Raw genomic sequence first — 54,329 nt, forward strand, 5'->3', positions numbered from 1 at the left:
AGGTTTATAATGGTTCATTACGGTTAGAATTTTTTTTTATTGAAGCAAGACCATCGAATTTATTTTTATTATAAGCATCTATGAATTATATATAAAAAAAATATATAAGATTCAAAATAACTCATTTTTAAATATATTATAATTAATATATTTTATAATATAAATGGATTCTTATTTGTTTGTTGTGACGATAACACAAATTTTAGCCCCGAAAAGGCCCTTTCTATAGAAACTTGTGTTGCGGGAACCGCCAGTACTATAAGAGCAAGTGTATATTATTCTGGATATTCAAATTTTTTTGATTCCTAAAATATAAAAACTTAACCGGTTTAAACCGGTTTAACCTTTTTCTATAAAGGTTATTTTTACTACTTCAAAAAATAATTATATCGGTTCGATTACGGTTACGGTTCTGATATTTATAATGGTTTAACGTTCGTTACGGTTCACTCCGGATCCCTGATTTTTATTCGCAAGGTTGACCAAAAATTTTTTTTTATTAACTAATCAACTGAATAAAGCACTCATAGATACTAATAAAGCACTAACCATATTCATTGTTTGAATCAATCCTTCTAATCGTTCGGTCAATTTCAGGAAGCTGATGAAAGATTTAAAAATAATAATGGTAATCAAAAACGTATTTTAATAAAAATTCCCAATAGTTTGGGGGCAAAATCCCTCCCTCCATCCCCCTTCAACGTAGCCCCTCTCATAAAAATATCCTGGGTACGTTGTCTGTCATATCCCATCAGAGTGTTTACATCTTTACCAACTACAGAGTTAATTTTTTTATATTTACATTTTATTAATTAAATAGAAAATTTATTATAAAAACTTCTCTTTAAATTAGTTGCGTTTGAATTGAGCTAAGCTAATAGTCAAAATTAGTTAGCTGGTTAGTCAATATGTATATCGACTTGTATTAACTAATTAAATGAATCGATATTAATGTATATAAGAAATATTCCAAATTTCTAACGATTTTTATTTAATCGATCTACACATTTATGGTTACTACTACTTACAATACCGTACTGAATTTTTTTTTTCATCTCCTTAAATCTTGAAGTATTATTGTATTTATTCTGATAATTGTTATGAGTATTCTAATATTAAAGACGATATATAACATTGGATATTTATTATTATTTTTAATTAGTTAAACAAATATTTAAATAGGAATGGTAAATTATAAAAATCTCTGAAGCCTTAATTCTTGGAAAAATATGAAAGAATTTTAATTAAATTTATTTACCATTATCAAAAAATAATAATTTATAGAATTTTTTTTAAATCAAAAAAATTAGCAATAATATATAAATAAATAAATATTTTGGTAGTAATTTTTATAAAATATTTTGATATTAATTTTTATAAAATATTTTAGTAAAAATTTTATAAAATATTTTTCACATTTTAAAACTAAAACAAAAATTGAAGTGAAATATAATATAATATATAAGACTTTTAGATATGAAATTCTTATTGTTTTTTATGTTAGTATGTTTAATTAACGTCATGTACCCATTAAACTTGAATATAAATTCTGAATCAGATCAATCAAACCATTATGTAAGTCATATAATATTGTATCATATAATTAAATCTATTTTTATATGTTTTCTTTAGGAAATTTAAAGTATAATGTAAATTAACATGTTAACCCATTTTTTCTCGACCTGTTAATTTTAGATGGGTTTGGGTTAATATTGTTGAACGGCGCAATTTGAGCTGATTTTTAAAAATGTCTAACCTACTATTTTGCCCCAGAAAAATATTATCTAAGCCTCGAGATTTCAATAGATGTTTAAACCTTTGTTCCATATATGAGAGCAAAATCTTAAAGCTTGCATAATATTTTTCTGGATAAAATATTGTGTTAGCCGTTTTTAAAAATCGGCTCAAAACGAGTCGTTTGGCAACACTAGTTTGGAAAATAATACTCATAATTTAAAAAAAAAGAAGAGAGTATAAGAAAAATTCTCAAAAAAATAGGAAGTAAAATGAAAATTTTATTATTGACAAATGTCAGAATATTGATAGAAGGGTGAAAAGGATATAAAGGGTCCTCAACACACTTCAAATATTTTTAAATCTATTACTCGCCATTTTCTATCTCTAAATTATAGGGAAGGAGGAGATTATTTTAAATTTTAAACAAATCTTTTCAGAAGCATCTATACAAGCCAAAAAGGTTCTTTCGATTACTTATAAATAATATACTCATAATTTTTTCTTAGGGGAAATTTTGCAAAAATAACAGCAATAAAAATAACACTAATATCCATTTAAATTTTGGAATTTAATTACATAAATTTTACTTAATTATCTTTTTTTCGAACTTTATTATTATATTGTAGAGGATTATAAAAATAATTATTCATTGGTATTTTCTTTTATAAAACAGACTCCAATTTTCAAGTACATGAATAATAGAAAAATTTAACTCGAATATTCCTCTGAGTGAATTTATTCATATTTATAAAACTTCATACAAATTATTTTTATCGATACTGAAAAAAAAATTAAAATATCAAGATACAGCGATTTCATTTTGAAATTATCTTAAATTAAAAAGTTTCCAAATAAATATAACCATTAATTTTACTATGAAACCCGGTTTGTTCAACCCTGAAGTTCTATACTATTAATCAATCTAAATAAATAAAACATATTTTGACAGGCGCATACGCAGGAATTTGGTCTGGGGGGGATAAAAAAAATTTTTAAGAAATATTATTGTTAATTAAAAATACTAAGCATAAATTTATTAGGACTAATAAGCTTTTCTAATACACAATTTTAAACTAATGTGAATTAAAAAAATTATATAAAACCGGCATTGAAAAACTATAAATAAATGTGAATTATAAAATATAAAGTGAATATAACCCACGATATGAATCACTTAAATGACCTAAAATTGAAATTTGAATTTTTTGAGCTTTTAAAATATATAAAGTATAAAAAATTTAAATGTTGGAAATATAAATTAGTACACAAAAAGTTTCTTAGGAATAATTGTATTTTGTATGTTTTGAGCTAATTTTTCAATTATCTATCCTTCCTTGGCGTTAAATGCCTATGAATATTCAAAAGATTCAAATCATTCAATCTACTTTCAGATTTTGTATTTCATAGGTATGTTTTTCACAGACTTGCAGGCCCAGCCCCCGAGCCGGACCGTATTTTTAATTTTTTTATAAAAAAACACCCGGGCCAGGCCTGAAATTTTTTTTAGAAAAAATATCCGGGCCAAGCTGTATATTTTAAAACCAAATATTTGAAATCGCCATTATTAGCTATAAAAATCAAAAATAAATATAATTTTTTTTAAAAAATTCGGGCCGGAAAAAATTTAAAAAAAAAATCTGGGCCATGTCCTGCAAATAGTACCTCTGCAAAGCTCTGTTATTCTTCTTAAAAAAGAGAATGTTCTCTCATTAGTTTACTAAAGAGCTGCTAATATATATAACCATTTTAATACATTGGGAGTATAATCTAAAATGTGTTTGAAATAATGCAAAGCATCCATAGCATTTTTTGGGACTGTATCAACCATAGTTAATCTTTAAATCATAGTTATTCAGCTAATAAGGCATCATAAGATATTTTAACATCTTCATGATAAAAATCTAACAAATATTTATATTTTTTTTCTATCACCATATGAAAAAGGTTGGGAGAGGGGACATTTGTTTTATAATACTCTTTTACTGATCCTATATTAATGTTTTGACGATGAGCTTGCTTGCTGCAAGTCGAGGGAACAATTAAACTCGTATACCTCTGCTTTTGACTCAACAATAACATATAAAATATGAAATTCTTCATCAAATTTCCTTGAGTTCTAATAAAATGCTCTCCGCTATTCTCATCTTCTTAATCAAGTCTGAGTTCTAATAAAATGCTCTCCGCTATTCTCATCTTCTTAATCAAGTCAATGTTATGTTTTTGAAAAGTATTACATAAAGTTGTATAATTAAATAATACATTCTAATGAGGAAAAAAATTTGGAATAAGTATTGAATCCAATAATTTTGCTTCTGAGGAAATATTTCTTTCAAGCCATTGTGATATTTCAGTAATAGCATTAATAATCGGCTCTTCTAACTCCATAAAAGCTGTTACTGCTTGATGGCGGAGACTCGATCTCGTTGGAGAAGCTTGCAATTTCTTTCTCCCTGTTGGACAAGGAGTTTCAGAGATAATTATTATTTAACTAGAAATTTAGATAAATATTACACCACTAAAATTTTTAAATAACAGGTAAATTACGCCAAGGAAAACTTGAAATCGAAATTAATTGATAAAATAACTTAGTAGATGAATGTGATAAATAAATGTATATATGAGATAGTAATAAATATTAACAAATATAAATTAATATTAATAATATTTTTGAAAAATATAATCCGGCATCTGCATTTTTTGGCTTTGGGGGGGGGGGATTTGTCCCCCTGCCCCCCCCGCTGCGTACGCCAATGTATTTTGATCCTTAATGTACATATAAACTATTTAAAAATATATAATTTTTATAACACATTATTTTAAAAAAATGATTCGAATTTTTTTTACCAACGTAGGGGAGACCGCGGCATGTTGAGTACAGAGGAACGTCAGCCCACTCCAATTATAATTTAAACTCTTATTTTATAAGACTAGAAGTTGAAGCTTAAAATAGATAATTAGATAATACATAATTGGCTATGAAAAATTTAATTTAATTGCAAAGGGATTTTTACCAAAAGTAACAAAATATAATTGAAACTTATTTGTTTAGATTTATTAAAAAGACTTTTAAAATCTAAAGAAATATTTCACTGACTGACACTTTTCAGATTAGACGGCTGAAATTGGCGGGCTTACACTGTATTGTCTAACTTTTTTAACCAGCTCACCCACCCGCCATTTTTTTAAATTCACCCGCCCATTTGCCATTTATCTAAAAATTTTGTTCACCTGCCCCCTCAATATAAAAATTGTTTTACTTATTTTATTTAAATGTATTTTTACTTACACATATAAATATGCAAAAGTGTGTATTTCGCCTGAAAAATAATTGACCCATTCATCGCCCACACATTGTTTCACAATATTTTTTAACCAGCCCGATCCTCCGCTCATTATTTAAAATCTTCTAAAAACCCACCCATTGCGGACATCCATTCCAGATATGCTGACTCTCATACATATCAAAAAAACTAAGTTGAAACTAATATAATCTTCTGGCAAGCGAGACTATTAGATAATGTATTCCCAAATTGTAATTTTTGGTTGGTATTGAGATAATTGTAAGATACACTCCCGCATTGTGGCAAAGGAAATTTGGAATAATAATAGAGGGAAACTCAAAGATTATAAAATATGATATATTCAAAAAGCTATATGTCGTGGCATAGTCAATTTTTATAATATGTTTTTCACGGGGTTGACTTTGAATAATGACTTTGAATAATCACTTTAACAGTGTATGCTGTAGCCTCACAACCACCTTTAGGCCGACGCCTAATTATTTGGGGTAGAATAAAGAAGATGTAGGCACGATAAATTTGGAAGCAATTAATTTGGATACTAGTTTTCTGAAAAATATGATGGCCTTTCTGACTACATCAAAAGTGAATTGATCAGCAATAGGGGATGTCTAGCTTGTAGTAATTTGAAAGTTTCTTAGTCAAATTAGAATAAGACATCAAAATAATATGCTAAATTTGCTTGAGATGAACATGTTTGAATAAGGATATTGCCCATACATCCCCTGTGCGAAGGAAGCAAAATACCCCCATAAAAAATACCTCCATTCAAAAAAGTTAAATTTTTTTTGACCCCACCCTTAATCATAAACTTCAAAAATTATTTGTAAAATTATTTTTATATTATCAATCTTTAATTTATAATGACTAGTGCTGTAAGGGTTACTTCAAAAAAGAAACTCGTTACGTTTGAAAAAATGAAAGTTAATCGCTATTCAAAAAAGTAACGCGTTACTTAATTTTATTTTTATTAATTTTTTTCCTATAGTGATAATAAAAATAAAATACAAAAATAATGTAATAAAAACTTCGCTGTGCTAAGCACACGCACAACTGGAAACTGGATAAGAAGATAGGTGGGTTATATTATATTTAATAAATAAAAAGTTCAATGGGGAAAATTTATTAAAAATATTTAAAGAATTTTAAAAAATCTTATTAGATCATATTCGTAAGAATCTTCATACAGATCCTCATCAATTTTTATTGACATTATCAGAACTTCATTCAGATCCTCATCAATTTTTATTGACATTATCAGAATTTAATCTGAATTCATATTTTTTAGACATCAAGGTTGAAAAATTGAATTAGGTGCAATCTACACTTACAATGTTTAACTTATTACCCTTAATTTTATTTATTTGTATAAAAAATGTTTTATACTGAGGACATGACAAGTTAATTCATCTTCACCTGAAAATAATTACTATTGACAAAATATTCTTAATAAATAAATTATAATATTAGGGAATATAAATTAACATAATTGCAATATTAAATAGATTAACAATCTTGATTGTATAAAAATTAACAACAAAAATGTAATAAATAAAATAAAAATGAAGAACCTTGGTGGTTGATCTGAATTAAAAACTCGGATATTTTATCAAATTAAAAAAATATATAATATATTTTCTATTTTAAGTAACGTTCAAAAAAGTAAACGCGTTACTCGTTACTTTTTAAACAAGTAACAAATGGCCTTATTTTCCCTCAAAATGTTAATGCGGTTAGTAAAGACGTTACTCTTATCGATGTTTTAAGCACAATAATTATAAAAATATAAACTGTAAAAAATATTTAAAATTAGAAGCAAATAAATATTAAATATTTTTTTAAATTGATAATTTAGACAAATTAGGGGAAGATAAAGCGAAATAAGTTATAATGTTGTCGATATTTAATTGTCTACATAAATTTTGCTTCATAGAAAAAATGTTTAAATTATTAAGAAATGGTTCTTAGATTGTAGGGGAGTCTAGGGTTGTATTTTCCATAAAAATCGAAATGTATAAAATAGATGAAACAAATTTTCCAAAATAAAACGTTAGTTTTATTCTTTACATATTTTTATGCCAGAAATTAATATATAAAATTTTTAAAAATGTAAATTGAAATAAAATTTAAATACACCTGCGGTACCATTTAGCTTTCGCGATGCATGTTATAGCGCTTTATTTTTAGATTTTTAAATTTTATTTATATAATAATGTTAATCCTAAGTAATAAAGGAAACACTGTCAAATATGTTAAATTTAACAGGTTCATCCATATTTCACTTGAAAAACTGTGGTCACTTAAAACATTTATATAATTTATAAAAATTAAGTCCCATTTTCATATTATCATTCATGACCCTAGACAAACTTATGGCTTCTAGTGTTTTTATAAATATAGTGAAATTAATTTTATTAAAAATAGATACCTGCTTAAAAATGGCTAATACGCACCCCGCCAAAACCTACCCCAAGTTTTCGCATTTTATTCAAGATATTATGTTGCCATAAATATTGCCAATATTTTTATCAGTGACCCAGGTCCGGCCTGGCCTTAAGCTCGTCCCAGACACATGGGTTAAAACGTAAATTTAAAAAAAAATCAAGGTCGGTACTATTTTTTTTAAAAAAATACTCGGGAATGCCAAAAATATATATTTTTTAAAAATAGACGAGCCTAATTTTTTTTAAGAAACGGACCGGACCGAATATTGTAAATCGTTATTATAATATATATATATATTAATTAGAAATAAATAAAATATATTTAAAAATTGTGTATCAGAGAACAATATATCACATTCATTCACTAATCATATTTCCTATTTCCATTCTATTATATGTGGATAGAGCCCTGCACGGGCTTAGCCAATCCCGAGCATCGGGATAAGGCGTAGGCATTGGAGACTTTTCTCAGGCTCTGGCTGGTCGGGCTGTAAGAGGCAGCTGCCCTAAAATTAAATATTAGAAATATCTTCTAAATGTAAATCAGAATCACATGTCATTTTTTACCTAACATATTTGACCATCCATAGTAGGAAAGTATCTTTTAAAGAAAAATCATTTTGTGAGGTGTGGGTGGTGATTGTGGGTTTTGAAAATATGCTCGAAATAAAGGCAGTGAATTGGTGGGAGATCCAATCCCTAAACTACCATTGGTGAATAATGAAGCTTGAGCCCATGCAGTTTCATTGAATTTTAGATTCAAAATATTTTAGATTATTCCTTCTCCATAAATACTTAGAGGGATGGGATATTTAAAAGTAGGCCTTGAGCATAGAGCAAAAAGTATGCGTGGAATGTTAAAGTAGAAGAAGAATGATTCATGCGAGTGTAGCAAGTCAAGAAGGTCACCAAGCTTAAGAAGGATATCAAGAGTAGGGTGGAGGAAGACACTGATTGACGTGAATCTGCTTACTGGGGAACCTATATGTGTTAATTCCTCCTTAAAGGTAATTTTGAAATTGTGGGGATTTTGATAGGAGTTTACTTGCACAAATTCGGAGTTTGTGGGGTTGAGAATGACAACAGCATATCGCATTTTCTTGATAGTGTGCAGCCTTATTATTGGTTTTCAATTGGGGTCCACTAACGATTCCATCGTCTATATACTAGACGTGAAGTGAAAGTGAGCATTCTGAATTAATGTTTTGAATTATGTTAATGATTGCAAGACAAAATGAAAGAGATCCTAGTGGATCACCTTATTGGATGCCCTCGGCTGAGATTTTTTTTAAGAGTTGAATTGCAAAATTGATGGAAATTGGTAACAAGAATAAGAAATTTGATGTAGCATGGGAATGACGTGCTCGCTGATTGCAAGAATGAGTTCTGTAAGAGGGTGTTGTATGCATTAGCAAAATCAATTTTGACAAGTGTTTCATTTGTGGGACTGCTTTCCAAATAAAGACGAGTAAGATGTACAACATCCGCCTATGACTCCTCTCCCTAATTCAAATGGGGCGAGAAGGTTAGAGGTCTCATATTTTAGAGACAAGGCGGCTGAAGGTTAAACCAATGGCTATTGGCGTGATATCTTTGTTAGGTTCTGTAAGGTTATAAGTCTGATTCAAAAAGAATGGGGGAAACAAAGCTGGAACATTACAATATAAGATTAGGTTGCACAAGTTTGTGATTTTAAGAAGAATGGAAGTTTGTGAGCTGATCAATAAAGAAGTTCTGCCCTCGAGGAATATGAGTCTGATTCCATCTAGGGCTTTAGCGAAGTCCCTGGAAAGATAGGATTACCTCTTACTTCGTCTGAAGTGAAATCGGAAGCCCAATGAGAATACGATTGTTAATTAGTGTTGAAGTGAAAGAAGGGTGTTTTAAAAGAGTTTTATGTATGTTTCATCTGAGTGGTCAGCTAGAGAATCATAAGAAGAGTATAATTTGAGAGTTCCATTAATATTTAAACAGTCGATTTTCTTTGAAATAAGTTTGGATTTAAGCTCAAGGAGAAGCTTTTTTTATTAAAAAATTGTGTGACCCTTAAACTCTTGGAGATGGGGAGAAACATCGCACGAGGCGTTTTTAATTTGTTGGGTTAAAGAAATTCTTGAGAATTTATCATGTAACCTAAATAAAGGTATTGTAACCAAAGAATAGGAATTAAGCCATCCGTCTCACTGTTAAAGTTTTGCAATTGCGAGGAGATACAATCAGAGAGAGACTTAGCGACTTGTAACCTAGCACCCTTGGGAATTCTTGATATGATATTAGGTTTTCTGGTATTGAGTAGGTCTGAGAAAGGTGTATTAAAAGCAGGATTTAAAGAGTTTATGAAAGGGCTGGGAAGCATGGAAACGTTCTGGGAGAGAGGTGAAAGTCTTGAATGAGGGCACTAATGATTGGTCTATGAACATAAAATACACCATCATTTGTTAAATGTAAAAGTTTCAGGCAGGAAGGGCAGTTGTAATATCATAAAGCGGTAATGAATAGAGCAAGGGCTATTGCCAAATATTAGAATGTAAAGCAAATAACCTGAGTGAATGGAACGACTACATGTGAGAAAAATAAATTAATGTGATAATTAATGAATTTAAAGCTATATCCAGATGCAATAAAACATTGATAAAAAAAGGCGCAATTATGAATGAATTTAAGGTTAAATATATCCAGACGCGAAAATAAAATATGATAAAAAGAAGCTCGAATTGATAAATTTATCCAATTCCACGTGGTTTAAATAAGAGAAATAAAGTCATGTTATGTGTCAAGGAAAATAAAGGCCTAAACTGGGAAATAGGTTTGATTATATTAAGTGAATGAATCAGGATATGTGAAGTCACGATAATGAATACCTCGAAAATGATGCTAGATTAAAAAGAAAAAGATAATCCGAAGCAAAGCGAGCGAATAAAATTGAAACAGAGAAAATTATTAATATGCGATTAATAAATTTTAATTTTTTGCCAACAAACCAATAGACGAGATGAAATATATAAGATATAATTAAATCGCGCGATAAATAATTTAGCGATAAAAAAAATTGTGTTTAATTCAACGGTTTTTATTTAAAAAAATAATGAACTCTGATACAAAAACAGAATAGCTCCAAATTTGACAAAATGTAGCGAAATATTGGTAAGTTTTAATATGTATGATAAGCCACAATTGGATAAGAAAGTGTATAATAGTGCGATAATTAAAGCTGAATGGCGAAATATAAAAGAGATAATTGGAATTTAAAGGAAAAAAGAATACTCAATACTTCCTGTAAGAAGTCTATGAATTGATGTGCGAAAAAAGCAAAGGAATAATAAATATGTAGACAAAAAATATCGAGCAAAGCTCATATTAAATACTTTATATATAAATCTATATTGAAATAGACATGAAAAATATTTAAAAAATGAATAAATATATCAAATTTAAAAAAAAATATTTAAAATAAAGAAGTAATATTTATATTAAAAACTTTTATTTAAAAGGAGAATGCTAAGTGAACAGTTCAGGCCAAGAATTAATTATATAATTGAACCAAATTATTATGATATCAATATTTTGTTTCAATTTATAAAATTGGGAGATATGTTTTTTTCTTTATAAATTGCCCAAAGGAGCAAAATGATATAGCTACGATGGGAACAAAATAGTTATCACCCATCTGGTAGAAATATTTTTGGCATTGTACTCGGTCTGAGAAGAAGATCATGCATATTATTAGAAGGAGCAAGGTGGTCTATGCAAGTAAAATTCCAGATCAAGGGCTTGCCTGATACAAAGGGAACTATAGTTTTGGCGTCAGGGCGTTTCTTATATATGCAGAATATGGGTTCAAGAATGCACGGGAGATTTGTATTGAAAAATATAGCAAGAAGGGTATTTATTTAATTGTGTTGTTTGACAATCATGGTATCCAAAGCAATCTGCGACCTGATTACATTTGTTGCAAGTGTATTGGTTTAAAAATAGTATTCTCAAGCGCAAACTGATTGCATAACAAAATGAGTCGTCATCTATTGATTATTTAAGAAACTGAGTAGAAATCGAGCCATTCATGGCCGGAGTTGTTTAAATTAAGTGTCCTAAGGAGGGATTTGTATTAGTGATGATCGCCAAAGTTGAGGTAAGCGAAGGAAAGAGATTCCCTATATCCCAGTCTCTTTATTTTAATGAACCTTCTTGTTACATGTTCCCCCAGAAGGCTTACGAGAAATCAAATAACCAAAATTTAAATAGTCTATATAGAATTTTCAAAATAAAAAGAATTTCTAAAAAGTACCACAATCATCATGGGATACAATATTTTCCTATGAATCAATTGCTTCAAAGGTCTGTACCCAAATGGAAGGTTTAGTAAGTAGTTGTTTTTTACCCTCCCTCCTCTCACGTTGGAGCCACTGAATAGAGAAGAACATGTATGAATAGTGAAGTGTGAGCAAAAAAGGAATGGGGGAGTTTTATTGGAAAATTTGCTAATGACTCTGCAAGGTTGACATGAGGATCTTTTATCTTAATCAGGCCTGTGAGACAATCTATTGAAAGGATGAGTGGATGAAGGATAATGTTACAGCATTTGTGGTCTAATATATATATATATTAAGCTGCATGTGATATGTGTGTAAATAAATAGGAAAATTTTTTTAAATAAAGCAAAATGGGTTCACATATATATTATATACCACAAATGTAAAGATAAAATAATTAAAAAATATCTTTTGAAATATATGAATATATAATATAAATGGAATATAATTTAAAATAATTATAAATTGACTAATATATTATTATAAATTGTATTAATATTTAAATTATAAATAAATAAAAAAAATTTATGGAAACATTTTATTAGTATAATCATTTTTTTTCACAATTAATAAAAGTGTGATCTAAAAATAGATTCTGGTACGAAAGATGCGATAATATTTGATATATGGACAAAGAAATGGTCAGATAAGTTATATAACCTTCACATTGGATGAGATATATAAGTTTGATATCAAATATATACGTAAGCAACAGAATATATAACACAGAAACATATTTTATAGAAATCATTCTCTTTTAATAGATAAAGTTGAAGATGTATTCAATTGTCTTCATTAAAATTAAATGTTCCTATTCATTGGCATTGAGTAGGATAATCTTGAAAGTGTGATTGTAACAAACAAATGTCTAGAGGTAAACGCAGACCTAATATCTTATTCATGGCCCGCTCGCTTACGCTGACCACTAAGATTTTATACCCATCTCCCGATGTTAATTTTTTACCCGGACCCGTCTACTCATGAATGTCAAAATTTTTATCACATCCGTCATGCTCGAAAATTTTAGGACCATTTTTAAATGACATTTTTCAAATTTTTTATTCATCAAATATTATAATTCTGTCCTTTTTTCATATTTTCGCAGTTATAACAAAAAAAATAATAATTATAAAATCGTCCTTCATATTTTTGTAGCAATTAAGAATTTACTACTAACAAATATTGTTGTTTCGATTCGAGCAGATTTTTTAAAATGACTCACTCAATATTTTAGCCAGAAAAATATTGCCTAAGCCTCAAGATTTTGTTAATAGATGTCCAAACCATTGAGCCATCTATGAGCAAAATTTACAGGCTTACGTAATATTTTTCTGGATAAAATACTGAATTAGCCATTTTTTAAAATTGACTCAAATCGAGCCGTAAACAACATTACTCACATAACATTTATAAATCAAAATTACTTTTTGTTTAAAAATGAAAATATTAGTAGCATTCGACTTTCCTCCAGAAATTTAGTAAAAGAAAAATAATCAAATTTAGGCCTACCTCGATGAGCAAAATCTCCAAGCTTGCATAATATTTTTGGCTAAAATATTGGGTTACCCTTTTTAAAAGATCGAACCGTTTAACAACACTAATGCTGAGCAAGCCTTGACATCTTCTACCCTACAGCAACGCCACTAAATAAGAGTGGTCATTATTTTTCAATGTTCTAAAATTGCAATTACTATAAATTGGCTTAAAAATAATCAATCATCTACAGTAAATGTATATATAATTCTAATTCAGATATTAGAATTTACATCTTTACCATTTTTGTTGAAATGTTACTATATCTTATAAATTATTTAAAAAATCCCGAAATCAGGATGGGACATTAAGTTGCAAAATAAATTAATCAGCCTAATGAATTTATAGTCGTCAGTATTATAATGGCTACTACAATCATGTCAACGAGGTTTTCATTATTATTATATTTCATTAAATTAATTGTTTATTTTTCAATCAGTATAATTACCGAAAATTTTTCCAATTAAAGGATTATTTTTTACATTTATTTTGTATTATATTTTTTAATTTTGTTTTTACTATATTTTGACAAATGAATACACGCTTCTTATAGTATACATGTTGTATGCTTCTGAGAGAGTAATTTATATATAATTATGATATTACAAATCTATCTTTATATAAAATTCGCCTTAGGTTGTTGTAAAATCGAAAAGTCATTCAAAATAATATAATTGGAGAAAATAATGTAGCATAGGTCACGGTATATCGGAACGGCCTTTGTAAAAATGCGGATAAAATAAAAAGAGTATGATATAACACGTAAAAAGCGCTTCCGAAATTATCAATAATACGCTAATAAAAACTAAAAATTTGGAAAAACCAAAAATAATTTTGAACCCCTTTCCATTCAATAATATAATCTACGTTAAAAATTAGTTAGGAAAGAATCAAAAGATCATTCCCGAGATTTTATATTGGCATGGTTACGTTCGATCTTTCCCCATCACCCGTTAGAGTTAGTAGAAATGGGATCAAAATTTTCACTTAAAAATAATTTACATTTCATAATTTATCCAACCCAAAATAAAATATATATTCTACATTAAAATTCAAGGATATATTTACCATTTTAAAATGTGAAAATCAATTTATATAATGAAAAAATATATTTAAAAAAAGTTATTTAATTAAAATTATAATTGTTATTAAGTCAAGTCAAAAAGAAAAAAATAAATAGGTCGGCATAATATAAGATCTTTATAAAGACCACTAGTTATATATAGATAATTTGTAAAAATACAAAATATATTAAAATATTAGAAAATATATATATATATATATATACATATTGATTTTTAATAACCATCTATGTAAAATCCTTCCTAGGCTTATAGAATATAGATATAGAGCCGACGAACAATAAGGACGATCAGGCGCGTATGCAGGAATTTGGTCTGGGGGGGGGATAATAAAATTTTTTAAGAAATATTATTGTTTTTTAAAAACATCAAGCATAAATTTATTAGGACTAATAACTATTTTTAATACACAATTTTAAATTAATGTGAATTATAAAAAAATTATATGTAAAGAATCACTTAAATGACCCAAAATAGAAATTTGAATTTTTTGAGCCTTTACACAAAAAGTTTCTTAGGAATAATTGCATTTTATATGTTATATATTTACAATGTAAAATCCAATCTTCGTTGTGATTGAGCTAATTTTTCAATTATTTCATCCATGCTTGTCGTCAAATGCCTATGAATATTCAAAAGATCTAAACCTTTCAATCTACTTTCAGATGTTGTACTTCTTGGTATGTTTTTCAGAGACCTGCAGGCCCGGCCCCCGGGCTGGCCAGTATTTTAATTTTTTTAAATATACCCGGGCCCGAAATTTTTTTAAAAAAAACCCAAGCCGGGCCTGAAAATTTTTTTAAAAAACCTGGGCCGGGCTTGAAAATTTTAAAAAAAAAACCAGGCCGGGCCGTAAAAAATTTTTAAAAAAAATCCGAGCCGTGCCCTTCAAATGGTATTTCTGCAGGCCTCTGTTATTCTTCTTGAAAAAGAGAATGTTCCCTCATTAGTTTACTAATGGGAAGAGTTTATAAACCCTTTTAATACATAGGGAATTTAATCTAAAATGTGTTTAAAATAATGCATAGCATCCATAGCATTTTTTGGGACTATATCAACCATTGTTAATCTTATAAACATAGTTATTCAGCTAGTAAGGCATCATAAGATACTTTAACATCTTCATAATAAAAATCTAACAAATATTTTTTTTTCTTTCACCATCTGAAAAAGGTTGGGAAGGCTTTTGTGGAAGTAATATTTGCAGATTAGTAAGTGCTGCATGATGAATTAAAAATTCATTTATTTGGGTTATAAATGTATCTGTATTTAAGATATACTCTTCTACTTATCCTATATTGTTTTAACGATGAGCTTGCCTTGCTACAAGTCGAGAGAGACAAATATTAAACACGTATAGCTCTGCTTTTGACTCAAAAATAAAATATGAAATTCTTCATCAACATTAGCCTTAATTTCCTTGAGTTCTGATAAAATGCTCTCCGCTATTCGCATCTTCTTAATCAAGTCAATGTCATGTTTTTGAAAAGTAATACTTAAAATAGTTGTATAATTAAATAATATATTCTAATGAGAAATAAAATTTGGAATAAGCATTGAATCCAATAATTTTCTTGCTTCTGAGGAAATATTTCTTTCAGGCCATTGTGATATTTCAGTAATAGCAAATAATTGGCTCTTTTAACTCCTTAAAAGCTGTTAATGCTTGATGGCAGAGACTCTATCTCGTTGGACAAGGTTGCAATTTTTTTTCCCTGTTGGACAAGAAGTTTCAGAAATAATAATTATTTGACTAGAAATTTGAAAATGGTAGAAAAATATTACGCCACTAAAAATTTGAAAATAATAAGTAAATATTACTCCGGAAAACTTAAAATCGAAATTAATTGATAAAATAACTTAGTTGATAAATGTGATAATAAATGTAATTAAATATATATTTAATATGAGATACGAATAAATATAAATTAATATAAACAATAATATTTTTGAAAAATACATCCGGCATCTGCATTTTTTGGCTTTGGGAGGGGGGGCATCGCACCCTATCGAGTGGCAACTATTATTCTTATGCCGCAGTTGGAGTATTCTATTCCGTAGGATCTTGTTCCACAGCCCAGTTATTCTATGCCGCTGCCGACGCCGCGAGGAATGAATTCTATCTGGAGACAGGAATATTGCCACGAGGGGGGGGGGATTTGCCCCCCCTCCGCTGTGTACGCCAATGAGGACGATTAAATTACTGTGAGAAGCAATTATATTGGCAATTTTTATTTTTATGTACCACCCACCTGGGCTATGTCAACTACGGGCCAGAATTTCCTTAGTAGGGCCTTCAAAAATTATAATGGAACGGGCCGAGCATGTTATACAAATAAAAAATTCGGGTCAAGCGGCAATAGTATAAATAAAATTGGGCCAGGCCAGGCTTTCATAACATTTACATTTTTTAATTATATAGGGTTTCTTTATAATTATAAAACTAAAATAAGAAAAATTTTACCCAAAAAGTTAATTTTTCTTTTTTTTTTCTTTTATAGTTATTTCATTTCTTCATTTTATAATTTACTTAGAATGAAATGTGGAATTTATGGTTCCACGGGCAGAATTCCAATTTGATAATTCTTCGTACAAAAATAATAATTTATTTATTCAATTTAAAATTAAATCCAAAACTTTCGTATAAAAAATATAATTTCTTGATTTAATTTACAATTAAATATAAAACTTTTGTATAAAAAATATAAATATTTTATTCAATTTACAATTTAATCCAAAAACAATTTATCAAAAAATAATAATATCTTTTTTCTCCTTTTTCCTTCAAACATAATAAACAAATAACGTTATTTTAAAAAATACACAACACTCTCCAACATCAATCACCATATATCCCTATCATATATTCATAATTACAACACTTCATAACATATTTTTTTAGAAAATTATGGCATCAGATTTATTTCCGATATTTCTTGCTTAAATAAAATATATAAAATATTTTTCTTTTCTTTTTAATAAAATAAATTAAAATGTTAAATAAAAAAAATAAAAACCATGGAGAAAATAGGCTATTATTATATGATATGATGAAATGAAATGAAGGATGGTAAGGACTAGAAAGAAAGAAATTGAACACAACTTTTGGAATAAAATAATGATAAATAGATAATATTAAAAACAAACTAATTATATTTTAAATTTTATTAAATTAAAATTTTTTCGATCTTATATATTATTTTATTTTTTTGTAAAAAAACAAATATTTTTTAAATAAATAAAAATATTAATGATAGATGGCGTTAATAAATATAAATTATATATACAATTTGGCATGGTAGTAAAATAATAATTAATATTTTACTAACATTGAAATATTAGATATAAAATGAAAAATATTAAATTATTTAATAATATATTATATGACATTTGCATAAATTTTAATATCTGTTTGGTAAATAAAAAAAATATTGATTTAAATCAAATATGAACATAGTAGTATAATAATAATAAAAAAGGAAATATATAATAAAATATTGGAGAATATGTTGTGACAGTGTTATAAAAAGTATTGAGGTTAGGAAGGATCATCTTGTGGAATGAGACTGCCTATGAAGCTAATATAATTAGCCTTGTGTATTGCGATGGCGAGCTTTGCCTTAAGAAGAAGCCCTCGCGGGGTTCACCGGTTAGTTGACGGATGTGGGAGCCGAGTTCCTTGAAAAAGGATAAGGCATATTTCCCAAAAGTAGTAAGGGTAGTGGAAATGATGGGGATGAAAATATATTCTTGAGAGATTTCAGAATATTTCGCTATTTTAAGTGACTCCTTTTTCTCAAGTATATTAACTGTTTGATTTGATGGAGCGAGTGGATCAATGCAAGAGTAGTCCCAGACCAGGAATTGACCGCGCTTCCAAGGAATTTGCGAAATTCTGTCAGGCCGTTTCCCATCAGATCTGAAAAGACCAGAAGGTTCAAGAGTGGAGGGGATTTAAGAGGATCTAAAAGCTCTAAGGATGATTGAATTGCATAGATTATGTCTTACAATTCGACTTTTACATGAGCGACAATGAAGACTATGTCTACCATTGCCCAAAACTGCAGAACCACAACCTGAACATATGTGGGGTTGGGTAATAAGACAATTTAATCGAATACCAATCGCTGTAATTGCAGATTAACAGACGGAATAGCTTCGAGAAACTCATGACCTGAACCATTAAGCAGAGAAGAGAATAAGGGACGGTCAGATAATTGCATTGGAAAGGAGTGATTCAACGCAGAGTGCAATAATAGGCCTATCCCAGTCCTTCTGCTTATTCGATTCGGGAAGAGGGTGATCCGCAGTAATTCGAGTCTTCCATTCGATGATTGCTTCATTATAAGACGAGTCGAGTTTTAAAGAATTAGGATTTACTATGTTTTTAGTTAAAAGGCAACTGGTTATGAAGGCTGTTAAGGCGAGATCGGAAGGAGATCTGAAACCTAGACCTCCCATTTTAGTGGGTAAAGAGGCTTGTGTCCATGCAATTTCATCAAATTTAAGATATTTTCGATAAGGATTTTGATTCCATTTTTATAAACTCCTAGTGGAATGGGGAATTTAAATATGGCGGTTGAACGAAGTGCGTAAAGAATACGGGGAATATTGAAAATATTTTTCACAAGGAAAAAGGCTTTATGAAAGGGAAGTAGGGAAAATAAATCTGCCAACTCAAATAAAGTATCCAAAGTGGACTGAAGAAAGGAAGAAATAACAGAGTTACCACCAACGGGGGCTCCCAGATGATAGAGACCATCAAGAGTCGTTAGTTTGAATTTGTTTGTATTAGGTTCGATTGTATTGATAGATATAAATTCTGATTTCTCTGGATTAATGGAGAGTCCAATATAAGATCCGGCCACCTTGATGATGTTCACGGCTTTATTGACCTCAACATTGGATCCTCCATGGATACCATCATCAATACCAGGAATGCAAGGATAAGCAGACAGAATTAATTGATTTAATGATGTCATTAATACCTAAACAAAAGAATAGGGAACCTAGGGGGTCTCCCTGCTGAATGCCCTCGACGGAAGGAATTTTAAAGGTATCAAACTGAAGAGTGGAGGATTCATATTCATAAAAATTAAATATTATATTTAATTTAATTTTTTTTTCTATCCAAAAAACAACTAATGCAAAAATTCGTAACTAGCCTAAGCAGGAGGATCAGGCCTTGCTGATCTCTGATACTTAGCATATATTAACTAATTACATGTAACCAAACTCACAAATTATGCATCATCAATGGCAACTTATAAATTTATAATTTCTTTTTGAAAAAAATTAGTCTAAAATTTTATAGCAAGATTTTGTATTTATAACAGTTTATAAAAGGTCAGAAGTCTAGATATACTTTTTTAAAAACAATTCAATTCCATTATCATTAATAGAAGACGCTATTCCCTTTGCATAAGCCAACAAAATTAATTTTAGTTTTAAAGATACTATTGAGACTAATAGACTCTAAAGAATAAAAATGAGGATTCGATAAGCATCAGGATCGTAGCCAGAAATATTTTCTTGTAAGTAACCGCCCAATGTTGATAATATTATCTGCATTATTTATTAGGGTCAAAGTATGGTGGTAAGCCACTCCCTCCTAACAGTAGTTACAGAATGAGCACAATATATGTAAATTTATTAATCTCACCTAAACTTATTCGTGATTTTTGTTATTTTGGAAATATTTTTTTTAATTAATGTGTTTTCAGTGAAATAGTTGTTATTATTAAATATACAACAAAAGGTGGTAAACAAACAAAGATTTAATATTAATTTATTAAAATAAAAAGGGGAAAGCAATTAAATAAGCTTAAATTTCACGTTTGAATATTACAAAAGAAATTATGTTAGAAATTAATTTATTATGAAAAATAACAAATATTGAATCTTGAAAAAATTTTAATTTTAATGTTGTAAATATTATTGAGCTCTTACATGGATTTATTCTAATTTTACTTATTTATATAATCACATGAAACCAGGCGCGTAGCCAGGAATTCTTTAAGGAGAGGGGGGGGGGTATAATTTTTATATATTGAAATAAATTTCTTTGGAGCATCAATTTTTTTAATAAAATAAATCTTCATATGAAATTTATTATATTATAACCAACCCTATTTTAAGGAATAACAACTTTGGACTAAAAAATTGTTGGAAAAAACAAAATAATGTTTAAAAAGATTTATAGCTAAATTTATATAAAGGTATGTAAACAACAATAAATATTGGAATATGAATATTTAAAATGTTAAATAAAATATGGTTCATAATTGTAAATTTAATCGTCTTTGTGATTGCGTCAAATTTTGAATAATTTGTCCATTGATTGATTTTAGAACTCGATGAATATTATAAGAAGGCTAAACCATTCAACCTACTATCTGATGTGGTACTCCTAAGATAAGTTTTTAATCTCCTTAATAACGGGTTCTTTCATTTGTGCTTGTGCTTATTGGTAATGTTGTCAAAATATATAGTAGTTTTAATATATTTTTAAAAAACTTCTAAATATATTTGAAACTATACCAATATTTGAATTCAGAAATCAATTGGCTTTCAGATTAAATATCCACTGAATAAAATTCAACCATATATTGAACAAGATTTAATATTTTCAGAAAGTATAGGCAATAAAATTTGTAAATTAGATAGCGCATTTTGGTGAACCACACATCTTTCATGAATTTGAGTCAAGAATGTGTCTAAAAGTGGAATAAAGCTGTTATTTTATAATAGCTCTCAATTGATTCCACAATTATTTTGGAACGATTTTTTTGTTAAGGTGCAAGTCGAGGCTTGCGGATCTCAAAATCATATAGTTTTGCTTTCTCCAACAATCACAAAAATTTCATGAAATTCATGATCAATATTCTTTCTTAATTTTTGAAGTTGCAATATAATTACATTGACCATTCTCATAATTTTCCACAAATCTATATTATTCTTTTGAAAAATATCACACAAAATTGTTGTGCAATTATATAACTTTTTAATACATTATAATGCAAAAAAAAATTGGTTGTCTTATTTAATCAAATTAAGTATCTGCTTTAGATAAAATATTTGGTTCAGACCATTCCGATATTTCTCCAAGAGCACTCAAAATAGGCTCTTCTAGAACCAAAATTGAGGTAATCACTTGATGTTGTACACTCCAATAGTTTCTTTCTTCTTGTGGAAGAAGAAGTCTCAAAAATAATTATATTAAACAAATTTTGTCTCATTGAATATCTGAACATTACATACATCTAGAAATTTTGCCTAATCATAGTTATTAGTAGAAATAAATTAAATAGAATTACACTTAAGCAAGAGATCAGAAATCAGATATGGCTAAGTTAAGTGAATCTGGGGGTGAGTGATTTTCCCTCCTCTCCACCCTATCTACGCGCCTTTGTTTTCAAAAAATATATATTTTGTTTCGGGGGGGGGGGGGGGGAGGGATTTTTCCCCTTCTGGCTACGCGTTTGCATGCAACAATATTTAAAGTACCAAAATATTTTATAATATTTTGCAAGTTATAAAAATAAAATTTGAATAAAGTTTTTTATAATATAAAAATGTTTCCCATTCAAAAAAAGAAAAGTCCCAATCTAAAAAGGAAAAGGTCCGATAAAACAAGGAAAAGGGTCAATCATAAAAGGAAATGGGTCAATCATAAAAGGAAAAGTGTCAATCAAAAAAGGAAAATTAAATTCTCAAAAGGAAAGGAAAAGTGTCAATCAAAAAAAGGAAATTGCCATAAAAGGAAAATCTTATTTTTTTAAAAAAATAAATTTATATTTTTCTTATTATATCTTTTCTCAATTTATTTTTTTTCTCATTTTTGATAATTCTTTTGTCTTTTTAAAAAAAATTAATAATTTTTCCCTTATTTTTCTTAACCTCTCTGCTCCATATTTTTAACAATTCTTTACTTTTATTTTTACTTTTCATGATTCCTTATATTGTATCTTTTTCATACATTTCTAACTTTTTCAATCTCTTAAAGTTATTTTTAATCCTTTTTAGGATTTACATTTAATTTTCACTAAATTTTTAGCAGACAATTTTTTATTAGAATTGTTTGCATATCAAATTATTTAATTATAATTGCTAAATTAAATTAATCGTTTGGTTATAATATACCTTTTTAAAATTAAATAAGTTTGAACTGTAACCAAACGATATGTAAATTAATAAAACATAATCATTTTTAAATTCTTATTTTTAAAATTTTTATATTTATGCAAGAAGTATTCAATATTTTTGAGCAAGTAAATAATTTTTTTTGTAATTATTTTTAAAACTATATTCTTTGATTTATGAATAATTAAACGTAAAATGAGGTAAATGATATAATCTAAAGGATTTTAATTTTTTTTTTCATCCTTCCATTTGTTGAGTATATATTTTAAAAAGAATTTTTTTTTGTTTTAAAATATAAAATTATGAAGATATGGTAAAAACAAGGGGAAAAAACATTAATAGTGAAACAAAGCTCTAATACAGGGTTTCCCATTCAAAAAGGAAAAGTCCTAATCAAAAAAGAAAAGTTTCAATCATAAAAGGAAAATGGCTAATCATAAAAGGAAAAGGTTCAATCAAAAGGGGAAAAGTGTCAATCAAATAAGGAAAAAGTTTAATCAAAAAAGTAAAAGTGTCAATCAAAAAAGGAAATGTTCCAAAGGTATAGGAAAAGTGTCAATCAAAAAAGGAAAATTGTTATTTTTTAAAATATTTTTTTGTCAATTTTTCTTAAATTTTTATTATTCCTTCTTATTTTATTTCTAACTTTTTGCGATTTCTTTTCTTTATTTTTCTTACTATCTTTTCTCAATTTATTTTTCTTCTCATTTTTGTAATTCTTGTCTTTTTAAAAATAATGTATAAATTATCCTTTATTTTTCTTCACCTCTCTGCTCCATTTTTTTAAACAATTCTTTACTTTAAGTCATTTTTAATCTTTATTTTTAATCTTTTCTCAATTTTTTTCTTCTCAATTTTGATAATTTTTTTTTATAATTATATTTAATTTTCATTATATTTTTGGCAGACAATTTTAAATTATAATTTTTTACATATCAAATTATTTAATTACAATTACTAGATTAAATTAATCGTTTGGTAATAATGTACCTTTTTAAATTAAATAAATTTGAAATGTAATATCAAACGATATGTAAATTATATAAACATTTTTAAAATTTTAATATTTATGCATATCCAATATTTTTGGGTAAAATTCCTAATAAGAATTATTAAAAATGAGAAGAAAAATAATGGAGAAAAAATCAAAAAAATAAAGATTAAAAATGACTTAAAGAGATTGAAAAGGTTAGAAATTTATGTAAAAGATTACAATATAAGGAGAAAAAAGAATATTGTTGTATGATGAAAAAAAGTAAAGAATTGTTAAAAAAATAGAGCAGAGAGGTGAAGAAAAATAACGGAAAATTTATAAATTATTTTTAAAAAGAGAATTATCAAAAATGAGAAGAAAAATAAATTGAGAAAAGATAGTAAAAAATAAAGAAAAGAAATTGCAAAAAGTTAGAAATAAAATAAGAAGGAATAATAAAAATTTAAGAAAAATTTACAAGAAAAAAAATTTTAAAATTATTTTAAAAAATAATGATTTTCTTTTTTGAATGAAAATTTTCCTCTTTTTCCTTATGGGAATTTTCCTTTTTTATTGACACTTTTCCTTTTTTGTTTGATACATTTCCTTTGTTTGACACTTTACTTTATTGAACGAACTTTCGCCTTAACCTTTTGGACTTTTCCTTTTTTGATTGACATTTTTCTTTTTTGATTGGGCTTTTTCCTTTTTTGATTGAATCTTTTCCTTTTTTGATTCGACATTTTCCTTTTATGATTGAAACTTTTCCTTTTTTAATTGGGACTTTACCTTTTTTGAATGGGAAACCATGTATAAAAAATTGTCTGCTAAAAATATGAAAATTAAATATAATTCATAAAAGGATTATCAAAAATGAGTAGAAAAAAAATAAAGAGAAGATAAAAAATTAACATTAATAATGACTTAAAGAGATTGAAAAGATTAAAAATGTATATAAAGGATTACAATATAAGGAGAAAAAATCATGAAAAGTCAAAATAAAAATAAAGAATTGTTAAAAATATGGAACAGAGAGGTGAAGAAAAATAACGGAAAATATATGAATTATGTTTAAAATGACAAAAGAATTATTAAAAATAAAAAGAAAAATTATAGAAGAAAAATAATGATTTAAAGGTGAAAAAAATAACACATAGCCAAAAATAACACATTGCGGGTAACATATACACTGTCTTATACTCGGTGCAGTATGATGTGTTGTATGTAGATTTTATAGTACAATAAGTAATAATTATATATGTGCAATTAATATTATTTTATAATTGTAATATTATTTTATTATATTCACAATTGCAATAAGTATGTTATATGTTCAATTAGTATGATTTTATATGTGCAATTCTTAAATAAAATATGGGACTCTCATTTCATATGAGTCTTTTTTAAATAAAAATGTGATATCTGTAATATTGTGTTTTTAACCCATCGTTTTAGATTTTATTCAAAAATCTAAGAAATAATAAAAACTTGTATAATATGAATAAGCTATCGTGATTCTGACACTTGTTATGATTCAGACTGGAAAAACTATTCATTCTTTTATTTTACCTTATCGTTTATTTCAAATTTTTCTTCTTTCCACAATATAAATATTTACTACCTACTACCTCATGCCTTGCCTAGGGTCATGAGCAAAATAAAACTATTAAAACAAGACTTCGATGTATTTTCTTATGAATTTAACCATTTTATCAATGGAACAAAATTATTTAGACAATTAAATATCGATGAAATTATAATTTCTTTCGCTTTATGTTCCCATAATTTGTATAAATTATTAATTTCAAATTTTTTTTGCTTCCATATTTTTTAAAGTTTATAATAATTTTCTATATTTTTATACTTATTATATATTAAAATGCATTAAAAACTATTTTGCTTATTATTTTTTAAATATATAATTGAGGGTAAGAGTCAATTTTTTTTAACTGCTTCTTTTTGTTAAGGGGATATTCTTTACAGGGAGTCTTACATTTCCTTAGTTCAGTTGGTGTAGAGGCCACTGCGTTTTATAGTTTATGATTCCTTTATAAGGTACTCTGTTCATTGATTAGAAAAACTTTATTGATTTTATATGTTTTTATTAAAATATTAAATAACGTCATAATTTAATATATATACAAGAAAAAATATCTTCGAGTACTGTCTGTGGCCTAGTCGATAAGTGTAATCACCTATCATATAGATCTTGGTTCGAATCTAGAAAAGACCAAATTTTATCCAAAAACTAACTAGGTGATTCTGTGATATGGGATATGATATATAGAATATCAGAAGCAATCGCATAATTTCATATATATATTTTAAAATAAAATTGGGTTCTACTTCATTTAAATTCGTTGTTTAGTCAATTAAATCTTTGTTTAACAAATTGTTTTATGATGAACAACGCTATATTATTACCCATTGATAAAACAGATTTAGCAAGTATATTTTTTATGCTAAAGATCTGAAAAGAGCGCCGTTCTATTTTGGCCTGTTTACAATTTTTGCGTAAGTTACACCGGCCCGTTATATTTTTTATCCAGCCTAGTCCATTATTATTTTTTTTAAAATGTATGCTCGTCCCTACCCAGCCTGGCCCTAAAACTTTACTAAAACTCCGCCACAACCTCTTTAATATGTACATTATCTAATTTTTCCCCAATGTCAATTGGTAAGCGGAAAATAATTTCCCGAAAAAAAAATCCCCAATAATAATTCTTAGAAAATAATTCACCGGAATTTATTTTCTCAAAATTTTTAATATATTATTTGAAGATTTTTATTCTATGGATATATTTATAGGGAATTTTTCTCTTATTTTATTAATTTTGTAATTTTTTTTAAGGGAATTATTTTCCTAGATTCTTTTAAGATAAGCATAAGATGGGGAAATTTCTCACCTCATTAAATTTTTACCTTATTTCGTAAATACCATTTTAATAAAATTTGTCAACCAAAAAAAAATTTATTTATTTATCTCTATTAATAACTGATAAAATTTCTTGAGTATATGAAATGTTCAGATGTCCAATAGGCAGAATTTGCTGAATATAAGTACTTCTTGTGCTACAGGAAAAAAGTAACTGCAAAAAGCCTGCATGACAAGATAGAGCCTTCGACGTGTCAAACCGTTATAGCATTTTTGGATTTAGAAGAGCTAATTTTGTATGCCCTTGAAGAAATATCAGAATCATCTGAAACAGATATTTCCTCTGAAGCGTATAAATTAATAGATTTATATGACTGACGATTTTTTTCATTGGAATATATATAAATTATGTATTACACAACAATTTATGCAATATTTTTCAAAAAAATAAATTTGGCTTTATGAAAATAGTGATTATTTTTGCGGTCTTAATTACAATTACAACGGACCTTTTTGATTTCACATAATCATTTTTTATATATTAAAAAATATACTTCCAAATTTTATAAAATATTTAATGATCACAATTAATCCCTCTTTAAAATTCATAAAAAAATAACTTTCAATCTCCTTTTACTCACACTCAATTAAAACAATAATTCTCATGAAAATATTTGTCTCTCTTTTCGTTGATATGTAAAATAAACAGAATATAAACATATGTTAAATAAAAAAAATATACATTAACATGGCAATTATATATTACAACAAAAAATAATATAAATTTCTCGAGATTTGTGTAATTGTTAAAGTGAAAGCGAAATTATAAGATTTTGAGATCCATAAGCTACCACTTTCACCGACAAACAAATTGTTTCAATATTATCATGGACTCAATTGAGGATTATAAAATAACCGTTTTTATTCCACTTTTGGATTTAATTTTTACTCAAATCAATAAATGATTTGTGATTAATCAAATGGCTATATCTAATTTACAAATTATCAAATCTTGATATTGAAAAATTAAATATTTACCTAAATTTTATTCATAGGATATAAATGTATCTGAAGGTCAATTTTGTAGATAATCCTCCAATATATAAGTAGAAGTAGCCTACTTTAAAATATATTTAATAAGTTTTCCAAACTAATACAATTATTGTATATTTTGGCAATGATACCAATTAGTACAAGCACAAATGAGAGGACCTTTTCTTCATTTCTATTAAAATTAAGATATCTTAAAATTGATTGAATAAACTAGCTTTACTCATAACACTAGTTACCGTGATATTCTATTTTAGTATGCATTAACTCCAATATAATTTATGATTTTTAATCACTATTATTTTATATTTATATATTAAATTATATTTAATTCAGAGCCTCTATTAAAGGATTAAACATATAGAATTTGGAATTAGTTCTTACAATTGTACAGCCAACTATAAACGGAGATGATATAAATATATTACATATTTCAAAATTGTTGATGTATCACATTTTCAATAAAAACAAAAATAAATGATAATATAAAAAAATCTTAATTTTACGGTGTTTCAATAAAAACAAATAATAATATTAAAAAAATCTTAATTTTACCGTAAAATAACGTATTACTTTACGGACAAATTTTATTATTGCTTCTTTCTTCTTACATTATTATAATATACATATACATTAACTTAATAGTTTTGTTTTATTAACATTAACTTAAAATGAATAACATTGTAAGTGATTGTTTTTTTTATTATAGATGATATATATATAGGACGATGAATTGGGAAAAACAGAAAGAAGTAATGTAATTCATATTTTAACTTACGCGGAATATTATAGGCTCTATATGATTATTATAATATTATAAAGAATCAAATGACAAAGCTAATAAAAGTTATCTATATACACCATACTCCTCATCAATTTATCATGGTGGCCAAGACGAGTCTCGAACTCGAGACCTTCGCTTTATCAGCACGATTTGTTCAGGTATCCTAAATAAGCTTATAGTTCTCATCAGTTCGATGACAATCTGCCCAGCGGTTATGGAGTTCATCGATTTGATGATAAGGAACTTGCTGTATGCATCCACCATTACCAACCAGTATTTTTGCAGAAACGATCCTGCGTAATCCATATATTTTAATATGTATATGAAAATCTGCGCAAGTTAAAATTTGAATTAATTATCTAAAATAAAAAAACAATCACTTTACAATGTTAATCATTTTAAGTTAGTGTTAATAAAACAAAACTATTAAGTTAATGTATCAGGCGCGTATGCTGCGGGGGGGGGGCAGGGGGACAAATCCCCCCCCCCAAGCCAAAAAATGCAGATGCCAGATATATTTTTCAAAAATGTTATTGTTTATATTCATTTATATTTGTTAATATTTATTCCTATCTCATATTAAATATATATTTAATTATTTATTATCACATTCATTACTAAGTTATTTTATCAATTAATTTCGATTTCAAGTTTTCCGGCGTAATATTTTTTATTATTTTCAAATTTTTAGTGGCGTAATATTTATCCATCATTTTCAAATTTCTAGTCAAATAATAATTATTCTGAAATTGTCCAACAGGGAGAAAGAAATTCAACCTTGTCCAACGAGATAGAGTCTCCGCCATCAAACAGTAACAGCTTTTATGGAGATAGAAGAGCCGATTATTTGCTATTATTAAAATATCACAATGGCCTGAAAGAAATATTTCCTCAGAAGCAAGAAAATTATTGGATTCAATGCTTATTCCAAATTTTTTTTCTCATTCGAATGTATTATTTAATTATACAACTATTTTATGTATTACTTTTCAAAAACATGACATTGACTTGATTAAGATAAGAATAGCGGAGAGCATTTTATTAGAATTCAAGGAAATTAGGGCTAATGTTGATGAAGAATTTCATATTTTATATGTTATTGTTAAGTCAAAAAGAGCTATACGTGTTTAATATTTGTCTCCCTCCACTTGCAGCAAGGCAAGCTCATAGTTAAAACATTAATATAGGATCAGTAAAGTATATCTTAGAAACAGATACATTTATAACCCAAATAAATGAATGGTTTTTAATTCATCATGCAGCACTTACCAATCTGCAAATATTACTTCCATAAAAGCTTTCCCAACCTTTTTCAGATGGTGATAGGAAAAAAATATTTGTTGGATTTTTATCATGAAGATACTAAAGTATCTTATGATGCCTTATTAGTTGAATAACCATGTTTATAAGATTAACTATGGTTGATATAGTCCCAAAAAATTCTATGGATGCTCTCCATTATTTCAAACACATTTTAGATTATATTCCCAATGTATTAAAAGGGTTTATATATGTGAGCAACTCTTCCCATTAATAAACTAACGAGAGAACATTCTCTTTTTTAAAAAGAATAACAGAGCCCTGCAGAGGTACCATTTGTTTTTTTTTAAATTACGACCCAGTTTTTTTTAAAAAAATTTTCAGGCCCGGCCCGACCCAGCTTTTTTTTAAATAAAATTTTTAGGCCCGCCCCGGATCTTTTTAAAATAAATTATATTTATATTTGATTTTTATAGCTAATAATAACGATTTAAAATATAGGCGTTTTAAAATATACAGACCGGCCCGGATATTTTTTTAAAAAAAATTTTCAGGCCCGGCCTGAGTGTTTTTTTAAAAAAATTCAGGCCCAGCCAGGGTGTTTTTTTTAAAAAATTTCTGGCCTGGCCCGGGTATATTTAAATAAATTAAAATACAGTCCGGCCCGGGGGCCTGGCCTGCAGGTCCGTTTGGATCTTTTGAATATTCATAGGTATTTGACGACAAGCAAGGATGAGATAATTGAAAAATTAAATCCCAACGAAGATTGGATTTTACATTGTAAATATAACTTACAAAATACAATTATTCCTAAGAAACTTTTTATGTATATTAATTTATATTTCTAACATTTAAATTTTTTATACTTAATATATAAATTTTAAAGGCTCAAAAAATTCAAATTTCTATTTTGGGTCATTAAGTGATTCTTTACATATAATTTTTTTATAATTCACATTAATTTAAAATTGTGTATTAGAAATGGTTATTAGTCCTAATAAATTTATGCTTGATATTTAAAAAAAACACTAATATTTCTTAAAAAAATTTATTATCCCCCCTTCTCCCCCTTCCCTCCAGACCAAATCCCTGCGTACGCGCCTGTAATGTATATTATAATGATGTAAGAAGAAAGGAACAATAATATAATTTGTCCGTAAAGTAATACGTTACATTACGATAAAATTAAGATTTTTTTAATATTAATATTTATTTTTGTTTTTATTGTAAACGCGGTAAAATTAAGATTTTTTATTGAAAACGTGATACATCAACAAAAAAAAATAAAAATAACAACGAGAAAATCAATAATATAAAATCAAAATTTTTCATAGAAGCGGCCCGGCCTAAAAATTTTTTATACCCCACCCCCCCCCCCCCCCCCCAACTCCCCCCCCCCCCAACTCCCCCCCCCCCTAAATTTATTCTAGCCCCATTAGTTTGAATAAAATATTAATATTATATATATTCTTAAATTATGGTTTCGTAACTGTTACAACAGCTGATTTATTAAAAACTCTATTAGTGTATTTATAATCACATGACCTCTCAAATTTGACAGGTAATTAATAAAAACGATTAAATTTCATCTTATCTTTCAAATCTTTAATAAATATACATCTATATCTTTCCCTTTAATCCTAATCTTTACTTCAGTTATCTTTATTTATTTTTTAATATATTTCATCTAATTAAGACATTTTTTTCAGATAGACATTCCTTGAAAGGAGCTATCTTAACAAATAGCAATTTTAAGGATTTTAAAAAATTAAGTGATTATTTCAAACCTTTCAATCATTTAAAATATGTTTGACATTTTAAAAATTTAATTTACAGTTCTAAAGTGAGCCAAGCATATAGCCCACATTAAACCGAAGCGAATTCACGATTTTCATCTGGTTTTGAATCTGAATCAAAAACCTAGCCAAAAAATTTGTGGTATCGATGCCTTGGTTTTTCTATTTTCTGATTCGTTTTAAAATGAGCTTCCCTGATGGCACTGCGTTTTTTACATACTTATTTCTATTTGTCAAAATCAAATATTTTAATAGAATGATAATAAGAGTTTAAATTATTATTTCATTTTTCCTATAAGGAATATAATTATTGCAATTAAATCGTTTTATGATGGTGAAAACAAGGTAAAAAAATTTTTTAAAAAGAAATCTGAGTTATCCGAGGTCTAACATTTTAAAAATAATTTATAGATCACATATGGATATTATCAAATACCTTAGTTATTATAAGACTAATTAGTTGGAGATATATCATTTTTCAAACAATTATGTAATTAACCGTATATATTTTTAATTTACGAAAATAAATTATGGTTTAGAAATTGGTAAACCAATAAATATGTTTTTATTTCAAAAAGTGTAATAGGAAGAAATGAGGGGTAACTTAATAAAATTTTAACAATGATAATATATTTTTAGAACTTTTTATTATATTTAAAAAATTATATTGTCATTCGCAAATCTTGGCAATTTGTAAAACATATATAGCATGCTTTTTTTAATTTTGAGGTTTAGAAAATCTTGTATTTTAGCAAATTTGTTAAACTTAACTCATTTGTAGGGTGCTTTTTTAAATTTTGAAGCATACCTGATTTTTCCGGAATAGTATATTCATGCATGTTTATAGCAGAGGCTTAACATGCACCCGAATTGAAGAGGGACTCTCAAAATATAAAATTTTTATAACATCAATTTATTTTATAAAATATAGATATTAGCACATCTTATTAAATTTTAAAATTATTATTTTATATGAAATTTGGACAAATCAAAGAAGGCATCTTTTGTTGCCATCAGTGGCGTAGACAAGGAAGGATAACCCCCCCCCCCCCTCCAAACCTGGATTTAATTTTTTAAAAACACTTAATTATAATCATTTGCAATTTCTTCAATATTTACGGTATTTGTTTTTTTAGAATATGGAGCTTGGCTTCTGAATCACAACTGAAGCTTCCTGGCAACGGGCCTGCATGAGGTTTTTTCTTTTTTGATGAGTGCATTTTTTTGATCGACACTCTTCTTCTTTTAAAGAACCTTTACTGGGACTTAGCCATGTACATCAATAGCGGAATTTTGAGTAGTCCCAGCTTTGAAATTAGCAAAGCAGTTAGCATACATCGAGAAAGGACACTTCCATTGAAGCTGCTTAATCCGAAAAATCTAAATTCATATAATTAAATTTAAATGCTCAATCTTGATTTCAGATTGACTCAAGATGAACCAACAAATATAGGATCCCTAGTAAGAGGATATTAGGCAAGTGCACTTTTCTTCACTCCATCCTTGACATAATTCTTAATTTGGGCATCTTTAATCTTCTTCCAACACACATCTTTTTCTTAATAAAAATTTATTCTTTATTATATGGATTCTTTACGCACTCATAAAACATCCATTTTCAAATTCCCTTTTCCACTCAAGATATACGAAAATAGAATAAAGGACTTAATTGAGAACTTGTTAATCTCCGATTTAACGAAACTACTTGAACCCAGCCTCGCATCAAATTTAACGGATTGGGCATCAGGACTCCTTCCGACCTAACTATAATATCCCTTATATCGATTAGTCTTTTATCAAAGCAAATAACCAATGCCCATACTAATTATGGAAGGTATATGCGCCTATAGTAGCTCGCAGCATTGAAACAATTTTATTAACCTTGCACCTCATTCGCTTAATCAAATCAACAAATCCTGTCACACATCCTCCGAAACTGCGAATTTTACATGTCACTTACATTCTAAATAACTTTAACAATGAAGCATCGTGTTTCCTAAAATTTTAGGGAAAGATTTAATTGTATGTCCATTCACCGATTTATGCCTCTACATTATTTTTACTTTTGTACTTTTTTATAATTATATTTAATGATTTTTATTCATATTTTCTTATTTTTTTATATATTTTTTGATTTTCATCATAAAGTTTTATTTTTAAATAATTATACCTTTTATATAATTGTTCTTAATTCAAAAAAAATTTCAAATTTTTTTATAGAAAATCATATAAAAAATAAATTTGAAAAAAAGATAAATTAGTCAATAAAATTGCTTAATAAAATGTCGCATAAGTGTCACATGATAAAGTATCGAGTTCTCAAATGACTGAAAGATTAAGTGGCGTTGTGATAAAGTGTCGCATGTTGTGTCGCATGATTAAAGTGTGGCGTGATTAAAGCGTCGCATGATAAAGTGTCGCTAGCAAAATGGAATCTCAAATATTTTCCTCTTCTTGATTTATTTTGAACTTTTCTTTTTTGCTAAGCCTGAAAATTTTGGTTATAGATGATACAAAGGCTTGGACATCTATCAGTGAAATCTCGAGGCTTGGGGAATACTTTTCTAGTTAAAATATTGAGTTATTCTTTTTTAAAAATCGGCTCAAATCAAGCGGTTTAACAACACTACCTATAAGAAGCATTTCCAATAGGGGAAAAGCAAGTCCAAACTATCTATAAATAAAAATTATGTGCTACTTTATAAAGAAATCACTTTATAAAACTGATCAATATAGACAGGTAGAATAAATAATGGCATCATAATCTTACACAAAAATAGGTTAAAAAAATCTTTATTAAATAAAGCACTTAGTAAAAACTGGTCAATAATGATAGGGAGGGATCTCACAACATTATACCTTTTATTATAAAAAATATGAAAATCCTAAATGCAAAAATTAAATATCTTAAATTAAAAAAAAAAAATTTATTAGAAATACTCAAAATTTATTAAAATTTAACCATTTTGAAAAAAAATCTTAAAAAATAAAGTTAGGACACTTATGGGATTAAAAAGGAACACTTTTCCTTTCAAAATGTCCCTTTCATTTTGAAAAAAGAGACTATGTTTTTGAAAAATGACACTATGATATTGCAAAAAGCCAATGTGTTAGCAAAAGATCATAATATGTTAGGGACACTATATGACTAAAAAAGTTATATATGATGTTTAATATTATAAATAAAACTCCGTACGAAATTTACAGTAATTATTTTCTACAATTTCTACATAAAAACATATTTTTGAGCATAAAATTTTAATAAGTTCCCGTATAGCAAATTTTTAGTGTATATATTTAGTTTTTTTATGAATAGGATTGGATTCATGTGCCCCATGGTTCGCTGTACCCCATCCTCCCCTCTACAGTTGTTTGTTATATGATTACTTTAAGCAATCATTTAAAAATTAAGTAATGCAATAAATCAAATCGGGTTTATTCTATATTCCCATGAATGATTTATTATAGGTCCTATAATACAACTGGTGTAAACCCATATATATATAAATATATATTTTTTTAAATTAACTAAATATGATATTATGATTAATTTCCAAAGTTTAAGTTTATACTCCTAGTTATAAATTAACATAATTTGAATATGTATTATTAATTTATTGTATTTGAGGAGGGGGTGGGGTCATAAAACAATATTTATAACAATTTGAACCCTTTCTTTTATTACCCAGTTCACTTGCACCCAAAGCCCTTGAATTTTATAAAAATATTATATGAAGGATTAATTACCGGCGATCCTCATAAAATCTTGTTGCAAAAGCTCTCAAATAACATTTTTCCATCTAGGGGGAAAATAATCCCTGGAAAACACAGCTAATATATAGCTGTAACAAAAACTCAAGGGAAATATTTCCTATAATAAAACAAAAACACTTCGAACCTGGATAAAGAATCCTCCAAAAAAATCAATAAAAAAACTCAAAATTTAAAAAAAGAAAATTCATGGAAATCCCTTGAAAATTATAGAAATGATTAAGTCATATTGTTAAAAAAATTGAAGCCACATTTTTAATATTTATCTTTTAAAAAGCGGATTATTAAAAATTTTAAAAATAATATTAAATTATGTTCAAGGAAAATTATAAAAGGTGAAAAGTAGATTACATTTATTATAGTGAGTGAGTGAAAAAATAAAATCTAAAATGCTATTGAAAGTGCACTTTAAATCATTTGCTAAACATCGACAAAATTTATCAGATTTGCTAAACAACGATCAAATTTTGTCAAAATTAATAAGATTTACTTCATTTTTAATATATAAGTTAGTGTCAATGGGTTTTTTCCGGCAATGTGTTATAATTTCAACTTACATTTTTTAAAATTTAAAAATCGGATTTTACCAGAAATGTATTATATCATGTTTGGAATACCTACCCTATGAATTTCAGACAATTTTTTCATTAACTTTTTAACTTAATATAATTTTTATTCGATTATTCATATATTTTTTATATAAATTATAAATGACTCAAAGGTTAACACCGAAATTGTCTACAATAAGATAGATAGGGGAAATATGCCATAAATGGCCATGTTTGAAGAATGGCCACCACCCCTTAAACCTTTTATCTAAAAATGTGTATATTTATGATATGTAAACCTTACCTAAGTTCATTTTTTGAATAGAACTACTCAATAAAAAAATATTTTAAATTAACTGTTTTTAGTACCTCTTTCTGGAAAAATCACGTTACACATTTTTTTGTTTGATGAAAAAATTACTAAATTAGACTACTGATATTTTATATAAATATTATTCTTAGGCATTTAGCAATATTCATACAAAAAATTAGACTTTAAAAGTTTTATATAATAGACATATAAAGGCGTTTATAATGAATGAGAGGTGAGTATTGTCTGGCCATGTATTGATTGGCAACAATTCGCACATTCACATATTCATATTGAAATGAAAAGCTCGTGCAAAACAACATATGGTGAAATTTCAAATGATGAACAAACTTAAAAATGTTTAGCAAAAAAAAAATTATGATATTAATATATAATATTATCATTAAATTGATGTTGATAAATTGAGATATTAACACTAATGAAATTATTGTATAATTAATTTTTTATATAACTAAAAAAAATGTAGAAAATATTAACATAGGTTTTTTACAAGTATAATAAAATTCTAATATATTATGGCCAGTTGAATACATAGTATGTATTGACTGGCCAGAAAAACAACTTTCATCCTTATCTAGCTCATAATAATAGATAGAGCTTTGATGCAAATTTTATTTTAAAAATTAATAATTAGGCTACACATTGATATAAACATGTTTGGGTAAACCCAAATTTTAATACCTTTTTTTCAAAAAAGCAAAAACATGTCATTCATGGCACATTCCCCTATTCCAAACATGATAGAATATATTTCTGGTAAAACCCGATTTATTAAAACGAGCTCAAAAATTGTAAAAAAACACATTGCCGGAAGACGCTAACATATATTTGCCAGAATAAAGTGGTCGAGTCCGATTAATTATAAATCATCCTAGCGTCTACATGACAGGATTTTCACTGGATGCAAACCCCCTTAAAAACCTTTGCCTAAAAAAATTCCACCATCCCCGGCGTCAGTGTCTTTTTATTATTCTATTGATACTCTTTTCAGAGAATTTATAAGGTCAACTTAAGTTAATCAATCTCTACCACCAACTATCGATATTTTGTGAATATAAAGATTTTATTTTTTAGATAATAAATTCAATTAAAACCTCCATTATTTACAATGAATTAATTACTATGGCATTATGAGCTTGCTGATAAGAAAGTATTATTTGGAAAACAATGTGTATGATTGTTTTCAATATATAGATTTGGTCGATAATTGTATTATATTAACTCTATAATAAAAGTATTAATTTTTACAGCAATAAATTGTGTCCTATTTCATCTCAAAATTTAATAGATAACCCCCCAAAAAATTTATCCTACCCCCATTAAAGCAGTCTACCCCCTACCCACCCAAAAAAAGGATGCAAACTGTTCCTACCCCTCCCGCTTATGTAGACGCTGCATCATCCCAAGTACGAACCACTAAGTTGGCTTAAGTTAAAAACAAGCCCTTGCTGGATTCGATCCCACGTATAACGGATTCGTGTTCAACGCACTAACTAACTAGGTCACAGACTGTATACGGAAACATCAATCTTTTCATATATAATAAATATCAACCATCTAAAATGCTACCATTAAAAGAGAGAATTAATTATTTACCAATATTTTAGTTGAAATGTACAATTTTTTTTATGTTTGCACAGTTTTTTAATGAGATTGCACATATTTGATAAGCAAAATTCGATACGAGTTTTTTTGAAAGCCGCAATTTAAAACTGTTATTTATTTCTCCAATGTTTTATTCAAAATTGCTAGTATTTCCATCAATATTTTTCTAATTTGTAATATTAAAAAATCCTAGAACTTGGATGAAAACTATCTAGTTATCAAATAAAAAAAACTCTGAGTGTTCGTCTTAGAATATATATACCTCGACTATCTTTGCTCCTCAGTCTCCTCTATTCTATTAATTTTATATATTTTTCATTATAAAGATGTTTTAACTGTTTTATCAATCATCTCTAGATTTGTGGCTTAAGTCATCTGGGTGGGGAGGGACTTCCTTTTTTTTTCTTTTGTTCTTAAAATTTTACTATTTAATTTCCAGGAGGATCGCTATGATAATCAACTAAAAAGAAGTTTTTCGAATAAAAAGTTATCGGGATTTTTGTACAAACGTAAAAGTCTCATTGATTCACCGATTATTGAAAGAGAATTGGACTCTACAAGGCCATCATATGAATTCCATCTATGCTACAACTACCCCAAAATTCTTAGATATCCTTGGTCTAGAACTATTACTATGAAAGGTGATAAATGTTAAATTTTTTACTCTGGTATTATATTATTGGTATTTAAGAATATTGGGAAAAAGAGCATCGCTTCCAGATCCTTATTATACAAAAATTACCGTATTAGCCCCATAATATAATTCCCGGAAGGAAATCCCTCTCAAAATATATCATCCTGGAAAAAGCACCTACGAAATGAAAAAAAAATACAATCATGCACTCACCTCAAATTAAATATTTTTCAAAAAATTAGTGTGCGAATCTAGTCGCTAATAATATATTACCTTATTTTATATATTTTAAACAACACTTATTATCAATAATAAAATAATAATAACTAAAAATGGTTGTCGTTCTTTTGAGTGTATATTATTTTTTTTAAATATTAGTAAGGGATTGGTTGTTTTTATGATTGATTAATTTTTATTTTTACTAAATATATATTTAAAAAAGAATTTTTTTAAAGTAATTATTTTTAGAAAAGGTTGTAAAAGATATCTTTTGATTGAACCGGTATTTATTAAATAAAAATATTATCACTTCCAAGTTTTAGACATATTTTATTTATAAATATTTAATATATTTATAATTGACTAGAACGAACAAATTATTTCTACTATCGGGTCAATTACTTGACAAATTGTGTTGATCCCAGATCCACTCACACCTAAAAAGTGGAAAGACATGACGGGATCTAAAGGTAATATAAAAGACATGGGGATCATGATATTATTCATGATCATGAATATCTTCTTGAATATTATTTTCGAAACAATCGATTATTAAATTGTTAAATATATACAATATTTCATTCCTTCACATATTATTTTCTATATTTATCTAATTTTATTATTTATAAATAGAATTTAAAATAAAGGTCATATTTAGAAAAAAAATATTTTAAAAAATCCTAAATAATTTTTAAATTAAATGCTTCAAAAAAGATATATTTAAATTGAAAAAATAAACATAAAAAAATAATATACCTCCCGAAAGAAGCGACATCCCAAAAATGAATGTAAAATTATTATATTTATATCATATTTTGTATACTTCACCTCAAATTCGCGCTAACTGTGAACGCAGGGTTAAGAAGAAAAAAACTCCTAGGCAAATTATTTCTTCTGAGAAATACATTTTCGATTTTAAAAAAAAATCTGAGAAAATCAGTAACAAAAATTAAAATCTTTCGGTTCAACATCCATTTACATAAAAAGGAACGTGTTCAAATTTGTAAATGCATTCATCAGATCTGTACTATCTTACAGAGTTGTTAACACTCCTTTTTAAAAGTAGCTAGCTCCTGCTTCCGCTCCTACCTACTCAAAAGGAGCTAGCTCCCTCTACTACATTTTTAAAAGGAGCTAGCTCCCGCTCCAAGTAATGGAGCGCCACTCCAAGTAATAAAGCACCACTCCATAACCGCTCCTTTGATTTTCATTTTTTTAGAAGGTACAAGAAACAAAATCATATTTTTTATCAAAAGGTTTTATTTATATTAAATAGAATCTAACAAACATTCACGCCTCTCCCCTATGATCTGTTTTGCAATACTAAATAAGCGCTCCACAGGAGCACTAGAGGGAAGCGGGTATTGCATTTTATTAAGATATTTTTTAATTCACGTATAAAAAAGAAGGTTGAACAAGTAATGAGAATATTAAAATAAATATTAAAATATATTTAAAAAAGCATCATATCTAACAACCCAGGCTCAACTATAATGAATTGCCCAAAAATAATTATAACCATTTAAAAAAAAATTATTCCAAAATAAAAAAAATATAGTTATCATTTTGTATTTAAAAGAAATGTTATTTACTTCTAAATGCTTTTTTAGATTGAAGCTGCTCACTTTTGGAAGTGAATTACTTTTATTTAAAAGGCATTTTGTCCTTAAATTTGTTTGTTCATTTGGATCAACATCTTTTAGAAGTTTAAAATATTTTTTGTATGATGGAAATGGAAATTCGATTTCTTCTTCTATGATATCTAAATCCATAATATCTAAAACTATTTTTTATTATATATCTATAAAATGAATATTAATATGACTTACAAGATTCCAAAAAATTTTCAATATAAAAATGAAAAACTTGATATTTAATATTTAAAATGATTAGATGAAAAACCAATATGAAACTCGGCTCAACATTTATTAATGGATAAATTTAAATAAAATAAAATTTCGTTTTTATTGAATTTTAATTAAAAACATTATTAATATTTAAAAATAATTTAATTTATGCCTTAATTTAAAGGAGCGTAGCCCCAAAAGGAGCTAGCTCCCGCTCTTCATTTTTAATAAGGGCGTTCCTGTATTTCCGCTCCTTTAATGTTATTCGTTGGGCACAATATTTTTATTTTTTATATAGAAAATAGTGTATAAAATTATAAAACGATAAAATATGATTTTAAATTATCTATAAATGTTTAATAATCTTTTTACATTATTTTCGCATGATAAGGTAGAGAGCTTCCTAGTTACAACATATTTTATAACTCTAAAAACACGTTCTTTTAATGATTAAGAATTTTATTTCAGAAAATTATAAACATTTAATTTTTTCATCGTTTCTTGTCATTGAAGCTTCTTAATTCTATTTTTCTACCGATCTCTTTATATAGCTTTTTTTTTACCATTTCGTTTTGTTAAACCTTCATCCAAAGTAATTCGAGTATGATAACCTGATGCATATAATAATAAAATTAATGATAAAATAACCATTTCAAATAAGGGAAGAAGTAAACGGTAGTCAAAAATGAGCATACTGGTAAATATCTTTAGGTAATAGTTGACAAATTATAAATTTTTTAACAAATGAGCGTTATAAAATACATTCACATTCAAAATTCGTAAAATAATAAGAACACTGTTAATTTATGTTTCTTTTTAAATTATGACCTGTTCAATGTGAACATATTCGTTACAATTACAACATTATTATTTATACAGTTATAGTATATTATAGAATAATATAAATAATTTGAAATAAATGACTGAATTAAGTAATATTAAGCAATATTTGTAATTTATGACTGAATTAAGTAGTATTAAAATTTATGTAATATAATTTTTTTTAAATTACGATTTGCTTTTTACTTTTAAGAAGCAAAATTTGACAGTCCTTAAAATAGTATAATTTGCTGCCCCAGGCAACTTCCTCGCCTTATTACACGTTCGTGCGGACTTGATATTATCAATATTTATTAAATTTTGCATTTTTATTTCTATATAACTAAAAATGGTTATATAAACATAAAAAAGTAAAAAAATAATGATATTACAAACATAATTTGGTATTTCGAAAAATTAATAAATTTAAATAAAAATAGAAAATTATTGAATAAGTTAGACCAGCATCAGGTATAATTGGTATAATTCCCATAATCAGAGTATCCGTATCAGTAAAACTGGTATCGGTGCTAGAACTTACAAATCGCCCGCGGGCCTTAATTTTTCAAAATTTTTTAGCTGGAAACGGGTTATTATTTTTTAAATTAAGCCGGATTCGGTAAAAAATTCTAAAAAATAACAAAAAATAATTTTTTCTCATGTTTTATTAAATAAATTGATAATTACTATATCACATTTGACTTTATAACATTGCTTTTAATTTATTTTCGGGCCGGACTTGGACCTAAAATAAAAATGTACCATACTCGTGCTTAAAAATTGATTAAACTTTTGGCCCAGGCTCGGGTCGAAAAAAATTAAATCTGCAAGGGCTCTAATCGGTAACCATTAATTTTCTTTCACTATGTGTATTTTTTTCCTGGTTTTTAAAAAAATAAATTATATTTTTATATAAATTACATATAACATATAACATATTTATACTTTATAAACATTTTTTTATAAACGTATATAAATAATGAAGGTGTTTTGTGTAATCGCGCTAACATGCAATATGACACCAAAAAAATTATAGGTCTTCAATCTTTGAACGCAGGAAATAAATGGAAAAGCTTATTGTCGAATGATAGAGGAATAAAAAATAAAGATGAATATTCTTTAAATTATCCACTTATGGTAGAAAAGATTAAAAAACCTTTTTGTAATTCTTTTGCTGGTTGCAAAAATATATGATATTCGCTTATGATCGTCTCTGCCTTATTTAAAATTATTTTAAAAAGAATGATTGCATACTTATATCGAATTATTATATAATTAAATTTGGCAGACTGACCAATTTATCTATTTAATGCTTTATATACACCCATTTCTGTGATTAACAATATATAAATAAAAAAATGTTATAGTATGTATATTTACTATTATATCGAGGGATCTAATTACCTATAGAGTATAAATAGCTCTATAACATTTCCAAAGATTCCAGAAATTTAAAACGATAAAAGCAAGAAACAATAGAACCAAAAAAACTCAAATAGTGGGGAAACTTTATAATATGAAGGTTATAGGTGTATAAAGTTAATTTATTTCTAAATTAATTATCTTAAATAATTTGAACATTATTGAAAATAGTATATATATAATGTGTATTCAATTTAATTGTTAACAAATTCATTTAAAATTTATCAGTCTACTCATAATATAATTAGATTTTTTTTCACAGTAGAAAACCGATAAGATTAAATAAAAAATGATAAAGTATATCATGTCTTTCTTGAAATTTTTCTGCGAAATATCTTACCGAACATGTATTTTCGATGAATGTATATATAATGAATTGAACTTGAATATAATCCCATTAATGGTCTGGTAAAAGGCAGCATATTGATGAAGAGAATATTGTAATTTAGGGAGTATTTAAGTATATTATAAATGTGTGATGGCTAAGTATTTTAGTCTCAAGAATTATCTGTAAAAATATAAGATCTGATGGATCTTGTAAAATCAGGAACCCCTAAACTCCTAAACTACTAAGGCGAATTACCCCCTAAAACTAATCCCCTTCTCAATGACGTATCAAGATTTCATCTTACTTAAATCATATCTACCCCAATTTCATAAATCACAATATATGTGCTTAAATTTTTTTTACACAATAACTCAAACAAATTATTTTTAAAATTTATTCAATTATTTAATTTTATAAATATTTTAAATTAAATAGATTTTATCAGTGGCGTAGCCAAGATTGATTCATAAAGTTTTTAAAATAATTTCGAGCCGGGTCGGGCTTAAAAAATTAGGTCCTATATAGATCACTTCTTATTGCAAATGCAATATTTTTATTTAAAAAAAAATAGTATAATATATAAATATTATGACTAAGAATTCATTATAATTACGTTTTGATTATAAAAATTTTACAACTAAGAACATATTATAATCATATAACAATTTTATGATTTGAATTTATAAAGAGAGGTCTACTTTTCTCTGAGATTTGGCTAATTTATCTAAAAGCAAATTTTTATCTCCTTATAAATATTTAATATTACGAATCCATTGGTGCTATTTCTTAAATAGGCTTCACCTTTTCATATTTGAAGACCTTTCATTAGTGCAGGTGCTAATCGGTAAGGTAACTAAAATAAAAAGCAATGTTTTGATATTAGGCAGAGAATCTAAAGTGCAATTACACATGGAAAGGGCCTCCAAAGCATTTTTTGGTCTCAAAGAGTACTCTATTCTGTCAAAATTTGTATACCAAAATTTGATATCGCAAAGTAACTTATCATACGATCATGATAATTCATCAGAATAAAACTCTGAGATTTTCTCAATATCCTCTCGCGTTTCAAGTGTATTCAGACTCATCCGGCAAAATAAAAGCTGTTTAAAATAAAATTGTGACTAATATATCTTTCCTTTAATTGAAATAAAGATGTATCAATAAGGGGAATAAAAATATTTATTTTTTAAAATCCCCAATCGTAGATTCATCAATATTTAAGCGATTGAACTATCTAGAAACTACTCTAGGTTTAAAATTCAAACATACTAGCGATCACCTTTACTTTCTCCTTATATTTACCAAATTAAATGATTTTTCTTTTATTTAAAATTTATAAAAAATTAATTAAAATTTTAAAACTATCTAATTAAGTTTAACAATATATATTTTATTATTAAATTTATAAATATCTAATTTAACTATGCCAGAAAAAATTTACAATATATTTTTAATGTTATTTAATATTCTACATATAATTTTTAATATATATGTCGTAATTTTTAAAGGGATCAGAACTATCCGGGATCATCACGGGTTTTAAAGGGATTCCTTTAAGAATTCAATTTTTTAATGGATAAAGAACTATACGCTATTATCACGTTTGAACCATGATATAGAAAAATCTTAATTTAAGACGCGTTTTACGCGTGTTTGGCTGTATTTTTTAAAAATTAATTGTTAATTTTCAATGGTGTTTATTTTTGGCCTTATGAAATTAGATATGTCTAATATAGGGTATCAATCGATAGCTAATCAAAAGATCTATTCAACTGGAGGTCAATCTCTCCCCTTTAATGGGCGAGTCTAGGTCTGGGGGTCAGGAATATTTTTATCAAAATAAAATATCGATATGGGTATAAAATAAAAGCTAATTTAAATATCTTTAGATTGAAAGTATTCATTTTTTTTCTTGGTGGGTATGACTTGGTCTGGAGGGTGGATGAAAGTGGCGGGGGGGGGGCTGTAAAAAATGATTTTTTAGATATGGATATCAAATAAAAGTCATAAAATATTTTTTTATTGTAATAATAATAATCACTCAGAGAGAGCGGGTCCGAATCATATTCTTTCGGAGAGAGAAATATAAAATTGGCAACACAATATTATGGAAAGATAAATACTACAAACTCAATAGGCAATAGCATCGAAAATATTTTAGCTAACTGTCATCGTTTATTGCATATTTAATAAATAGAGATAAGCAAGATGTTTACAAAAATAAAATTAAAAAAGTAATATTTTCCATTGGGGATCACGTACTGATTCCAATAAATAAAAATGATAGATCAAATCTATGCCCCAAATATATTGAAGCCGAAATTATCTAAATGGAGGGCTAGAAATTATGGGTGGAACTAATTTGGGAAAAATCGATTCCCCATTTTTATAAACGAACGTTCATAAATCAATAAAATCTACCAATTTGACCATTCCTAATAAGACCATCTCCATAATAAAAGCATCAAGAAGTGCATCTTCTTATGGTAATTGTAAATCAATTTGCAATTGCCAAAAATGTTGCAACAATAAGAGATGCCAATGTTTTATAAATGGTATTAATTGTTCCACAAAATGTCACATAAATATTAACTGTGCAAATAATAAATAATTGTTCAAAATTATATTTTAAATTTCAATTATCAAAATCAATATGTGTTGATTATATCGCTTGAAAAAAATATAATAATATAAATAATTTGCTTATAAAGTAGTGTAATAATTTATAACTGCAATAAGAAAAATTTATAATATCATTTTAAAATTTGTGAATAGATGGTTTCAAATATAGCCGAAATTTTGAGATTAAAAATATTATAAATTAGATTAAGTTGCTAGCGAATAATTTTATCATTAGACTACAATGAGTTTTTAAAAACCTATGACTATGCTCATAATGATATTTAATATCGAAGTCTAAATATTTTGTATTTAACTTTTATTTAATACCCATGTTTATGTTTTGCCCTAGCCTGATAAAATTAATATAATCAAAAGATTTTTTAATTTTATTTGATATCCATATAAATTTTTATTTTTACCCCCCCCCCCCCCCTTTTCCAGATCAAGTCCTACCCTTTGAGTAAATACTTTCAGTCTAAAGATATTTAAAATACCTTTTATTTGATTCCTAAATTAATATTTTGTGTTTATATAAATATTCCTGACCATCTAAGATCTCCCGCCTACTTAGAGTATAATTATTACAATAAAGAGATATTAAAATTAGCTATTATTTGATACCCATATCGATATTTAATTTTGATAAAAATATTACTGACTCCCCAGACCTAGACTCGCCCATTAAGTGGGAGAGATTGATATCCAGTTGAATAGATCTTTTGATTAGCTATCGATTGATACCCTTTATTAGACTATCTAATTTCATAAGGCCAAAAAAAACAATATTGAAAATTATTAAATAACAATAAAATTAAAAAGAAATAATACGAAACTAAACGCGCGTAAAACGCTTTTTAAAATAAAATTCCTTTTTATCATGATTAAAACGTGATAATACCGTTTTATCATTCCTTAACTTAAAACCCTAATTTTCTAGTTATCCTTTTAAAACCAGTGATGATCCTGGATAGTTTCGATCCCTTTAAAAATTACGACATATATATTTAAACCATGTTATATAAAATTGAAAATTCTTATTTGTTTTTTTTAATTATATTTCATTTTGATATCGTATATATTATTTTATTTATAAATCGAAACCGATATTTAAATAAAATTATTCGCAGTTAGAATTTTTTTTTTATAAATTAAAAATTTTTTTTTTCGGAGATTATGAGGGGGGTTTCAACCCTCACCACCCTTGTCTACGCCACTGGATTTTATACTTACACACTAAAATTAGAAATAAATAATAACCAATCAGATCTGCAGACCAGGTCCAGTTCATAGGATGTGATTATAGAAATCCGGGCCAGATTGAAAAATCTAAAAATTACCAGATTATATCTATTAATCAGTTGGAAAATGATATAAAGGATAGTCTAAAATTCATTTGGTACTCATATTTTCAATTTTCCTTAATAAAAAATTGCAAAATATAGCTAAAATTATTTTCAATAATTTATTTTATTTAATTTAGAGAGGATGGTAAAATGATGAGAAATAAAAAAATCACGACCGATTTTTGCAGATATCTAATGTATAAATTTTAAACCACAGATATGTAAACGATGGGTAAAAAATTTTTAAAATCAGTGGGTAGGCGCGAGGAGGTTTAAAAAATTTTAAAATTGGCAAAAGGGCTTTTCGGTTATAACCCGATCACTGCTGACCTCCAATAGATATTGATCGTAAAAATCATTTATATTTATAAGTAATAAAGTTTTAAACACAAATTTATGTTATTCAAGTATTTAAATTCTTAAACTACAATATTTTCATAAGCCACGGTACAAAGAGACCTTCTTAAGCATATTCTAGCTAACTTCAAGAAAGTTGTGGGTAAATAATCTGAAGACCTTTTAATTCTCAAATATTTGGGCAAGACTCGGACCGAGAACGCTTCGATTGCTGTTCCAAGAAATAAAGAATTGAAGGTGACAATAGGGTCTTGAACCTAGGTGTGAGAAAGAGTCCGGCCCTAAAGGTAAACATGGCTTAGTTTGCTTGTATTTTAGGCGATTCTGTCACAGAGAAATTAGTTTAATAATCTCGATTAAATTAGGTTTGGCTAACTATCCAAATCCCGGTCACTTAAAAGACCAAATGCCCTTACAAACATCCCTTGGTTTAGGGAAAATCATTTTATGGATTTCCCTGGCGTCTCCTAGTTCTCTACTATCCCAAGAATTGAACCTATTATATTAGTTGGGAAATTGAAAATTAGAAAAAATCACTACCTTTCAGATTTTACCCCAATAATTATTTTTACAAATGGGACCTTTCCCTAGACTTCAATTTATTTCTAAATCAATGGTTATCGTGAATCCTTTTTTAAAATTTAAAAATCAGCCAATATCTGTACCGAAGCACCTTCTAAGTTACCCCGGAATCTAATAAAGGCCCTTTTTTTAAAAAAATATCTCATTGTTTATTATGGTTTTAAAATTTTATTTATGTTATTTTAGAAATAATTTATTGGTTCTTAAAAGACAATATTTAATTTTAAAATTACAATTAAAAATTTTGAGCAGAATTTATTATAATTAAATTAATGTTTACCTTAAATTTTATATAATTAAATTATCTATAGATTGATTTCTACATATTATCACCTTAAAATGACTGCGATTCATTCAATAATATTACACGGGGGTTATGTCCCTCCATTATTTAGTAATATTGACGTGATATTTATGTAATACTAACTTGTAAAGATGAAATATAATAATTTTATTAGGATTTACATTTGTGGATGAGCATAGATTATATATTTTTTTAGTGATATATTGACATTTATGATTGGCATTGACGTACATGAATTATATATTATACTCATAAATGTAGATATGGGGGGATGGGGGTAAGGGGAAATCCACCCACCTCAGAAATTTTTTATTTTTGTAAATATTATTTTAAACTGATAAAAATTTTCCACCCCCCCCCCCTCCTCCCACGCTCCCTCCTTAATTTCCTAAAATGCATACAATATACTCAGGATTGGGCATTATAGTAGCGGATATTTGTTATGTGGCTCTGCAAACTAGTCATCTAATTTTCGGCAACCATATAAAAGTATATTATTTTAATAAAAATCACATTTATACTGATATTCATTTCATTCATTTGCTAAATTTAGAATATTTTAAAATAAATTTATATATTAATGATTGGCGTATACCCTTAGAGGCCCTATTTGCATGCCAATTTTTATTTTTATTAAAACAATTTGAAGGATTTTTTTTTAAAATAAAATTTCGGCCTGGCCCGGATTTTATTGGATTTTTTCAAAATATATTTTTTTTATTTTTAGATTATAAATATTCAGTTTTAAAATATATGGCCTGGACTGGCTCGACTTTAAAATAAAACTTTAGGTCAGAATATTTTAAAAATTTTTTAGGTCCGGCCCTAATATATTTAAAAAAAATTAAAATTTGGCTCAGCTCGGGCCTGCAGGTCTCTTATGTTTGATAATGAAATAAAAATCATATAGTTGAAAATAATAAGAGAAAATAATTGGTAAAATATTTTAAAAATATTTAAAAATTCTCTAATTTAAATATTTTCTTTTTGTTTCACTGATAGAGCCATCAACTATAAACACAAAAAAATTACATGAATCCTCATAAAGTATTCAAAGAGAAATAACAAAAGGAAATTGTGAAAACTATAAAAACATACACTTAAAAAACCCTAGAGTTGCGAATAATAAAAAGAAAACAATGTTATTGGAAAAATTTAATATGCCATTAACTTCGCTTAGGAATGCACCCTATATATATAATTGAACAAAAAGATTTTTTAAAATGATGGAAAGGTAGATTTAATTTTATAGTTTTTTCTTATCCATTATAACAGTTATTTAAGAGCTCGAAATATATCTGCATTACTACAGATAGTCTACTAAGACTTGAAGCTTTCTTCGAATGACTTGTCATTGGGTAATGAAATAATATGCAATTTTATTTATAAATTCAATTAAATATATATTTATATCAAAAAGTTTAAAAAGACAATCTCTATCCTTTTGTTGTAACGACATTTTTTGAGCGCTAAACATATGACGAAATAGCAGAGTTAGTTGATGAAAACAATAGTGCCTTTGGAATTCATAAAAAAGTTAGAACAACTGTGATGGACAATGGATCAAATTTCATCAAAGCTTTATAGCAGTTTAAGGTGTAAGAATGATTTTAGTGTTGTTAAAACGCCACGTAGCAACCCTGATCCCAAATCCGGGTCGTTTTTTGACCGCGACCCAAAATATGGGTGGTTTTTTCAATTCCGCCTTTAGTCTGATCGTTTTTAACTTCGATCCAAAGTTGTAGTCGTTTTTATAAACCCGACCCAAAATATGGCTCGTTTTTAAATCCAATGCAAAAGTTAGGTTGGCTTATTTTGACCCGACTTAAAATTCGACCCAGCTCAATTATGAAGTTATATTTCGAATTAAGTATATAAATTGAATATATTTTTTTTTATTTTCAATGGGTAATTAAATTTTAGAAGATGAATCAGAAACATTGAAAAGTGGCAATTTTTATATTCGTTATTTTTAAACTTTTATTTTTTTTTAGGTAATTGGGTAACAATATAAATTGTAAAAATATTAAATTAAGATTTCAGTGAAGATGAATCATAGAAAAGTGGCAATTGTCATATTCATTTTTTAATTATTTTAAAATAAATGGGTAAAATGGACATTTAGATTTAAATTTCAGTGAAGATGTACCATAGAAAAGTGGTAATTATCATATTCTCATTATTTTTTCAACTTCTCTTTAAATTTTTTTGGAGCAAATGGGTAAAATATATATTATAAACATGTCGAATTAAAATTTCAGCGATGATGTGCACCATAGAATGACAAAACGCTTAGTTAAGAAATTTTCCACAGGGGTGGATAATTTATTTTATATTGAAATGATTTTTTGGAGCATTAAAAATTTGGTTATTTCCACTTTAGGGGGTATATTATTTTTATTTTATTTTTTTTTAAAATTAATATATTAATTTTTTATTTTAGATATTTTAAAAAAGTTTTTCCTACAAATTTTTAAAGAGCTTTTTATACAAAATTTTCTATTTTCCGCAGCGTTTATATATGGGGGAGGGAGGGGGGTAGGAGAATTTTCCCTACAAATTTAATTTTATATTTAGTGATATTAAATTAAATCTATTTATCTTAGATAATAATCGGTTAGAACAAATAAAATATTTCCACTTGTTGATCCAAATGACAGATCGATCCACACCCAAAAATAGAAAGGCTGTGGCGGAATCTAAAAGCAAACTATAAAGATCGGGATAATATTCATGAATATCTTCTTGAATATAGATATTTTCGAAAATATCGATTATTAAATCGTTTTGATATTTTTATTCATTTTATTAATGATTGTATAAATTTCAATATATTTCAATTTAATGAATAAAATTGCATCATTTAATACTATATTTCGTGTATAAATTTTAATACTATATTTAATCGCGTCATTTAATACTATATTTCGATTTAACTCTTGGTTAAAAAAACCACTTAAACTTCAAAGGTGGAATCTATTTTACCCCTCATACATTATTTTAGATTATTATTTATTTCCAGAAAAAAGTTATGCTAATTTTCCTAAAGTTGTTTAAATTTTATTTATTTATGGGATCTTTCTTATAGTATTATAACCAAAAAAAATTTTAAAATGCAAAGTTTCATCTACCAAAAATTTACCTTACTCTATCCCCTTTAAAAACTTTGTATGTATATAGTAATTTTCCTCTAAATATTTTTTTATTTCTGGGATCTTCCTCTAATTATAGTATTATCACCAAAAAAAATTTAAAATGCAAAATTTCTGCCAAAAATTTTGTAGAAAAACTATTTTAAAATATCTTAAACAAAAAATAACAAAAGAATAATATACCCCCCGAAAGTGGCAATAACTAAAAATTCATTAGAACTAATCATCATATAAAATATTAGAACTAATGATATAAAATTTATTAGAACCAATCATATTTGAGAATATAAAAATTTCTAAAACAAAAAATAAAATATTGGAAAATTCAAAATATTTAGAGAGAATTTAATAAGGTGTAAAGCATCATAAAATATATAATTAAACATTTTATAATGATTTAAAAAGCTAATCAAAATATCATTCATAAATGTTTACTTTTGCGAATGTGCCAATTTTTAAAAAATTTGTTCTGTACTGTGAATAGATATCGACGATGAAAGAGAGTCTATTCAATCAATTTTAGGATGTCTTACTTTTGATGTTGGTTTTTATTCTCTGTAATGAAGAAAAGGTCCACTCTGCTTGTATTATTGGTATCATTGTCAAAATATTTAGTAATTTTAGTATATATTGAAAACTTATTATTATATTTTAAAGTATGTAATGCTTCCACTATACTTCTTGAAGGAATCTATAAAAATGAGTCTTTCTTTCAGATACATTTATATCCAATGAATAAAATTTAGTTATAGTTAATTTTTCAACATCATTGATTCCTCAGATCAGAGGGAGTTATAAGATATAGTATTTGTAAATTGGATAGAGTCGATAAATCACAAATCGTCATTGTTTGAGTCAAAATTAAATCCAAAAGTGGAATAAAAACGGGTATTTTGTGCTAATCCTCAATTGAGTACACGTTAACATTGGAACGATTTGTTTGTCGGTGAAATCGGGCTTATAAATCTCAAGATCATATAATTTCGCTTTCCACTCAACAATCACATAAGAGAAATTCCATCGCTATGATCTCGGTTTTTTAATTTGTAATATATATTATTTACGATTCTTATAACTTTAGCCAAATCCATTTTTTAGAAAAATATTGCATAAAATTGTTGTGTAATAAATAATTTATTAATACATTTTGATAAAAAATCGGCAGTCATATTAAATCTAATCATTTATTAGCTTCAGATAAAATATCTGTTTCATGTGTTTCTGATATTTCTTCAAGGGCATACAAAGTAGACTCTTCTAGATCTAAAAAATGTGTCGAAGGCTCTATCTTGTCGTAGAGGCCATGCAGTTTCTTTTTTTTCTGTACACAAGAAGTCAGAAATCATTATATACCACAAATTGGTCGATCTGAACATTTTAAACACTCTAAAAATCTTCTAATCAATAGAGAAAAATTAAATAGAATTTTTTTTGTTTGATAAAATTTTCTTATATTAATAATCGTAATTTCAATCAATGAATATCTATATTGATATTGAGAGAAATATATATTTATTTTATATATAGACATTGCAGGGTTTAAAATATAAATTGCATATTTATATTGAGAAAATATAGATATTTACAAATTAGATATTGCAGTGTATAAATATAAATATTACAACACATCATATTGCATATAAAAACATAAATAAAATTACTAACCAAATTTAAAAGTGAAGGTAAGGGGGAATAAAATTATTATTCTCTAGCAAAATACCTTAATTTTTTTTGCATATTTATTTCTATTTTTGAACATTTTTTTCTTTGAAGGAAATTAAAATGATTTATTCTAGATAGAAAATAATATATTTATAAAATAACCATAAAATTTCAGAACCTAATTAAATAAAAAATGCATATAATTATTTAAATGAGTACTACTTTTAAAAAAGGGGATGCTTCAACACCCAGCTAGTGACGCCCCTAGCTGATATAGATACTGAATTTATCATCAGTAGAAATATCCCGACAAATTTTTGCTATTTATTTCCTAAGTGTTTTAAAATTGCGCCATTCAAGCATGTTCTTAAAATACATGCATTAATAATAAAATTTGCTATAATCCAAGTTAGAATTTCTGTAACCCTTTGCCGATTGCTATCACCTTTTGAAATGTATTAGTAAATCAATGATATACTATTAGATTGGCGATTTATTCATTAAGTGACAATACAAAGGAGTCAGCTGTAGGACTATTGTGTGGTTTGCACTTACACTAATTGTCTTTATTTTTCACAATATGAATGCAAATGAAGTCATTAAATAAACGTGGAAACCACAAAATGCGCTACAGATGGCTCATATGTGGACCCTTACAAATGCATTTAATGAATGAAGGGTCAATCTAGTAGTATATATGTTAGTGTCATTGTGTTTTTTCCGGCAATGTGTTATTTAATCAACTTTAAATCATGAGCTGGTTTTTAAAAATCTGATTTTACTGGAAATGTATTCCATCATGTTTGAAATACCTACCCTATGAATTTCAGACAATTTTTCCATGAACTTTAAATTTAATATAATTTATATTAAATTTTCCATATATTTTTTATATAAATTATAAATGACCCAAAGATTAACAGCAAAATTGTCTACAATTCATAAGATAGGTATTCAAACATGCTAGAATATATTTCCGAAAAAATCCAATTTTTAAATTAAAAAACGCGCTCAAAAAATGATTTAAATTTGTAAAAATAACACATTGACGCTAACATATATACATCATTGGTGCAAGTAAATAATGTTTAGATTTTTAAAAAAAGCTGGTAAAAATTAAAGGAAAAATGACAACACTAAATTTTAAAATAGGATAAACTAAAAGCATTGATTATGGGATAATTATGTAAGACTTATTAATTGGGGGAGATTCCACATTATTTTTACTTTTATTGTTCAAGGTATTTGTCCATGTCGTCCTATTCAATAGAAAAATTATCAAAAAAACGTAATTCTATCTAAGATTAAGAAAGAAATTTTATATCTTAAAAAATTTCAAGAGCCTGGCTCTCCAAAATTTTAAAGCCCATAACGACGCTAGTGCAAATAATTTTGAATTGTTTTGCAAAAAATCATATCGGTTATTGAAAGTTAGTCGTTTAAAATAAAAAAATTCTCGGATAGAAAGTAAAAAAATCACGAATCATGGAAGATAATT

The 54,329-nt window shown here is 26.8% G+C and overlaps 1 protein-coding gene across 1 annotated transcript; it reads left to right on the forward strand.

Annotated features, from left to right (window-relative positions):
• The first annotated feature begins 1,435 nt into the window (after nucleotides 1-1,435).
• Nucleotides 1,436-42,376, forward strand: LOC135925116 (uncharacterized). Its single transcript, XM_065460300.1, has 3 exons — nucleotides 1,436-1,575; nucleotides 37,980-38,181; nucleotides 42,045-42,376. The coding sequence occupies exons 1-3, from the start codon at nucleotides 1,477-1,479 to the stop codon at nucleotides 42,251-42,253; spliced, it is 510 nt and encodes a 169-aa protein (XP_065316372.1). The 5' UTR covers nucleotides 1,436-1,476; the 3' UTR covers nucleotides 42,254-42,376.
• Nucleotides 42,377-54,329: the final 11,953 nt, after the last annotated feature.

The sequence above is a fragment of the Gordionus sp. m RMFG-2023 genome, chromosome 2 (assembly GCF_954871325.1).
Source record: "Gordionus sp. m RMFG-2023 chromosome 2, tfGorSpeb1-WG-v2, whole genome shotgun sequence".
Classification (NCBI taxonomy): Eukaryota; Metazoa; Nematomorpha; class Gordioida; order Chordodea; family Parachordodidae; genus Gordionus; species Gordionus sp. m RMFG-2023.

Coding starts and splice junctions, on each gene's coding strand:
- LOC135925116 (XM_065460300.1), top strand. CDS start 1,477: ATGAAATTCTTATTGTTTTTTATGTTAGTATGTTTAATTAACGTCATG. Junction 1,576..37,979: donor CAGATCAATCAAACCATTAT/GTAAGTCATATA, acceptor TTTAATTTCCAG/GAGGATCGCTATGATAATCA. Junction 38,182..42,044: donor TAGAACTATTACTATGAAAG/GTGATAAATGTT, acceptor TAAATAATGAAG/GTGTTTTGTGTAATCGCGCT.